Source organism: Dermacentor andersoni, chromosome 2 (assembly GCF_023375885.2).
Source record: "Dermacentor andersoni chromosome 2, qqDerAnde1_hic_scaffold, whole genome shotgun sequence".
NCBI classification, from domain to species: domain Eukaryota; kingdom Metazoa; phylum Arthropoda; class Arachnida; order Ixodida; family Ixodidae; genus Dermacentor; species Dermacentor andersoni.
In genome coordinates, this window is record NC_092815.1 from 123,175,251 (window position 1) to 123,247,339 (window position 72,089).

The 72,089-nt window shown below is 45.9% G+C and overlaps 1 protein-coding gene across 1 annotated transcript; it reads right to left on the bottom strand.

The window, feature by feature from the left end:
* Window positions 1–32,063: 32,063 nt before the first annotated feature.
* Window positions 32,064–52,937, bottom strand: LOC126541195 (uncharacterized). Its single transcript, XM_050187878.3, has 5 exons — window positions 52,779–52,937; window positions 51,167–51,318; window positions 43,337–43,404; window positions 36,775–36,861; window positions 32,064–33,140 (listed from the first exon to the last, which is right to left on the bottom strand). Exons 1-5 carry the CDS (start codon window positions 52,893–52,895, stop codon window positions 33,004–33,006), a joined length of 561 nt encoding a protein of 186 aa, XP_050043835.1. The 5' UTR covers window positions 52,896–52,937; the 3' UTR covers window positions 32,064–33,003.
* Window positions 52,938–72,089: the final 19,152 nt, after the last annotated feature.

The window sequence follows — 72,089 nt, forward strand, 5'->3', positions numbered from 1 at the left end:
ATGGCACTGAGCGCACCCTATGCTAAACATTCCAAGAAACGGCCAGTGTTTTGTAACAGCACTGCATGGTAAAATTCATTTCCTTGATGAGTGAATAAAACGACTGTTTCTGAGTAATAAACTTCGCTGTTAAAGTGATTAGCGCAAGAGTAGACACGGGGCACAGAAAGGCGACAAGGACAAGCGCTTGTGTTTGCGCTTCTCCTCGTCGCCCTTTAGTGCCCCGTGTTTACTCTTGCGCTATAGTCACTTCAGTATGAAATACCAACAAGCCATGTCTCACACTCTGCTTCGCTGATAAAACCTTTAAAGCTAGAGTAAAATATGACATGCTCCCAACCGCCATAAGCATTATTCCAAACTCGGCACGTACGAGCTTGATGCACCGTATGCTAAGTTATGGAAAGTCTGTGCACCGGAAGGATTCTTCACTTTACATTATCATAATGGTGTACAATACATTTACAATACACTTGCACTATTATAATAGCGCACATACAGACTCAGTATATTAGGCAAGAAATCATGGTTTAGCCTGTGTTGCTCCAGTCATTCATAACCCACCTTTACAGTTGGCTCTCTTCAATGAAAGTCGACTACAAACATAGACCGACCTTCATGGCATGATAAATTACCGGTGAATATTAATATTTAAAAGGTGTGTTGCCGCTTTTTAAGTATGCTCTGCTGCTAAGCTTAAGGGTGCAAGTCCGATTCCCGACCGCCGCGGCCGCACTTGGATTGGAGTGAAATGCAAGATAACTAGTGTAACATTCAGCTTCATCTTTAAAAAACTTAAATTATGGGGTTTTACGTGCCAAAGCTACGATATGATTTTGAGGCACGCCGTAGTGGGGACTGCGAAAATTCGGACTACCTGGGGTTCTTTAAGTTGCACCTAAATCTAAGTACACGGGTGTTTTCGCATTTCGCCTCCATCGAAATGCGGCCGCCATGGTCGGGATTCAATCCCGCGACCTCGTGCTTAGCAGCCCAACACCATAGTCGCTAAGCAACCACGGCGGGTAATTAGCTGCACGTTGAGCAAGCCCACGAGGTCAAAATTAATCCAGAGACCTGCACTACGGCGTCTCTCATAGCCCGCTGTGAGCATTCGGAACAAACTCCATAAAGCTTTCCTTCTCATTGCTTCGGTGTTACAGGTCTACTGTGAAGTGTCTACCAAAGGCAGGAAGAAATAAGTCGTGCTTTCGCCCGCAGGGCAAGGCATTCATACCGAGTGCAAATTAGTAGACAGCTATACGAAGTAAGAATAGTAGTTTTATCGGCCGTATAATTATGTAAACGTTCACTTACTAACTAAATTAACAAGCATAGCATCACGCACGGACAAGCAAACATGATCATATCTCACCTGATGACTGTGGAAACTCGCTATCGAAACGATGGAGTGAGGAAACGCGGCAGCAGCATCGAGCGAATTGACCTTCGTGCTTCCTCTCGCTTCAACGCGAACTAAGCGGCGAGAACACAGCGCACACGAAGCTACAAGCCCTCGTCGCACCTATAGGGCGCTATTACGTAGAGCTATTCCAAACTTTTCTATTCCAGTTCTGCGATCAGTCATCCCCCATCCATCAAAAACTTTTCGGACCGTCCCCGCTTCGCCTGTCTGTCCCTCGACGTCATCAAAACCGCGAGAACTCCCATTCTGATATGATACGCACCACTGATTGCGTATGATTACACTGCACAAAAGGAAAATAACCATTTCTGATACGACGCTTTCTTGCCATTAGCCCTCTGCTATTGGTCAAAAGCTTTCGTGTTGCGGCCACTTCGTCTTTCTGCCATGCAATGTCACAATACCGCGAAAACTAACCGCGTCAATGTGATGTGTACAAGTTAACGATGCATTAATATGAAAAACAAAATTTATGATTTTCTGAATAGCCGGAGCAAAGGAATGGAAGATGGCTGCCCACTGATCGCTCGGACACTGGCTTCTCACACGTGCTGGATAGCATGAATTTATTTGCGTATAATAAACGTTTATGCGGGCCAGTATAACGTTGTCGAGTCCTTTTGAGCATGCATCGCTCTGCGAACTATTCCTTGCTGAGGATCCGTTTTAACGGCATTATCAAGCTTCCATTGCACGCCACCGCAAGCTAAGTAAAGGATAGCGGACCAACCGCAGACGCCGACAACACCCTCCTCATCCGTTTATCTATTTTCACTGCGCTGCACGACGAAACGAAGTGACTGTCAGCCAGAACGCTGTTTCTCTAGCTCGGTTATTCTCGCCTGATTTCTGTGTTTATCACGGGGGAGCCACAATGGGTAGTGGCACGGATGCAAGTTGACGTCCCCGTGCCTCTGCTGGGGTTGGCGACATCAGTGGCGACTGCGTCTAGGAGGCGGACCGGCCTCCAGAGCGACACCGACTGCGACAATATTAGTGTCTACTCGCTCAGCAGTGAGGACTGCATAGCGACTGACGATGACTTTCAGCTTGTGAGGAGCCGCAAAGCGAAACGAACACTAGGGCCTACCTGTCTTTAAACAGGTCGATCGTGGAACCAACTCGGAATACTGCAGTCAGCGCGATTGTGTTTTTACAAAAACTCGCTACCGCCAAACTGAGGCGACTCAACCGACAATCTGTCTCGGTGCTCTCTGAAGCGGTGACGCTAAATCAAGTCACAGATGTCAGAGTCAACACACCAAAAAAATGTCCTGAATATCGAAGTTTTACATGAGACTGCGCTGAGCACTTTGAGCAAACTTACGGAACTTGGCAGCATGAAGGTCCACTCGTATTTTCCCCTGGACAGTGTCATCTACGGCGTGGAGGTCTACATCTCCAGCGCTGACTTGCTTCGCCATAGCTCACTTGTGTCGACTCGGCGCATCCTGCTAGTGTGAAGGTAATTTCGAAGGCGAATTTCTTCCCTCACACGTCAAGTTGGGCTCCTTCAGACACTCCTGGCCATCTTCCCGACACACGACGTCAGGCAGATGACCCTTAGATTTTCGATTCTCGGCGCCTTACCTGGCTTGGGTATGCGTACTGTGTAGGCTGCTTTCCAGCTCTTGGGAATGAGGCCGCTGCACCGGATGTCGTTTATCTTGTCTGTAAGAAACTCGATTGAGTCGTCGTCGAGATGCTTGAGCATTTTGTTGGTGACCCCGTCTTGTCACGGGGAAGATCTGCCGTTGAGGGATGCGAGAACCCGCTTGACCTCAGCCACGGTAAAATCCTCGTCCATCGATGGTGCGTTGCGCCCTTCGTACTCGGGAAACTGGGTGGGAGGGGGGGGGGGGCGCACCGGATCGTCCGTTACCGCCAGGTGCTTGTCTATGATCTGCTCCGTGTCGAGTCGAGTCGAGTCGGTGGCCAAATGGACAGCTTTCGCCAAAGCTGTCTTGTAATCGGACTAGGTGTTGTCTCCAGATTGGTTGTCACCTCCTTGGTGGCCCTAGGGACATCCTCGTTTATCTCGTCATACCAATGGTCTAGGCCCGTATCCTAAGTGAGGATGCGCTTTTAGCGGTTTACTCGGAACATGTCCCAGTCATTGAACTTAAAGGTCGTCGTCTTGCTAAGGGTAGCCTTGATGACCGCTTCGATGATGCAATGAACGCTACCGAGGTCCATGGCTGTGTTTGTCCACCTGACGCTGTCCAGGTTCTTGACAAAGGTGAGATCCGGAGTTGTATCTAGGCTCACCGAGTTCCCTCTCCTGATCTTCCTTCGTTGCCGTGTGCATTATGTCTCTACCCTTCTTCGTATTGGTGCGATAGCCCCATGCCTGATGCTGGGCATTGAAATCCCCCATGACGACTAGAGGTTGACAGCCGGCAAAATGTACGGCCTTCTGGGAATACCACCAGTCCTGGCTCTGTGAACGCTGAGTCTGCAGTAAACATTGAGTATGAATATATTGTTTCTTCTTAAGTGCCGCATAGGGGGATCGACAAGGAGTTCGGCCATGATGTTCTCGACCCCATTGTCCGCGGGACCTGGGTCTCACCGAATGCTCGTGAACACTTTACTAATCAGAGTAGCGACCCCCCTTCCCCCTTTAGTGGAAGCCACCATTTGGAAACCGGGGAGCTTGATGGGCGATGATGTAACCGTTTCTTGCAAGGCGATTGCTTGGGGTTTATCCTTTAGGCTTTTTAGGTATTGTCGCAGGCTCGCCCGTTTGCTGACCAACCTTGCGCAATTCCACTGCCACATTGTTATGACGTTAGGTCCGTTATCCATGTTTGGGCTTGTGGATGGATTGCGAAAGTGCTGCATTCAGCATGGCACCCTCCGTCGGTGAGGCAATGAAGCTGTGCAAGTTTAGAACTTGTACTGTAGATGTGCTTGGCAAAAATCCGTGGCTGGTCCCCTCCAGCCTAAGTATTCTCGCGCTGAGGGCGACCAGGCTGAGCTGAGGGTGCGCGATCATTTCTTGTACGTGAGCGAGACCTGTCTGTATATTGGAGATGGCGTTCCTGAGCACAGACAGGAGTTCTACCATCTCGTCTCCCCTCGAGTCATCCAGGGCGCCACGGTTCACTGCAACTGCTTACGGGAGGGGGGGGGGGGGGAGGGGAGGCTCCGCCGTGTCCCTGGCCGACGAGCGTGCGGCAGGCTGAGGAGCCGGCGGTGTGAGCGCCAACCTTCGTATTTCGGCCACTGAGCGTTTTCTCTCCTAAGACTATCATTGGCACGCCTAAGCTGTTCAAGCTCGTTCGTGAGACGCGGGTCGTGCAATTCTTGCGAGTTGGACGCTTGCGTTTGGTTGCCACGGGCTCTATCCGACCGCGTTAGAAAGGACTTGCGCTTTACCACCTGTGGTGGTCTTGAATCGTGGCCTGTTGGACAAAAATCCCTGGTGGTAAGAATTAATCCGGAGTCACCCTCTGTATACGGTTGGCCTCATAATCAGATGGTGGTTTTGGCACGTAAAACCCAATATTAAATTAATTTTAATTGGTTGCTTTATTTGACAATAATTAGCGGTCATGTTCACGCAAACCTTTAATTTCTTTAGCGTTTAGTAAAATACGAGAGTGGTAAGTTCCTTTTAGGCGTTACCTTGCGTGCACTACTCATGTTTGCGTAGTAAATAGAACACACATTCAGTCGTGCTTTCTTGAGCTGTTGTTGTGCTAATTGCTCATATATCTCTGAGAGGGTTGAGCATTGGCATTGCCTCACATGGCTTGTCGCATCCTGGCAGAAGTGTTAACCTTTATTTGAATATAAGTGCTGTACGCACCAAACCGCAATCGGGTTATGAGGCACAGCATAATAGCAGACCCCAAATTTATTTTGACATCCTGTTCTTCTTTAACGCGCAGTTAAATTCAGGCGGTAGTAGAGTGGTAATGAAACTCAGTTGTGTGGAATCAAAACAACAAGTCCTTAACCATTTCAGATGCTATTTCATCCAATTGATTGAAAACTTGCTTTCACCACATCTCTTGCATCTTCAGAATCATAGTGTACAGCTGCAGAAAAGACTAAGAATTTTCGATAGTTTAACAAGGTTCGTCAAGTTTACGAAATTTCGACTCTGGGAAAACTCACTACAGGAACATCAAATATGAGACCATATACTATTTTGTGTTTTTAAGAGCTTGAAAAGCGCTTCCAGCCACTTGAAAATTATGCCTGGTGTACGACATTGTGAAAAACAAAGCACTCAATCCGCTACGTACAACATGCTGACACACAGTAAAAACACCCAGCCGTCCACCTTCCCACTCATTTTGCTAAAACATTCTACACATTATTCAAAATTACAGCACAGTTCCAATAATAAGTGTTTCCAGATGTATGAAACACATTTTAAATACCATTACTTTCATCAGTGCTTTTGTTATTGATGCACTCTGCTGCTGTGCACAATTGTGTAGACAGCGTCTCAAAGGGTTAATGACAACGCGACGTTGAGGAAATAAATGTTTTACATGAGAGGACGTTATTATTATTATTATTATTGTCGTTATTTAATGTGTGTGTTTTAGCAATGGCTACAGCAAGTTAAAGAACTTTAGAGAGAAGATCCTAACAAGAAGGGAATTCTGCTTGCTGCGTTGTAGATATATCATTAGAAAGGTAGATGGAGAAAATGAAAAGGAAAGTAGGACGCGCGAAGTAGTATAAACACCGGACAAACAAGGTAAGCATGCATGGAGCACCTTCTGCTTTACGCTTCTCTCACACGAGCGATGTTGTATTGCTGTGAGTATAGGCTGCGACGGGTGCTCTCGCACTATAACCACCCCTCTGTGCAAACGAGCAGAGATGGAGGAAAAACAAGCCTGTGTCCGCCGGCGTGTCGTATCATTTCGGCCGTGCACGCAAAGGAATGGCAGCCGGGAGAATGGTCGCCTCCACTTGCTCCGCACCACCCAACACCCTCCCTGCATCTTTGCCGCATTTCCTACAGCTACAAGATCCCACTGTTACTTCTCGTGTCAGTCTCCCGCAACTAACACAAACAAAAGATGGAAATATGTATATATATATGCATGTTCTGCTCGTGCAACCTACATGTATCTGACGCTGCCGTCGAAGCCTTCGTGACGTGCGTGTTCTTTTTTCGAGCTCACGTTTATCACGACAACCACAGGCATGAGTGGTGGCAGTTGCGTTTTCAGAAGAATGCCTAAGCGGCGCTACAGTGTTTTCATAGATACCATTGAGTGCCATATTGCATGCATGGCACTGAACTGGTAAAAAAATTGGCCGACGATTACGATACTTCCTAATGCAAAATTTGAGCGCAGCTCTACACGTGTATTGATTTCGCGATAGATTGGCTGGCACAGACAACCTCTCTCGTGTGCCACGTTGAAAACGCAGCGAATTATGGCGCGACTGCTTCGCTAATCGGGATATCGCGAAGAGCACTGCGTGGGTGACGCTTGGGTGCGATTCACAGCAGCCGCCTCACACAGACTTCCGCTCATGCAGCGCTTTGTTTCCATGTTCGTCATCGGAGGCATCATCAGTGAACACACGACGCTCGCTACTGTGGCACCATCGCGTAGCCTTGGTGGCCACAGAGCCCGTCTTCCGCGGTACTACGCTTTTATTCTCACGCTTTCGCCATGCCCTCCTCCTCCACTTTCCTCCCCACGCTTTCGTCGCAATTGCCATCTTTTATCACCAGCTGCGCTCCGCATTCGCTCTTTTATCTTTCGCTATGCTCGTTCGCTCGATTATACCGAAGACGCCGATGCCGGTGCTCGCCGCAGGAAGGGGCGCCTAAGAGCCGCGCTCTATAATGGCATACACTTACAGATATCCGATAAAATAAAGGAACAGTCCAGGCAGCGGAAGGTTGAACGACCCGAACATAGTAGCGATCTCACGGGTTGCATATGAAAAGTAGTTCAGCATTCCGTTTCTGAGTGCCTACTCTAAGTAACGCTCGCACTCAGACTAAAAAGAATTTCATTCAGCAGGGCTCACTAGCACTCAAACTTACCAAAATTTTACTCACTCAGAATCACTCACCGGAATCAGACAGGCCGACTTGGTCTACCGAATCTCACAAACTCAGGCTTTCTCGCAAATTGAACACATCAATGATTAAAAGAACTTCATAAGAGATATACAGCACATACATAGTGATTACAAACGCTTAACATGTAGACAAATGTTTGTATAAAGGTCCTAAACACGCAAGAAAGTTCCTTATTTCCTTTGCAATGCTATGCCCAGCGAGAAACAAATAAGTATGGCGCCTGACACTTACACTGGTGGATGTACTTCACGTTAGGATAAAGTGTGCCAAGGAGATCCTTAAATATATGTAGATTCTTATTTGTTTTTTCGTGCATGTGTGGGATGCGTGCACACGCGCAATTGTTTGTGTGGTGAGCGCTTCCGTTCTTCTAATTTCTTTTTTTTTTTTTTTGGTTGGCAGCTCAGGGTGGAACTAAGTTCTTTCTTTCCGCCCGTCTGCGCTATGAAGGCCTGCTTCGTAAATAGAAGTGGACGCTACTAAAATAATGCACAATAAAAACTTGACTTTACGCAACGCCCGTTTTTACGTATACGATTCACGATAGCACGAGTTGTACGTCGCGCTCAGGCGCTGAGAATTTCCCATTTCTTGGTCGATCTAAAGAATCAACAGCCATTTTTGTCCGACACTACGTGTAATAAATGAAGATACATATTTCCAGCAGTGACACTGCCGACATCCACATTTGCTTTCAATCGAGCTGAACGCGAGTACCAAGCACTCAGTCGGGCTCACTCGAACTCAGACTCGCCAAAATTCTACTCAGCAGGATTAACACCGCCTCAGACACACGGATCTGTCCCAGTCTAAGTGAGACTGAGTGATTAGTTTTGCCGGCCTACGATTAGGCATGCTAGAAGTCTTCTGTCTACGTTCAGTGCAGACAAATCACCTTCTGTGGTTTTGCCCTGGTACTCAGGATGACAGGTGTCCAATGCTCAGGGAGGTCAAACTGTAGAGCAGGCTTTAGCTCTGGGCCAACTCCGACTATATGCTATTCATATACATGTGAAACGCAGAAATACTATTGCTTTTGTGAGACAAGCAATGAACCTAATTGAATAAAATTTGCTGAAATCGAAAAAGTAAGTTAAATCCGACGGACTCTTGAAAGCAGAGTTTTATCTAGAGGCTAGAATTGTTTTATAAAATTTACCGGAAATAGGAAAATTTCAGAAATTATTCAAGCGCTAAGTTTACTAATCCGTTGACTTCACACCTAAAACAGATATTGATGTGTTGTAAACTGCAGCTATTGGAGCTCCTAAAACGGACAAATTTGATGTCGAACGCTTATACAACGAAATGACAGGTATAACAATGGATTTATTACGTCCCCGCCAAAATCCTACCTTTCATGTGCACAGTTAACGCCTCTGCAACAAAAATCACAACTAACTTCCCTGTACAACAACAACAAAAAAACTTCACTGCCCCGGCGGCTGATTTGTTGCTTTACAACGAACGCCACGTACGCCACGTTCTCTGCCTTCCGCGGACGCGACTTAGCTGCGCTCTGCGATCGCGCTAGCGGCAGAACTAGCGGCCGACGTCGGCAATGCTTCAGCCCTACTGTGCTGCTCCACGTATCGCTGAACATACATGCTACTTGTTGTAACACATCAGAGCGTGTGGTGCAGTGGAGCAGCCAACGAGTGTACGACGTTCTACGAGTCTTGTGTCTTGTCTTTGTGTGCCTATTGGTGTGTCTCAATTTTCTTCTTGTTTGCTTTCTTCTTCTGTTTTATTCTTGCGTGAGTAGCGTTCTTTAGTCTTGCCTTTGTGGGCTTAGGTCTGGGGCCCGACCAGCTTTCCGAACCCCATGTATATATACATATATAGGTCACCTGCCGGAGAATATAAGAATATGAGAATTTGCAAGACCTCAAAGTAGAAGACAGTTCCGTTTCACAGCCTGAGTCCTCTCGCACGACGAAGAATGTGCGACTCTGGTTGGTGTGATCTTTCTTCGTGTAATTGTCGTATACTTCATCATCATCATCATCAGCCTGGTTATGCCCACTGCAGGGAAAAGGCCTCTCCCATACTTCTCCAACTACCCCGGTCATGTACTAATTGTGGCCATGTTGTCCCTGCAAACTTCTTAATCTCATCCGCCCACCTAACTTTCTGCCGCCCTCTACTACGCTTTCCTTCCCTTGGAATCCATTCCGTAACTCTTAATGACCATCGGTTATCTTCCCTCCTCATTACGTGTCCTGCCCATGCCCATTTCTTTTTCTTGATTTCAACTAAGATATCATTAACTCGCGTTTATTCCCTCACCCAATCTGCTCTTTTCTTATCCCTTAACGTTACACCTATCATTCTTCTTTCCATAGCTCGTTGCGTCGTCCTCAATTTAAGTAGAACCCTTTTCGTAAGCCTCCAGGTTTCTGCCCTGTACGTGAGTACTGGTAAGGCACGTATACTTGGTAAGACACGTCGTATACTTGGCTGTCACCAATACTGCGTTGCCTTTCATGCGATGCTGCAGCCTCTCTCTCTCTCTCTCTCTCCTTTTCTTTCTTTTTCTGTGCGTCCGAGTATGAGCGCCGCCGCGCATGACTGATTTTGATTTTGATTTCGAGTAAATCCGACTTTACCTCATTTCGGTTACTGAGTGAACTATACAAGCTGCTCCAACTGTCATGCACTAAGACTTAAAAAAGAGCAGTAGCGTTATTCCCGCCGGCAGTAATTTTTTTTACTGCTGTTTAATTCAGCAGTTGCAATAAATTGTCTAACTCGAGAAGTGCTGTCCAAATTATCAAAGTGTCAATGGGAAATTTGTAGACACGCCCAAATGACATGTAACTGTGGTGTTTTTAGTGACATACTAATTGCGTACTTTCTTTTTCATCTTACAAAGAAACCTCACGAAATATGAAAAATACCACGTGACCGTGCTCCCCCACCCCACCCACAGCATAAAGCAGCGCCCTCAAATAAGCTGAATGAACGCAACTGCATGCCTGTCGCCAACCCGAAGAGACAGCGCATCACCTTGATAATGGCACAGAAGGAGCACCAACAGTAGATTTTGCGTTCCGCAGCTATTCCTTCCTCTCATTTGTACGGCACACTTCTTATCAGTCTCTAAAGGCCGACTGATCACACTGATAGAAAAAAGCCCCTTGATAATGCAGCCGACGCGCCACTCTGAGCACGCTCGAAACGCGAGAAACAATGGACTACACATGGCATGTTTCCATATCCCGGCTCTGCTCGCACCGAATTGAAAGAGTGCGCGCGCAGCTGCATTTCGCGCCAGAAACTTGCTTCAGACCAAAGCCAAATTAAATTGACAGTTTTATCTATCATGCAAGTGTATGTGTGCCGCAAAAACAGGTTCGTGGAAAAAAATAGCAACCAAACAAACAGACCGAGAAGCTACTCACGTGTAGAGAAAACGCGAATCTGATGCGGTACAGAAAGAAAATGTACCACTTCTAAATCAGCCAAATTGGCAATCGGGATTCTTGCACACAAACAACTACATCAGGTTTCAGAGGGCCCTTATCATCTATAAAATTCGTGAGCCTCGTTGCATCTGGTGACGATGTTTTTTCGAATAGGTCGACTCCTGCAGCTACGCAGTACTAAGTACGCTTTATGACATCTTCGGTCGCTGCCTTGATGGCCGACACTGGAACTTTATAGCAGGCATCTGTTATGCATGCCCTGAGCTAATCTGACGTCCGGCTTGATCATGTAAGCACGACATTTCACGTAATCTCAAAGAAAGCAGTCGAGTGGAAAGAGCTCAGGTGACTTAGAGGAGAGTGTGTTCGGAGGCTAGTTGGTAAGACATTTTTTTTTTTTTTTTGTGAACTTAACCTGTGCTAGGGACGAGACACCGAGGTAGATGAAGACCGCACGAACGCTGACTATTAATTGGTTTATTGAAATCGCACAATAAAGAAAAGGTCAGAAAAGCGCGCTTATGCGCCCTTTCTAACGTAGCAAAACCCAAGAGTGATGGTTGTGGCATAAAACATAGACACACGTATGTACCATGTAGAACAGAGGTGATGTACGAGTTTCCGCTGAACTGTGGAATGCTCTATGTGGGGGCAATCCAGAAGATGTATTAACAATCGTTTAATGGAGCAAATTCATTAAAAGATGGCAGCGGAAAGTACCTGCCAGTTCATTGTAGGTCATGTGTGAAAAAGTGCAAGCCGATGTTTGGCAAAACGAAGGTGTTAGGGCGAGCAAAGGACCAAAGGACACGTAAAATCATGGAAGCTTCCTTGATAGCAAGACATGGCCGAGATACATGCGGCAGCGAACCGTCAGTGTATGTTTTCAAGAAAGCGCTTGATTTTTTGGTGTATATATGGGCTTGCCGAGGGAGTGTTAATGGTCACGCGGCTTGGGCATGCGCATAGTTCGAAGAGGCATTATTGTGTGATTTCAATAAACCAGTTGTTAGCTGCTTTCGTGCTGTCCTCGTCTACCTCACTGTCTCGTCCCTAGCTCAGTTTAAGTTCACCAAAAAAAATCAGGTGACCTAGCAGACCAATTTATGGGCCCATGCCTTCCAATCTATTGGGCATAAAAAGTCGCATTTAGCCAGTTTCGTGCTCGGCTGCTGCTGTGTGCTGGTGCTTCATCTTGCTGGTAGCACAGCAGTGGAAGACGTGAGTGGGACTTCGCTGAGAAATTCATCCACTACTCTTTCAAGGATTTAGTCCACGTAACGCTGTCCATTCAGTGTGTGACCGAAGAAGATGGGACGGAGAATAGCACCGGCGTAAATTCCGCACCACTCACTGAACGACCACTGACATTGGCGCCGATTGCACTTTACCTAGTGCAGATTACCCTGTGCGTTTCTGCGAAAATTGGCTTCATCTGTGCACATGATGTTGCTCAAAAGTTCCGGTGACGCATCTGCGTTTGTGAGGATCCAATTCGAGAAATCTAGGCGATTCTACAGGTCCCTATGTTCTAAGCATTGGTGCTGGTTAAGGTAGTACGGGCGAAAGGCCGTCATTTAGAATCATCCAAATTGATCACTTGGAAACTGGTACCTCGGCGACCGCGTCCCGCATGCTAGCATGAGGATTTGAGGCCATAAATGATAGAACATCCGTACGTAGGCTGGGACTCAAAGATAGAGTCCTCTGCCGCTGTTTCTTGAAGCTGCGGGGTTTGTCTTATGTTTTCATCATTTCTGATGATAGTCGATGCGTTTGGTCTACCACCACGCTTCCATGAATGGCATATATTTGCTGTCTCCCGCTTGTTGCCATTTGCAGCTCTGAAGGAAAGAATCATGTTCTCCTTCTGCTCATAAGAGAAAAACATAGCGACTGGTATCTGAGACATCTGCACTGACGTTGTCAATTCGCTGTTGTGCTGATAGCTTTTTGGGCAAAAAGAAAGCATCCGTGCACTTTATCGACGCTAAGACAGCAGTTATCACAGCTTGTTTCCAACTAACACCAAACGTCACGTGTTACTTCGGCCGGGGCGCGGCAGATAAGGAGCTCGATCACGATGTTTTTCTTTATTTTCTTTATTTCGTCCTGGCTAACTCACAGGGAGCATGTTCGGAGACACTGCTTTATGATGGGCGTGTCAGCGCAGCCACGTGGTATTCGCCATATTTCGCAGGGTTTGTTTATCAATCGTAAAAAAATGTGTACGGAATTAGCAGGTCGCTGAAAATACCGCAGTTAGATGTGCCTTGGCTGTGCCTACAGATTCCTCACTGATACTTTGATAATTAGCATAGTAGGTCTCAAATTACATAAATACAATGACCTAATTAAATATCTGTAAAGAAAAAATTACTGCGAGCTCTCCACTGTACTGGAAACAATGTGCACTAGATTTTCTCAGAGTAACGCATTGCTATATTTTAAATCTCCGTGAATGACAGTTCATTGGGACACCCTGTATATATTTATGACCTCTGCATGCAAATGACGATGTTTCAATCCCTAAATAATTTTGTAAATTATTGTACAATATTTTTATGAGCCGTTAACATTGTTTACTGGAAAGAAAAGCAATACTGAGACACATATCATTCACGTGCAGTTCACACACCATTGATAAAATACTCTGCCGAAGGGGTCACTAAAGTCTATAGGCTTTGTCAGGGTCTAAAAAGCACTCAAATCGATTTGCAGTCAGGTGAATATATAGCATTATATTAAATCCCTATTCATAGGCTATCCACACTTTTAGAAATAATTGTTAATTGGCAACCACCTTCTCTTTCAATATAATGAAATCTGTCTAGTGTACATATTCAAATATATTGTATACGTGCAAAGTGTTTACAGTGCAAACATAAAAAAATTTTGAAGTGAGAAAATACGAATGAGGCAGCCGCTGCTGGTGCCTCTAATGCTTATGTCGTCATATTGGCAGGATTTGCAGAAATAAAGAAAAGTATGAATTAAAAGCCATGCACGTCCGCGTCAACAATGATGTAATGAGCTACTATCCACAATAAAGGTTTCAATGAAAGGGTCGAGGCAAGTCAAAAGAAACGTCAAATAATGTGTACTCGCCGTGGTTGCTCAGTGGCTATGGAGTTGGGTTGCTGAGCACGAGTTCGCGGGATCGAATCCCGGCCACGGCGGCCGCATTTCGATGGGGGCTAAATGCGAAAACACCCATGTACTTAGATTTAGGTGCACGTTAAAGAACCCCAGGTGGTCGAAATTTCCGGAGTCCTCCACTACGGCGTGCCTCATAATCAGAAAGTGGTTTTGGCACGTAAAACCCCATAATTTAGTTTTTAAATAATGTGTGTGACAAAACTCTGGTAATGCCATTTTAGGTGTGTTTGTAGAGGGGGAAGAGCGTTGGCTACGGCATCGCTGGAGTGGGGGGCTCAGCCCTACCCCTCCGGTAAACTCTGGAGGGGGCTCAGGGGCCCGAGCCCCCCACCCCCTTCCCTTCCGTGATCGCCGCTTATGAAACGAAAGCAAACAACGTGAAATTTGCGACGCACCACTACGCACAAGAAGACAACTCTTTGGATCCCAGATAACTCTTACATACTATATGTAACGAGAAAATCACTATAGGCATGTTTTCACATGTTAGTTATAAACTACAAATGAGGAGTATTCGCTACACGAAAACTAATTCCGTCATCCGTTTTATACTTCTTTCGTGCGTGCATAGGCTGGCCTCGCAACCCCTTCCTGTCCACACTTATCTATGGCTGCAGTTTTGTATATTACCGCTCTGAGAGCCCGCATGGACAGCTACCGCCATCTAACGGGTTATAAGGGAACTATTTATTCAGTTTCGCTCATTTTCGTGTTTCCGTTGCCTTTTTTCTGACGTGCTGGGACTCCTATAGATCGTCCTTTGACCGTGGCCTTGTACAAGGTGTACAGTGTTGTTTCCACGCTCGCTTTACGCTTGTTTCTTCTACGCATCCCACCTGGCTACAACAGCAGCCGGGAGAGCACGGTCTAACACGCGGCACTAACCACAGACACTAACGTTTAAACACGGACAATAACGTTAATCTGCACATAGGACGCCTTTACCACGGTACGAGGTCTACGGAGCAGCATGCCGGAGAGCCGGGATTTGCTTGTCTAGAGCGGGTGCTCACAGGAGCGAGTCCCACTCCTCCTTCCTGAACTTGAGGTATCTCGACCCGCAGTCCCAGAGCATGTGTGCTAGAGTTGAGGTCTGCCCACAAGACGGGCAGGCGTCGTCGCGATATACGTCGGGGGGAATTGCGTGTAAAACGGCCAGACGCAGGTATGCACCATACTTTCGTCCTAGCACGCGCACATGGTAGAGCTTCTATTCAATGTTTTTTCTTCCTCCATGCGCGCCTCTGATCCACGAGAAACAGCGCATTTCAGGCAATCCTGATTCGTCGTGCGCACGAGCTTTAGGACGATTGTGAGAGCATTGGCCCGGAGACCAACTTCAGTTTGCCAGATTTAAGCACGGACCTTCGCTTTCTCTTGGAAAGCATTTCATTGCTGCCACGTGCTGATCTAAACATATCCTGCAAGTTCCAAACATCACAGTTCTCAACTCTAATGTTTAAAACTCCTTCTGGCTGGTTTATTTACCAGCGGTCGCGCACATAGTCGATTTTTGCGCTAGAAGACAAACGAAAGACGACCTCGTAATCGCACTAGGGCCTAATAACTATGGCATATGTTTTCTTAAATATATGGATAAATTTAGCACACAGAAAGCTCATATTTGCAGCTATATTGGAAATATTTATCGCATTGAAATCTATATTATGACATTTTCCCTGTTCTCCTATCCGAATCAACACTGACGTTTGCATGCAACATTCTCTTTCTAAAAGTTATTCGTTCAAATGTATTTTTCAATGGTCTTTCCAGTAAACATGTTGTGGGGGACTAGTACCGTAGGAAAGAGAATTTCTTCCTCTACAATTCGATATCATACGCTATAGCATCGTATTAGCACTCTCACAGGAAATAAATAAGTTACTAAACTACCCAAACATTGGTGCTTTTCCCGCAAGGTTGCAATAATAAAAGAAAGAAACGAACCAAGGAGGAAGAAAGAAGGAAGAAAATAATGAAGGAAGAAAAAAGAATTGTTGAAAAAAGAAAAAGTTGAGAGAAAAATAGAAAGGAGGAAATATCTACGAGCAAACGAGGGAGCAAGGAAGGGACAAAGGAGGAAAAAGAAGAGAGGTAGAGGAAAAGGAAGAGAACAAGAGAAATAAAGGCAGGATGTGTTACGAAGATTTGGAGCATCGAAGACGGCTTATCTCAAATATCGACCTACTTTAGCAAATTATTTAGTACTCAAAATGGAAGATAGAAGTTCAGTGAAGCATCGTATATATTTTCCCATCGTTCACAGGAGAAACGAAATTACCGGAAGCGACTCTAGCCATCTCTCAGCCATGCGCCCTCACAAAGAAAGATATGTGAAAAAGTGAGTACTTCTTGCTGACGTGAGGACAGCCGTCCACAGAGAAAGAAAGCAAAATTGTGCATAACCGATATCAAGGGCACGGTGTTCCAGCCCATCTAGCGAGTTGTTTTTTATTCATGAAGTGCCTCCCGGGATTTATCGCTCACGGCCAATGCTGCCGACGCCGACGACACCGGCTTTTCTGCGACACGAGCTCCTTAACGCTGTCGCGTTAAAAAAAAAGCGCTGACGGCCGCGGAGTTTTCACGCACTGCTCCGCGGGCTGGCCATGGCCCACATCACCCATCCAATCGGTATACTTCCAAGTGCGCAAGCGCGAGGTCTGACGAGCTCTTCTCGCCGGCGCGGTTTGCGCTGTGACACGCAGTACAGTGGGGCTGCAACTGCTACAACACCAAAGTGCGAAAACGGGAATTCGCAAACACTTGTAACGATCGCAGCGCCCCCATCTCTCCGCATTTCCTCCGCTAGTTGTAAACGTTCTACTTCACCAACGCCACCAGTGGCAGGCGCAGTACAGTGGCGCGTGCCGCGCCTGATTTGAGCTACTAGAAATGGAAGTGGTGTGGTGTCGGCCAGTTTCGCGGAAACCGTTACTTTGTGTGGACGTACGACTGCCACATTCTTCCGATCCTGTGGCTGTATCATTGTATTCGCTGCTGGACGAAGCGGAGTGGGGAAGTTGCCAGGAGGCGCAAAAAAAGGTCAGTGCTGCATATTTATGTGCTCGTTACGATTGTTGCTCAGTTAAACCAAGAATACCACTGTGTAGGATACCGCTACTCTGCCCTATGTATTCAGTTGAATTCAGGCATGCCTGCTAAACTCTGTGTTTAGAAAAAGTTTATTTCGCCAAGAGACGATACGAACACCGAGTCATAATCACGGCACAATTCCACCGGGACGATAACATGTAAGAAACGAAACACAGCACGTTTTCAACGTAAGTAATGTCCGAGTGCTCACGCACCAACATATAAACACGTATACCCACAGAAAGGCACAGTTACACATTAAATAAATGCCACATGTACAAAATGATTTTCAATATATACAGTGTACACAATGGTTATGTACAATGATGATGTGATAGAACACTTTACACAATTTTGAAGTGATGTGCACGAGATGTGTATACACAAAAATGATCATGTATACGAGAGGACACACACACAGAAATCACGGGCACCTGCATCCTATGTGCACTCAATGAATACTTCTGATGGTCTGGCTACAAGAACCAGACTGGACGAAAATTCAGCCAGACGCGTCCATCAGCCACCGACAGGAAACGACATGACCACTGTCGAAGGAACTCTTCTTCTCCAAGGAAGAACAACTCCTCCGACAGAAACGACAGTAGCTCAGAGTAGAGCCTCCCCATAAGTGGAAACAGAGTGCGGTGACGACGTCCCATGGCAACTGCCTCGCACCGGTTACGCCATAGACAGAAGGCCTCCGCAGCAATTAAAAGTCGCGCGAAGCGGCCACGTGAGCAGCGACCAGATGTAACAAAGCGGTTAACTCCAAGGCCACGAAATCCAGTATGTACGGCCCTCCAAAATATCCTGGCAACGACGCATTGCAGCAGTACATGTTTATTGGATTCTTGAAGGGGGCAATTGGGACACTGCGAAGATCGGACAACGCCCCACCGCTCAAGCCTGTCCCGAGTTGGAAGCACTTGCCACCCTAGACGCCACATGAAGTCGCGTAGGTGGCCAGGCAAAAATGACACCGTTATCGCATCCCACGACACATTATTTGAACGTGCGAGGCGCGCTGGGGGAGCTAGAGGAAGCAGTAAGGCTGACATAGTATCTACTACACGGTTTTGGAGAACGTCTACATCGGGACATACCTGTTGTATGTGGCGATAAAATGCCACGGCCGTACAGTAAAATGTAGGTGCGTTTAACACTTGTGGTCCGTGATTTAAGTGTACGCCCGGTAACATGTAGCGAATTTTCGTGCCAAAGAAATAGCAAGCGAGTTCACGCGCTGGACACTGATCATGCTGTAACAGACGGAGCAGAAATCGCAGAGCAAGCAGCCGGCAGTGGACAGACACGGATGGGAAGGCGAACCCACCGCGAGAGCGTGGTTGCCCAAGCGCCGCGCGACAGACTAGTTCTGTACGGCCCGACCAGAAGAAGGCACCAAGAAGGGACTGCAAGGACCTAGCAACCCGTAATGGTGGCTGTACGACGTGACAAACGTACCACACTCGGCCGCAAAATACAGACTGCGCTAAGTACCTTCTTTCTGATAGGGGTAAATCATACCCTTGCACATCTTCAATATTTCGCCTTACATCTTCAAGAATTGAGAGCCACACAGAGTCTGATATGCCATTAGAGGTGTAGTCAAGGCCTAAAATGCGAAGAGAGTTGCTCTTTTGAAGACGGAAAAGGGGACTTAGGCGTGTCTGTGGTGAACCAATGAACAAATAGCGACATTTTGAAAAGTTTAGCGCAGCACCTGAAGTATTTCCGTACTCAGTGAAAATTCGAAGGCTACGGGTTAAGCTATCTTCATTCCTGAGATATAATGTGATGTCATCGGCGAAGGCTGTCACCTTCACAACACCGCTACCAGGCAGTGGGAGACCGCATACGTAAGGGTCTCTCACTATTGAGCGCAGAAATGGTTCAAGGCTGAGCACAAAGAGTACTGGGGATAGAGGGCACCCTTGACGAACGCCACGAGTAACGGGAAACGGTGCACTTTCTCGACCATCCAGGAACAATGTACTTCGGATATTAGAATAGGTATTCCTAATAAGTTCAACAAAATTTGACGAGAAGCCGAACGAGGTCAGTACATTAAAAATGTAGTTATGTTCAAGGCGATCGAATGCCTTTTCTTGATCTAGTGAAACTAAGAGACCACGTGCCGACCTGGCCAGAGTGTATGTCATTATGTAACGCGTAACGAACGAAAGACTGTGTATCTCTCTGCCAGGGACTGAGCATGCCTGATGGTGTCCTATTAGGGAAGGCATCAGGCTTCTCAAGCGCCGGGTGAGAACAGCTGTGAAGGTTTTGTATTCAACGTTGAGAAGCGTGATTGGCCTCCATTCCTCTGGGCGAACTGATGACGGATCGTGCTTAGGTATTAGCACAATGCGACCGTCCCGAAAACTAAGCGGGAAATCAGAGTTCTCAAAGCATTGGCTGATAACAGATACGAAAGTGGCACCAATATCTTCCCAGAACGTTAGATAAAACTCAACGGGTAACCCGTCCGGCCCTGGGGCCGAGCCACGCTTCATGGAAGATAATGCTGCCTTCACTTCCTCGGCTGATGGTCGTGCACAAAGACGGTCAGCTACCTCAGGTGGAACCTGAGGCAGACCACTAAGCAATGTATGAAATCCTCGAGAGCCAGAATCTATTTGCATGGTCGTACGCGCCATGTTTTCAAAGTGCGTTACGAAGAGCGAATAATCACGCGTGGGAGGTGGTGTAACAGGAAGTGCTCTTGGGGCCGCAGAACCGAATGCATTCAGCTGTCTAAAAAGCGAGTTTCTTGAAAAACGCAGAACTTCGGGGTGTGCACTCGGATTACGTCTGCATCGCCAAGCAGCAGCTGACAAAGACGACGCCGTGATGAGGCGTTGGAAACGCCTCCGTAGCTCACGCTGCCAGGACCGCATCAACGGAGTCAGTTGATTGACCCGAAGGGCGATGCGGAGCTTCGTGGCAGTATCCGCCAGTTCTTCTGACATACGTCGTCTGAGTGCACGTCCTTCAACTGAACAGTGCAGACGCCACTGCACCTTGAGCGTATCCCATGACTCTCGGTCAGATCTAGAAACAGAGGCGCCCAAGATTCTTGACAAACAAGAGCGCGAGCGCGCGTCATGTAGAACGCGGATGTCCAGACGCCAGGGTTTTACTGATGAGGAAGCAGGGGAACGAATTTCAAGTATTACTGGTTTGTGGTCGGAAATATAAACAGGGGATAAAGGAAACGTTATCACATCAGACCGGGTGACATACTGAGCTAAACTGCTTGGCACATAGGCACGGTCTAACCTGCTTGACGACGCACCGCGTCGCCAGGTCCAGGCAAATAAAGAACCATGAAAAAGTTGATATGTATCCAGCGACGAAAAATGCTGGACGAGGCGACGCAACTCCCGTGCGTTCCAATCAGGGCGACCCCAGCCCGGGCCTTGCACATCTGCTCGCGTGTCTAAGACGCAGTTAAAATCCCCAACGAGCACCACGTGACGACCGTCAAGGAAATACACGTCCAATACACTTAATGGCCTGCGCGGGTCCATATATGCACAAAATCCGTAACCTAAATGAAGATAGTACACAATCAAATGCCAATATTCGCCCAGTCCCATCATAAAAGACATGATGATCTCGCAAGAGAGCTCTGTTGAAAATAATAATACCAACTCCGCTAGATCGTGATGTCGCGAAAGAGAAGAAACAGTCTAGGTTAAAAGTGCGTTTGAAAGTAAGGACATGTCCAATGGTGAAAAAATTTGTTTCTTGTAAACACAGTATGTCACAATTTTATGCGTGTGCCACGCTGATAATTTCGGCTTGTTTTACAGGGCTTCGGAACCCTTGTGCATTTAATGAAATAATCTTCAGGGTGTCAGCCATAATTAATTAAATGTATCACTAAACTGACCTGGTCGTGTTGTTCAAGTCGGCGCCCTGGGAACAAGTCCAGGGGTTAAGCAGTGCACGCGTCACTTCTTCGACCCTCTCGAAGAATGCCGAGGTTTTTTGGGCCGCTGTAACTCGGCACGGCGATCGGGGCCGCCGTCCGAGCCAGAGGCTGACGCATGAGCGCGCTTCACGTCTCGTGGGGCCGCCATTTTTATGTCGAGTTCATCCAGGCTTGGCGAGAGTCCAACGCTGCTATCAACTCCGAGGCTGAAGCTGTTTTCTGATGAGGATGATGTCGGTAGCGGTAGGGCGGCGGGATTGATTTCATCGTCGCCGACAACTTCGGCAGCTGGGGGCTCGTTTAGATGTAATGGTTGCGCCGTTGTAGGAGATGTAATTGAGGCGGATGAAGCCACAGCAGATTTCGTGGGTATATCGACTGTAGTGATTGCAGGGTCAGGTGTTTTATCTGCATTTAAAACGTTGCTGCGATCAGGAGGACTGATGGTAGCAGCCGAAGTGGAGGCGCTTTCGGCCACAGCACGCGTGTCCTTCGCTGCTTGGAAGGCCAACGAACATGGCGTGTTGCGATCCGCCACGTCATGGTCTTCTTTCTCAGTAGAGGAGGCCGGCGAAGATGGCGCGTTGTGACTTCCCGAGCTGCATGCCTCTTCTTTTTCATTTCTTGACGCTGCTTCTTGCGGTGTCAGTGCGATTTCTTTGGTTACGGCGTCACCCACAGTCGCAACCGCAGTTGACGCCGGTGGTAAAGGGGGAAAGGCTCCAGCAGCAGCGTCTGAGTATGAACGCCGCACAGGGCACGCGACCGTAGGGTGACTATCCCCGCAACGCCGACAAGGACGGTCACACCCGTCGCTTTCGTGGCCATGGACGCCACAACGGCCACAGAACGCGGCGGTGCACTGTGCACGGTAATGGTCGCTGGAACCGCACCGACGACACACGCGTTGCAAGCCGCGGTAGTCGAACGTCACACGATGACCAGAGACTCGCAGATAATTTGGGACCGGGGTTGTGGTACTCATTTCCATACGCACGAAGCGTGTGCCCGTGAGCACGCCACGTCGTCCGTTCATAAGACCAGCGTTGACAGACAGAACCTTGCCGTATGGTGATAGTGCCTGGACGAGGACTTCGTTCGGGACGAAGGACGGCAAAAAGAGGCAGGTTACGTTGGTTACCTGCGGGCCGACGGGGACGACGGGACAACGCTCGCCACCGATGACGAGGCAGCCAGCATCGACGATTAGAGTCATGGAAGCCATGCTCTTGACGGTGACTTGGAAGTTGAGGCCTCCCATGTGCTGAACGCAGTAGACCTCAGAGAGGCCAACTATTGAGGCCGTCGCGTCGACGACGGTCTCGGGACCATTCCCCGTAGGGACAACAACATCGAAGACGTGGGCCTTCGAGGGAGTCCATGACGCTGTAGGCGCCATGGCGTGAGAGGTGGACGTCCCCGACGTGGAACACGCAGGGGCGTCGGTAGAAGCGCTTGTTCCGGGCTCTTCTTCTTCTTCTTACTGCTAATATAGTCCGATAGCTTAATTTGAGTACCATCCCGGGGGATTTGTTTCCAGCGCTCTTAATAGGGCAATCTAGATGACGGAATGATGGCAGTTTTTCCGCCTAATTGCGCATCGCGAGACAAAGGTCGATTAGGCACATCGAATTATAATGCGTACTTCGTCATTTATGCTGTCTTAAATTCTGCGCGGAAATATTTATTAGTAGCCAGCAACTTCACTTTGTTTTGGCGAAACGTAATCGGTAAACGGCAATTCGCGTCAATTTGCGTGCTCGTGCCTCGGAATCCGCTCGACATTTATGACTCCATCCACGTTGCTGGTTCGCTTGTTAGTTTCCCAGTAATCTCTATGCCTCCTTACAGTATGTTGCTTAGTAGGATATTGACGGTCGCTTTAGCTGACAGCGGGTGTGAATGTTCGCACCCTGCGACCGCGTGTTTGCCGCTCGCCATCTCCTCGCGCTCACAGGCTTAGCAACTTCCAAGCAAGTTTGTAGGAGCTTGCGTCCTTGGACTTATCGGTATTTTTTATAACTTCTGGTTTACTCCCGCTGTTGTTTTATTCTGCAAGATAGCATGGATCTACAGTGTTTGCGAAACCGGGATCTTCGTCCCGGGAATCTTCGTCCTTGCCCTTTGCGCGAACGTAATGCACCAAGGAGAGCGCGCGAGTAAAATGCCATTCCGCATAACTGTTAATGATGGGTCAAGGCGTTGGCGGCCGCACTGCCTAGGTTTGGCTGTGTACGTCAGGTAGTTGTTCCATGTTTCTTCCAATGCCGTCGGCCTTTTCAGATGGTATGTTCACGCTACCCTTAGCTTGCTCGCTGACGTAGAGAAATGGAAGGGACAGTGGTTGTCTTAGCAGTAACGTGAGCTCACGCTGCTGTCGCTTTATAATATCACCATTTTGCGGCACCTTATATTAGTTAACAAAATATTTCATTCGTGGAGGGAAGAAAGGGAAGAACACATGCCTGACCTTGTATTCAGAAATTGTGCCGCCACTTCTATGCCGTGGACGTCAGTTCTGGTAGCACGACAGCACAATTGCCTACAACGCGTACGTGCTGATTAAGTTCTTACATCATGATGGGCCCACAAATATTATGCCATTTCTGCGCGTCCTGAAAGTTAATATACTGCAAACGTAGCTACGTTCTCCGTTCGACAATAACCTGTGCAGCAACCGAATATGGCTGCGTCCACTTGGATAGTTTCTGACAAATATCCTTGTTTTTGTATGCAAAATAAAAATGAAAACTATATTTCCACTCTCTACACGAACCCTTCACGTCATGGCTGTGGCGTCCATTGTGGCCGAAGACATCTCGGGCGTACCGAGGGGTCGTTGTGACCAGTGCGACTGCGACGAGTTCCGCCTTCCTGTGGAACTTATAAGTCACGAACGAGTGCCGCTTGGGTGGTGCATATGAGAACATTCACCAGTCGCGCATGGATCATTTGCAGGTGAGCCTAAAATGTGTTCAAATATTTTTATGTTCCTAAGTGTTTAGCAATGAAACCTTACCAGGGCTACCGCAGTGGATGTTCTTTTTTTGTTTCGTAAGAAGGCTCCTCTCCAATATTATAGTTCGTTTGAACCACCTGTCCTGAATAATAAGCAAGCGTTCTAAGCGATTTTGGTCAGTGGAGTCGTGACTAAGTCAGTTGAGTATTGCAAACGAAAAAAAAAAGCCTTGAAACCACCGCCGATGGAAAGGAGCAACATATCTAGAACATGTGGGATATCATTCCTTCGCTTTCAGTCTTGCTCTTTTTTTATAGTTTTTCTGTGTGCTGAAATACAATAGAACCAGTACATATTTCTAAAGTAAAATAGATTACCGAATTGTAACTACAATCATATTCCTTGTTTTGTGCACCATCAGTTACAGCGTCATATGCGTTGCACCGTGGAACAAGCAGGTATGCTGTTTCTTATTAGCATGACTCTTTTCGGTCGTTTGTAGAAGGCTTTATGATTATTTCTTTAGCGTATTCTTCTACAATATAGGCTCAGTGCGGCCATACTAAAAATTTTCATAGCATGCACTGAAGCTGATGCTGCAAAAGCGAAAAAGATGGAGTCGTGCACACATCATCTTTGATCCTCTGATTTACCACTCTGGTAACGGCATTACCCCAAAAAATTAAAACCCCTATTAGCGTTTCGAGCGAATGTCTTAGCGACTCGTTGTTGCTGATAATAGAGCGCCTGACGTTGAAGAACACGCTACTGTAATTACGGGAAACTTCAGTGCCTTGTCGAATTAATAATGTTATTTGGCCTGTTATTGAAATAAAAATACAGTAAACGTTTGTCACTGTGTACTTCTTTAGCCATTTCTAGGATGGGAAAGTCGCAAAAGGTTGATGTGGGCAAGTTCGTGCATAATATTTCTAGTTAACAACGGCGCAAAAAAACGGGAGTGTCCCACGTGTTGTACGCTTTTCCTTTTCATCCCCATTTTTTTTGCGCTTTGTGAACCATAACATGAAAAAATAGCACTCTCGCACCCCTACACAAGCACCCCCACCTCATTCTTCTTTAGGTGTTCTACAGTATTATAATTGATTATGCTTATTAGTGCTTTGTGCACAGTCTTGCCTTCTTGTGACGCATGGTTTAGCGAGGTTTCCTAGGTATATCATTTACTGAATCCTGAGCAGCCAAATTACAAATCTTCCAGCCCTCTTACGAAGCAAACTCACAACTGTAATCTGCTTTGAAATTTTTGTAAAAACTGAAAATATAAGTACTTGGAAATAAATAAAATGGAAATGCTGCAAAATTTTTCAATTAAAAATAAATTTTGTACTTCATTTTATGATGTGGACATGGCTAACCCATTGGGAATGAAGCGAGGGGCCTGTGCAAAACTGACGCTCTTCTATATCATGCTTGCAAATTTCCCACCTTCGAAGCGTTCACAAGCGAACTCAATTTTCTTTCTTAAAGTAGGCCAGTCAAACGATCCTAAAGCCACTGAGTCAAGCAGAATTGCTGCAGGACTTTGTTTTAACAGTGAATGAGTTTGCAGCTGAAGGTATTGTCTTCACAGTACAACGAACAGAAACAAAACTCTATGTACAGGTTCTTGCCATTCTTACGTTAAGCATCATAACAGCACTAGAAAGCACATAATGGAGTAAAGAGGGCATTTATTTGTAGTGAGAAGGTGCATGAAGTATGAAGTACGCATAGATTAATATATTGTTTTGCTGCTAACTAAAATCCGTCAAGGCTGGAAAGCCAACTGATGTTCAGGTCATTCAACTGGAAAAGCGTAACGCTTTTTTCAGAAATGAAGCAGCGATTCCATTGACACTAAGCAATCGTCGATGCTGCATGCTCATAGAATTTTTGTGCATACTGGCACCTTTTGCTGGGTTGAAAAAAGAGAAACCAAGAAATCAGTGAAATAACTCATTAGTTTTATAAAAAGGGTATTATCACGAAGACCACAATTTAAAGCCATTGTTTAGTTAAAGTTTGCTGCTTCTCTTTTCTTTAAAGGCACAAGAGCTTGGCAACAGGTCTCCGCCAGGCCCATGCATTTTGAAAGAGAATGGCAACTTCAAAATTGCCTGCAAGGAAAACATTGTGGCTTTACCACCTGCATCATCACCTGAGAAGCAGTCAGCCTCCTGTTTACTGTATATTTTATTTTAAGCTTGTCGTACCCATACGCTTTTTGGACAGTGTTTGGGACTTGTGTAGACAGTTATTGTGAAGGGTGAGCCATTTGACAGTGGCTTGATGTCGTTTAAGGTAGTCTCTGGTGAAAAACCTGAAGCAGTCAGGCCTAATATTCACGTGCTAAATGTTTGGTAGGTTGAAGCAACATGTCAGTTGCAAAACTGCAAAGTTGTGCCTTCTTTTACGATTTTTTATCACCAGGGCAAAGTGCCGGCTGTATGTTTCAATGCTGGCTTGTTTTTTTTTTCTTTTTTTTTCATTAAGATATTTCACTTGCATTTTTCAAGGCTGAGTTATTTAGTTATTTCAATATTTCTCACTTGTTTTCCAGAATTTCTTACCATTGTATTTCGCTGTTGCCTTGTTGAATCTTTAAAATGTGTAACATGCTTCCATGTGTTTGGTGCATACTATTTTATAAATATTTAGACTAGCTTTCATAGCAATGTTTGGGATGAGGTATACCAAACTACATAATGCTGGGGCAAGTAACCTGCCTCAAGTGGGAGGCTTTTTCAGGGTGCTTATAAAGTGTATTGGTCACAATTAGCTTTGTATTATACGTACATCTGTGATCTGCCAACTGTATTGTTTCTAGTGTTCATTTTTTTTGTTTTGATATTTGACACGTGCTTCTGCTAAGTTTTTGTTTGCAAATGTTCTATTGTTTAGTTTGGCTTGCACTGTCTTTTCCCTTTAAGAACTCATCCACTACATTCTTCATTGCTCTTGTGATAATTCAACTGTACAAGCCCATTGTTGTATGCCTTTGTCGTATAATTTTAGAGTGCTTAATTCTTTTGGAACGGGGATGCGTAAACTCGGTAAATAGCAGACAGATACTTGCGCATTTGAGTTACATATTTTCCTGTGATAAACCAGAATGTTTTATAGTCTCTGTTTAATGTTTCTTTGTTCCACAGCCAATGTGCAAGTTTATTTGCATGTGGTGCACTTATGTCTGGGGCCATTTCGATTACCCACTTTTTTAATATAGGGGCATACGTGTGAACGCCACGTACTGCCTAGTATCCTTTCCTTTTTGTATTTGTTCCTTGTTGGCTAGTCAGTTTCTATGAAACTTGAGACGAACATATCATTAGTGTATGCAATACTGCCACTCAATAAAGTTTACTCATTTTGAAAAGCGGTGTAATAATTTGTTTCATAGGTGTTTTAATTTAGGCACTCTGTTTCTTTTACATGCAGCTAAAGGCCAGAGCAGGATCCGGCAGGCGAAGCCAATGTTTCGACTGTGTCGTTCCAGGTACCTCAAACCTACTTTTATATAGAACTATGCTCTAATAGGCAACTGTTGGGAACTGCCAGGGACCACACTGCTGCTAAAATTTCTACTTTCCAATTGTTAGTATCACCGCAGGCCACATGCCAAGGCTGTGCTGTCAAAAGAATGTCGGTGGTTTCCTTCTGACACAAATGCATTAGCCAGCTTGGCATATGACCTCAGTTTGTACTAGCAGGGGAAAGCAGAAATATTGCAGAAGTGGGAACCCATAGACAGTTTCCTGTCTATTAGAACACCGTTTTATATAAAAAGCAGATCTGAAAATACCTGGAACAGCGCACCCGATATAGCCATGACTATTTTATGTGGATCAACGTTCCAGTAACGGAAAGAAGCCTTTTATTTGGAACAGGGTTTCATATACTCTTGTGTGGAACGATGATCCACATAATCAATGAGTAAAAATAGGTGGGGCACTGTTCCATCTACTTTTTAAAGTATGTGGAACGTGGTTCCAAATATATAAACGGAACTTTCTTGCAAAAAAGTTCCAGCTACTAAGTGGATATTATGTGGATCCAGATTAAGAGAGTATGAGAGATTAAACCCGATATTACTTCCTTCTAGTGCCCTCTCCATCCTCACCATGTACATCATAAACAGTAGCGTAGATATAGGGCACCCCTGCCTCAGTCTCTTGTTGATATGAACTTTCTCCTCGCTCCTCATCCCTTCCCATTCAATGCAAACGATATTTTCTAGGTAAATCTCTCTGAAAAGCTGCAGACAATCAGCACTTAAGCCTTGTCCTTCCAGAATATCCCACAATATGTTGCGGTTTACGTTGTCATAGGCTCCTGTAATGTCTAAAAATGCCACCACGTACAACGGTCTGTTTTCTACTTTTGATATTTCAATACACTGAGTAAGAGCAAACAAGTTATCATCCAAACGTCTACCTATTCTGAAGCCATTCTGAAACTCTCCCAAAATGCCATTATTCTCTGCCCATGCTTGAAGCTTTAATTTGATTACCTGCATTGCTAACCTGTATATTACCGATGTAATGGTCAACGGTCTATACGAGTGAATTCTATGTTTCTCCCCTTACCTTTATAAATTAAATTCATTCTACTTTCTCGCCAACTGTCTTGTATTCGGCTATGTCTTAAAGTTTTTTCCATTGCTATAACCAAAGCTTCATTACTTTTTGGTCCTAGTTCATTATTCAGCATAACGGGAACCTCGTCTACCCCTGTGGCTGTGGGCTTAAGAATTTTCTCTTCCACTTTCTTCCAGTTGAAATTTGTCGGCACCAGCTCCTTTTCCACTTGGGTCTCTTTCGTGCTCTTTTTTTTTTTTTTGTTTCGAGCCTCTGTTTCGTTCCGTCGGCGCGATCTGGTGAGAGAAAGGTGCGTGGGAGAGCACGAGACGTCGCGTTGCTCGGTTTCCCGCCGATCTGGCAGTTCTTTTGGGCAGATTTTGCTAGTGAGCCAGAAGGTAGTTTTTCAAAGCGCCATGAAATGCTTTCACTTATTGACGCATGCGCTTCCACCAATTAAAAAAGACAGTTTAGTTCACTGGACGCAAAGTTCGATTCCCTTTAACATCACCTGATGGTCTTGCTACTACTGAGTATGAGTGAATCGTAAATGTAAACACGCTAACAAGCCAATCGATTGTTGCCACCGTATCGTCGAATTTCCTGGAGCAAGCAGGAGCCTCACACCCCCAAGCTGTCAAGTGAGTTCGAGATTGGGAAGGGAAGAGCCTGTCCTGCCACAACAGTCGTGCCTTACGTGCTGCGAAAGCAGCCGCATAGTGACCTAAGCGGGATAACTGATCGTGTCGAGCCATAGAAGCACAAACAAATCGACATAGACTCTGCAACCTTGCAGTTCATGCCAACGCTCTTAAATTCTTTCCAATTCTCAAGCTGCTCAGCGCCGCCTGACCCCTTCCCGTTGCGCACCATGAGGTTGCGTGCACGACGGAGTTAGCCCGGCAAGGCGCAGCGTAGCAGCGCGTTTTGGGAAGGTGGCCGCTGTGTGGAGTAGTCGTTTACTCACGTTTGCACTCTCACTCGCGGTATTGCACGTTTGTGCATCGCGCTGCCAATAGCATGAACTATGCCACGCTGCTTCGTTCAGGCTGTAAAAGCGGCTACGACTCCGTGCGATCCGTAGACAAGAGACATTTTTTCAGGGCACCTCGCAATGCTGAGCGCCTTCAACACTGCGAGCGTGCCATACCAAGACTGGACAGAAAGCTGTCAAGCTCGTGTTCGGTCTGCGACTTCCATTTCATTAACGATGCCATTTTCAAGGTCTTCGAACACAACGTTTGTGGTAATATTCTGGTCATACCGCGCGACAAATGGACGCTGAAAGAAGACGCCGTGCCTCGCCTGTTTCCGAATTGCCCAAGTTATCTCTCGAAACCGACACGAAAACGCAGAGCACCAGCTCACAGATGATAACCAGCTAAACAAAAGCGGCACAAGAAACAAGGTGAGTGTGTGCATGCTGCTGTCGGAGTTGCTGACGACGATGCGAGCTTGTCAACCGATGAGAGCGTGCCGGTGGAGAATGTGTTTCACGTGCTCAGTCGCATGGCGAAAGAGGGATGAAAAATTCGAGGTTGGTCTCTTGACGTTGTTGAGGCAACGGTCGTTTTGTACAAGCTCGGAATAAGAAAGAGTATCCCGCTTCTAGAAGTGTGTGTGGTGTTGTCAGACAGCCTTCATTTAATTGTCAGCGCAGATGGTCGAGTTGTGCGACGCAGTGTGTATGCCGGGAAGCAGACCACTGAGTTGAAGTGTATGGAAGACTTCATATGCCTCGTGCTATATGTGGAACAGCTGAAGCTGAGTAAGGGCTGTCCTGCAAAGAAGTACCGGAAAATCTCTTCGTCAGTGGTGGCATCAAAGCATGGTGAAACGTGGAGGCGCAACACATGCACGGTATTGAGTGTTAATGCTACGTGTGTTCATTGCCGGACTCTCGAGAAGCGTTTCTTGCAGTGGACGAAGCAGCAAAAAGATAGCATGAAAAAGAAGGCTACTCGCTTGAAGTTGCTGCGTCGCAAAGCTTTTGAACTCGTGGAACTCGAATGAAAGCTTTTGACCTCGTTGAGAGAAACAACGCTCTTGTCTTATTTCTTTCTCTTTTAGTTACTAGTAAGTAGCCACGGCCGCTGGATAAAAAGCGGCCGTGCTCTAGGAGATGCAAACGTCGGTCGCAGTGAAGGGTGGTCCGTCGCAGCTTTGGGCGCAAGTGCTTTCCTTATTCAGTTGGCTAACTCGTGGCATTTTTCCAACTTCGGAATAGGTCCGTAATTGAGTTGCAAATAGATTCGTAACGCGCTATGCATATTTCGCGATTTCAACTAAACGAACGCCACTCGCTGGGCAAACTACCAGAGCTTTGCAGCGTAGGGCCCCGAGTCCGGCCGAGCTAACAGCGGCCGCAGCGCCACCTGTTGAGTGGAAATAAAAAGGGTCCGTGCATCGACGACCGCCGCAAGGGGAGTTTGACAACTTAAAGGATCTAGCAATGTAGGCTCGGACAACAGTGTCCATCGCAGAGGCCGTAGCACACACCGAGAGTTCAAGACCCTGCGCTTTGATCCGCCGAGGCAGAAACGAGGCCCCGGAGCCAGCAGCAATTACGCCACTCAAACGCAAAAACAGACGCAAGAACAGCTTCTGGGCAATCCATCCGCTGCAACTGCTTGGTGGGCCAACGTTTATTGTTCAAAAACGATCTCCGCCGTGCCTCTGCCTCTCATTGGCGTTTACCGAAATTGACCTGTCGATGTTTCGGTTGTACTGCCTTTGTGTCTGCAGTCGGTTCGAAAACACGAACTACCTCATCTGTCCACTATCAATACCTTAAAGTAAGCGCACAAGCCTCCTCACCTCCCTCCGCTCAGCAGCATAGGCGAGAGGCTGATTTTCGCGAAGAGCTCTGAGTTGAGCAACAGCCACCCAGCTGAGAACCGTCATCACATATATAAGAACGTGCATCGACTTCGCTTTCAAAGTTACGATTTGATCTAGCACATTCAAGATATAACGACTCACATTAGCGATTGAAAGACCGCCACCGCTACATTAACATAAATAAACGTCAAAAAAGTAAACATGTCTACAAATAGTTCCGTACTCTCATGCAAACAACTTTGTCTTTACACAATCGTAATCGTTCATTGAGCTTTTTTTTACCTCTTTTTATCGAGTAGCGTTTGCATAACTGTGAGTGCGGTAGGATGTGCTTCGAGGCCGTGTTGCCATGGTCGTATAGCATGTCCGGAGCTTAAAGGCTTTGGACGTTGAGGAAACTGATGAAAAGGTTTGGCTCTTCCCCTGTGTTTGGAGTTCTTCGTCATTCACCTGCGGGTATGTTGCGGATATGTTGCGGATATGCAACGGTAAACGAGAATGTGGAGGCGATTTTTTATTGCATACAGGAAGAATAACTATACAGAGATCAATTCTTTAATATATTATTTCTGCATGGCAATATACTTTAGGTAAGGTGTGATCAGGTTTTTTATCCTATCGTCGAGGAAGTGTTTGGCTGCTCATCAAGCTATATATGCTCACACCGTTAGCTGGACCTCGTTCTCTGACCTAAACGCACTGCTTCAGTCAAAAGGCCGAAGGTGTGGTAATTCGGTGGCACATGATCAGCGCTGTATAGACGATGGGGAAACTGATAACCTATGGTGGATGTTCAACGCGTCGGCTCCATCTGACCACAGAAAGTGGACTACGACTAGCTGTTCTTCGACGATTCGAATGGAGGGCATGGACCCCTTTTCTCCGCGACACTCAACTCGGTAAGCCTATCATGGAAACTGGAATTTTCACGTCACTAAAATATATACGAAGTGACGTCACGCACACCAACTCTTCGGTTATTCCCACGAAAACACAAGATTGCCTTCAGTTTTTTTTTCATCCCTTATACACAACGCTAGCCACTCGATATGTGCCCGCTTTCGGGTAATCCTCCCGAATGGATGTCCACCAGTGGCACGAAGGCCCAAAGCCTTAAATATATTTATGTGTCATATTACACTGTGTCGTGTACCTCTCATCAGCATTCTTCTCTATAGAAGCATCGTAAATCGCCTTCGTCCTCGCGACGCAGATAGGTAACAGCTAGAGCCAACGTGGTTGTGCTCGATTCATCCACTGCTGCTGCTAATTCGCTAACTCAAACAAGCTTCGCATCATTTAGTTGCTAGGAGCAGGTTGGATATGCGTGTCACCCTTTTTTTTTTTTTTTGAGGGAGCGGATGGTCTGGTGGGAGAAGGGGGACAGGGGTTAGATAAAGATCATTGACGGACCAGTATAGTTTTCTGTGAAGGGGCAATTTATTATTCGGTACTAATGACCGAACGCTCGTGAAAATACACGCGAATGAGAAGTGCTCTAGATATTGTCGAACACACCCTTGCACGTTTCGTCGTCGAACACCACGACCGCTCTGTCGCAGTTGTCCTCGAATTGGTCAATGCATTCCTGCGGGAAACTGTGCAACACATCTTTGGTGACCCATAGACCACAGCCTGCAAAAAATACAAAAGTTGTTCACGCTCTGAGTGCTGTTCGAGCGCAAGAGAAAAAAGAAGTTCTAAATAAACAACCTCGTGACGACACGCACATATGAATTGTCTATATAACACGTTGCTCCCGTGGATTTTCATACAACCCCTCAGCTGCCTGTCTCGTATGACTTCTCTCCCTCTTTTACACCCCTGTTACATATATTTGTGCATGGTCTGCTGGATTTACTCATGTCATTACATATCAGCATGTGATTATGTATAAGGTGCATTGTATTTAAGTTGTTGCTGGTTGGGATGCATAATGTGAGTAAGTGGATTCTGAAATGATCTTATAATAACTGAATATGTTGTCGACAGCTGCATATGTAGTTGTTGCCCATGGGCTCGTCAAGCTGGTTACACATATTTTCCCCTCCTCTCTCTCCCCCGTGTAGATAATGGGCAAACTTCACAGCTAGATCACGTCTTAACTGAAAATTTTCGAAGTTAGGCCATTAAAAAGTGCACATCTTTATTGTACTAGTCCCACTTTTGTGGAAAATTTACGCTATTCTTTTGCAGAGTTTATTTTCTACTGGCTAGACAATTTAGCCAATTGAAATTGAGCCCTTTGGTACCTTATTCTTGCACATTATAGCAAACTTTCTGACTATGAGAGTGTCGATGCCTGAAGGCAGCACACAACAGTTTATTGACAATGTTGTTGCCCCGTAGAAATGTCACGTACTAGGTGATGCGTGTGGCATGAACAATGTTCCCTATTCCACCGCCCTTGTCTTTATTGGACTGCCTAGCCGTCTTAGCTCACGTATGGCTAGCCTAGCCTAGCCATACGTGATATCCGTCGACAGACAGCTGATCTGGTACAGCACGAGTCACATATATTTGGGGGTGGTCATTGAAAAAAATCTCTCCTGGACCCCTCATGTGAATTATGTGAAAAAACGCCTGACAGGAATTTGCCATATGTTTAAGTTCCTTGCAGGAAAGACCTGGGGAGTGCCAATACACTCTATGCTGCAACTGTACAGGGTCGTCTGTATTGAATTCCTGCGGTACAGCCTACCGGTCATGTCCAACACCTGCAGAAGTAACCTGAATATAATTCAAAGCATCCAAGCCCAAGCCCTCAAGATATGTGTTGGTCTACCGCGGAGTGCGTAAACGACTGAAGTCATTGCAGTCGCTCAAGATTCCACTATTATAACGCACATTAGCATTCAAACAATGTGTGTGCTCATAAGACACTTCGACCGGACTCCTACCCACCACCCAGCAAGTCTCCCAGTAGATAAGCCCCACACGACATTCAGTGCGACTGTCTTCGCGCACCGTGCCTCTTTCAGGTCAGGTTACACACCTGTGGCAAGGCCTTCCATTCCTCCATGGTGTATGCGCCATACTCAAGTGAACCTTACAATCCCAGGACTTCAGAAAAAGTCGGACTTGCCATCATCAGCGCCCAAGCAACTAACTCTACTTCTCTTGTACGAGAAAAACAGCGACTGCACACACGTCTACACTGATGGATCAACTACACCAACCAGTTCCGGTGGCGCTGTAGTTATACCAGCAATGAGAATAACCAAGCGGTTCAAGACTTCCCATGTCACTGCGTCTACAGCTGCAGAGCTCGTGGATCTCCGCGACGCGCTTGAAGTGATAAATGCTGAAAGTCCTAGAATATGGGCAGTCTTCTGCGATGCAAGGCTGGCCTTGCAATGTGTGCAGTCGTTTCTCCGACGTGGAACTCACGATCAGCTTACGTTCGCAATCGCGGAACTTGTCCATCACTTAAGAGAAAAAGGCCATGATATCTCTTGTCAGTGGATAGCAGGTCATTGCGGTAACATTGGAAATGATGACGCCGATAAGGCAGCTCCGACGTCAAACCAAGCAGACCGCTGCGTCCCCATTCCTCTCTCAAGGACTGACGCCGCGAGACAACGTGGCATTCTAGCACGCACGATCTCCTTAGTAGAGTGGAATACCGTAATTACAAGGCGCACAAGACTGCACAGACTAAACCCGTCACTTCAACTCAGACCTCCAGGTGGTCTCCAACGACGTGAAGCGTCTCTTCTGTGTCGGTTATGGCTTGGAGTTGCCTTCACGAATGCCTACTCAGCACTAATTGGAATGAATGATAGTCCTGCATGTGATGTTTGCGGATGCGAGGAGAGCATTGACCACTTATTGTGCCATTGTCCTCAATTTCAAGCACAAAGACAATCTTTGTCCAACACATTGAGGAAATTAGATGATCGTCCTCTGAGTGAACAGACAATACTAGAGCACTGTCCCTACCGATCATCGGCTCAGAAGGCAGTGAAGACACTTTTGTGTTTTCTCAGAACTTCTGGTTTGGGCGAGCGGCTTTAACTCAAGTGCTGTCCGTACACGTATCTACACCTTCTTTCTCCTTTCTCTCTCTTCCCCTTCTCCCATCCCCCAGCGTAGGGTAGCCAACCAGACTATTGGCTGGTTAACATCCCTGCCTTCCTGTATTGCTCTCTCTCTCTCTCCCCCTAGCCGTCGAAGCAGCAACATACTATTACATGTTATATACATGTAGAAAAAGTACCCCAATAAGTTGACGCAGGGACACGATTAGCAGAGGGCTGCCATCGTCGTGAGTAGATTCTGGTATTTGCTTCCAGCGGCGGCAAATGTACTTTCTTCCATTTTGTTCACCTTTTCTTGCGATAGCAATTCTACGGTCTACGGTGAGGTTCTACGGTGATGTTCCTTATGAAGTCCAAGTGCGATAACATCACGGACGCGCGCCGCATGCTGTAAGTGCGAAGGAGCGCTTGCGAGTGCCACCCGAAAAGGGTGGTGGCTTCATGCGGCAGCGTCTTCCCGCACGCGCAAGGGAATAATGCGGGAAGCATGCGCGATCAGCTTACGTGCGCGCGTGAGATGGCGTGGGATTATGTAGACGTGCGCGCGCTAAGAGAGGGGAGGAAGGGGGCAGGTTCGTGCGCATCTCCCTTTCCATTTGGCTGCGGCGGATTAGCGCGGATGTCCTAACAATACCTTGGAGGCCGTCTGCGATGGATTGGAAGGCTTCGCGGCACGAGGTGGCTGATAGCTTCGTATGGGGCGAGTTATCATGCGTCTAGTTCGCATTGAAGTGGGAGGCAACACGAAAGAAAATTTGCTCGCCACTGCTGCTGCCGATCACAACGCCAGCGATCGTCTATTGAGATGTATTCGCGTGTGATAGCGTGCTCGTTCATTTAGTTATTAAGCGAACGTTTATAGCAGCTGAAGCAATTAAGAAATCAACTGATCTTACTTCGTACGGCTAATATCTCAAAAAAATTTTTTTCAGAATATTTAAAAAAATTATTTCGACCGAGAGTCGAAACCAATCAATGTTTCGACTCTCGGTAGAAACTGCATCTGTTTTTCATTGTTAGGAAGGCGAAGTCCTTCGCAATAGTTAACCATCACCCGTAAATAACTCTACAAATCACTTAGACCAATTAGTACATCTCGCTGAGGTCATAGTTTGTTGGCTTCAACTTATTGTAAGGAAAGTGTGTACTATAGTATGCCACCTCTACGTGCTCCCTCCTCAAGAATGAACAATATGTGCCTATTAGCCTAGGTAAATGCAGATTCTTACTGTGTCTCTCCTTGAACGGGAAGTCCACTACAGTGCAATCTTTGTAGTTGCTATATATAAAATACGCCGTTTCCTCACCATTGGCACCTGAAAACAATAGAAAGATAACATTAAAAGAATTGCGAATCTCGGCTCATATTCGCAATGACTTTTTACGAAATCATTGTTCGTAAGAGCAAGTTCCTGCCATCCTGATACCAAAGACATTATTAGCGAAGGCGACGAGCTAGCATTCAATAAGCGATCCAAACAAAAACTTTGCGGATTTTGTCCACGAATTATGTGTTCAACTTCAGGAATTAAGCGACTTGGCGCGATGATTTGGAACTATGATTAGGACCAGTGTGGATTTAAAAAAAAAAACAGACTTTTTTACAACTATTGAGCTTGATTGACCCTTTTACTGCATCGAACAGGCGCGCTATTCTCCCATATACAATATTCCTGGGCATTAACTCGGAAGTTCATTAAGAAACATTTATTCATCTTGCAGGTAACTGGCACATGCAAGCAGCAGGGACAAAACGTTTTGCAAGTTAGTCTACGTTTCACTGGCAAATACCCCTATAATATTGTGATGACTAATAATCACGCGTTTTGCTCATGCAATATATTTATAAAACATTCCTTAGGTGGACCTGTAGAGGCGTCCACTGGTCATTGTGAACCGCACTTCGTCTAGTAAACCTGAACATAAACACAATTACATATGATACCGGCATACACCTTACTTTTTTGTTTATCGTAAATGTCAATTAAATGGACGCAACAAGAGTTTTAAGTTACCGCGCATAAATACCGCCGCTTATAAATCATTCGAACATTGGCCCTTATTTTCTACATATATGAGCGCCCGTGTCTGTGTCTGAGTGTGTGGTGCTATTGGGGACATGGTCCACCGCTGGAAAAGCCGGCGCTGCCGACGGCGAAGGATCAGGAGGTGTTAGGGATCACGTGGACATAGCGGCTGCGTCGACCGCTTGGGAAGCGCCGAAGCAAGGTGAAAACAAAAGTTTAAAATCCCACCTGCGCTGTGGTTTTGATTAAGTGGGGAGGTTTTCTCGCTTCGGGTGTCTGCTTGACAACATTCGAAAGCACTATAACAGGTATTGGCGGCCTGTGGAGGCGTTCAACATGGTAGGCTACTATTCGGTGCCACAGTGCCGGACGTACGACACAGAGCCCTGTGTCCGTCTTCACACGTACCCACAGGACGAGAAGCCTCGTTAAGCTTGGATCGCGAAACTTAGAACCGGCAAGGAGCCACCGGTTACAACTCGGCTGTGCAGCAAGCACATGCGCCAAGAAGACTACTGCTACGGCGTCGGGGCTGCGACGTATCAGTGAGTAGAAGAAAGCGCGGATTGAGACGCTCGCCCACGCGCTGCCCAGCTAATCTCATGGATCTTTGATCAATGAACTCGTTGATGCTTGGTGATGAGAAGCAAGTTAAAAGAAGGGATGGCATATGCTCATGTTTGTGTAAGCCTCCAACAATGAATGTACACTGGTTTAAGAAAGAGGAGCAACGGAACATTGCTCTCTGGGAACAACAAAAATTTTGAAGAAACAATAAATATTCCCCTTTAAGAGTGGAACGCGATAGCATTCAAAGATCCCTGACTGCTTTTCATGTTTCTCTGCAACTGCAGCTTAAATTGATTATTTAATTAAATTATGGGGTTTTACATGCCAAAACCACTTCCTGATTATGAGGCACGCCGTAGTGGAGAACTCCGGAAATTTCGACCACCTGGGGTTTTTTAACGTGCACCTAAATCTAAGCACACGGGTGTTTTCGCATTTCGCCCCCATCGAAATGCGGTCGCCGTGGCCGGTATTAGATCACGTGACCTCGTGCTCAGCATCCTAACACCATAGCCATGCAACTGCACCTTACGTAAACGTAATTTTTACCGGAGAACACTAGCGGCGAACGCTATGCGCGAAGACGAGCTTTCTAGTACAAACACTGCCTCTTCTGTGGGCCCTGATGAAGCGGAGGCGAGCGCCGCCGGGAGGTGTTGCAAGGAACCGGGCGCGCTGCTCTGTGGCCTCCAAGATTTGGGCGCGCCGGCGGGCGCAAACCTCTGATGCCGTGGCCGGTCTGTAAATGGTAGAAACGCTGGCAAGGTGTTTGTGTTTGAATTGCTGCGCAACAAAATTACGGTTTCTCATATATTCAAATTACAATCCGACGATACGACGTCTCTAGGTTGCGTGTCAGTGATACTTTAAGATTTTTCTCACGCATTCTAGTTTGAAAATTTCAATTAGTTCAGTAACTTCTTTGTGCTTTGTCTGCGTGGTTGTGTAAGTGTGCTTGGGTTTGCATGATTCGGAATGATTATTACCCAAACAACGGTTGACAGTGGACGCCGAGGCCGACGCCGCATTTGCTACGACATGGGCCGCTTAACGCTATTGCGTAAATAAATAAATAATTGTCGCTTTCAGCTCCACCTAGCTAACCTCTAACGGGAAGGCGGTGAAACACGACGCGCGATACCGAAGTTATGGTTTGCTGGCTCCGATTAACTGCGCAAAGGTGCTGTCTGTCTGTCTGAGGTGTAGACAGGGTCGCCCATATCTAAAACTCTTGATGATTACTTGCCGAAGCAAATCTGCTGCGCGAAGCAAGATACGTTGCTGCCTATTCTTTCATTGACACGTGATGTGGATCCCCCCGCCGCACAACGTCATCGGCCTTCACCAACGCTGCACGAAAACGGTTACAGAGCTCCCCTTAACAGCTTTGCAGTGAAAAGCATTTTGCTCAATAGCTGCGCGACAACAGATGACATGTCAAACCATGTAGTAAAATGCCTAGACATATAGACTTTTATGTAAAGTATCCTTTCTATAGCGATCATTAAAATTTGTATCAATTAGGGTGCGTTTTTATCGTTCATCATCATCATTAGCAGCAGCAACAGCAGCCTATTTTATGTCCATTGCCACAACGAATGCCTCTCCCTGCGATCTCCATTTACATCTGTCCTGCGTCCATTGAGCCGCATTTGTGCCTGCAAATTTCATCACTTAATTCAGGTTCACCAAAAGAATACTTAACCACCGACATGGACTTGGAGAAGACAACGTCGTTAGACTAGTTCACGTCTTTGTGCTATGTCACTTCGCCTATGTCAGCAGCCATGCACGAGTGGCAGAGATCCGAAAGAGACAAAATCAATGCATTTTTAAGGAAGGTAATCAAGATAACTCTTGGGCTACTTGTGTACACGGAAGCTGAAAGACTCAAGCAAGTAGGGCTGCGCAATATAGTGGAGGAAATAGCCAAGGCACAAGAAAGACCTCAGTTCATTAGACTTTCCATCAAGCGATTAGGAAGACATATCCTCAGACGGATTGGTATACCAATTACAGTACTACATAATTACCGCAGAGAAATTTCCCAAAGATATGCGGAAGCATGTCACGGTCATGCCTGTTCCAAAGAATGTTCACATCATTCATAATGTGCTTGAACGCACACCAGAGCAAAAGCCCTTCTGGAGAAATCTAAAAATCAGGCGGAAGAATGCTCGTTCGTTGACGCGACTTTCACGGTAAATAGACGAGCCTTCACAGCGGTCCTTCTGAACGGTAAAAATGAAGTCGTCAACTCGGCTTCCATGGACACCCCACAACCAGAAATTACAGGTAGCTACCGCAACAGGTAGCCATCGCGTTGGCACATTTAGTCCCAAAGAGATCCAGGATCCACAACGATTCTAGGGCAGCCGTGCGAGCATTTGCAAAGCAGTCATATCTAGGCAGGCCCTGGCAATTCTCTACGGAAAGGTCTTCGAACCCCACAAGATCATCTGGTTTCCTGCTCATATGTGAGAAATCAACGGGGCTCCCGCGAACCTCAGCGAATCCGTCCATAATGCTGCAGGGGGACTTGCCAACCATGCAGCCACAAGGCAAGAAGATGCTGAGGTTCCAGATAGCAGGGACAACCTCCTCACGCACAAGCAGCTAACCAAACACTTCTACCATGGATGCAGGTTCTTCCCCCTTCCGCACAGTAAACTGAATAGAGGTCCGGCCATTTCGCTAAGGCTCTTGCAAACTACAACCTACCCGAACCCGCTACTAATCAAGATCTATCCGGAGTTTTCTACGCCTACAACATGCGATAATTGTAACGGCACCATAGACCTTAGTCATATGCTTTTGCGTTGCTCCACGTTACGCAGCGACAAGGACAACACTGGACAGCGGTGGGACACAGACCTACGCAGTCTCACATTCAAAGAACAGCCATGGGTAGTCCAAGAGGCCCGCGAAGTGGCCGGAAGAATTGGCCTTGCCGTCCTATCGTGGGAGCGGCCCGCTTCGAAATAGGAAACTAGCGCTACCTTATAAACACAACCACGTTTTCCCATCAATTCATTCCTCCATCCGCCACCTACTCTTCATTGGTCCTCAACTGCGCTTCCCATCTCGCGGCACCCATTATGTAACCCTAGTGGTCCACCGGTTATCGAACCTTCACATTACGTGGTCTGCCCAGCTCCATTTGTTCTCTTAAAGTCAATTATAATATTAGCTATCCCTGTTTTTTGTCTGATCCACACCGCTCTTTTACTGTCTCTTAACATTACGCCTAACATTCTTCGTTCCAACGCTCTTTGTGAGGCCCATAACTTGTTTTCGTGCTTTTTTGTCAGTCTCCAAGCTTCTGACCGATATGTCTGCACCAGTAGAATGCATTGATTGTACAGATTTCTTTTCAATGCTAATGGTAAGCTTCAAGTCAGGATCTGACAATGTCTGGTGAATGCTCTCCAACCAATTTTTATTCTTCAGTAAATTTCCTTTTCCTGAGTAAATGACCTAGGTAAATGTCCTCCTTCAAAAACTCTAGAGCCTGACTGGCGATCCTGAACTCTTGCTCCCTTGCCAGGCTATTGATCATTATCTTTCTTGCGTGCATATTAATCTTCAAACCTAATTTTACACTAGCTCTGTTAAGTTCCGCAATCATTTTTTATAACCCTTCCCCAGTGTTGCTGGACGGAACAACGTCATCTGTAAACCGAAGGTAGCTGAGATATTCGCCGTTGATCCTCACTCCGAAGCTTTCAGAGTTTAATAGCTTCAATACTTCTTCCATGCATGCAGTCAATAGCATTATAGAAATTGTGTCTCCTTGTCTGAGCCTCTTCATTATAGGTGTATTTTTACTTTTCTTGCGGGGAATTAAAGTAACTGTGGATTCTTTGTAGATATTTTCCAAGATATTTACGAAAGCCTCCTATACTCTTTTATTACGGAATGGCTCTATGACTCCTGTTATCTCTACTGAATCAAATGCCTTTTGATTTTCAATGAAAGCCATACAAAGAGACTCATTGTACTGTGTAGATTTCTCTATTTCCTGATTGATGACAGGCATATGATTCATTGTAGAGTATCCGTTCATGAAGCCAGCCTGTTCTCTTGGTTGACCGATGTCAAGTGTTGTCCTTATTCTGTTGGAAATTATCTTGGGAAATATTTTGTACAATACTGAAAGAAAGCTAATGGCTTTATAATTTCTCAGTTCTTTAACGTCACGTTTTTTATGGATTAGAATAGTTTTGGCATTCTTCCAGTTCTGTGCAACATTTGAAGTCCTGGGACATCTCGTAAATATGGGCGCAAGCTTTCCTAGCGTGGTGTCTCCTCCATCTTTAGTTAAATCGACTGTTATTCCATCTTATCCTGCCGCTTTCTGCCCTTTCATCTCTTGCAAGGCCTTCTAGCATAACCGCTAGCTATTGATGAATCACCTGTAACCTGTTCATTACTACTTCGAATGGAGGTATCATTGCTGCTCTGCGCACTGTACGGGTTAGTATAGAATTCTTCCGCTGCTTCTGCTATATCTTCGAAATTGCTGATGATATTGCCCTGCTTGTCATTCAGTGCATGCATCTAAGCTTCTCCTATGTAAAGTTTTCTTCTTACTGATTTCATGCGGTGTCCATGTTTCATTGCTTCCTCAGTCTTTCTTACGTTATAATTTCGAATACCGCTAACTTTCTCCTTGCTGATCAGTTTTGATAGTAACGTGAATTCTATCTCATCTCTTGATTTGGACAGTTTAGATCGTTCTCGTTTTTTATTAGGTTCTTGATTTCTTGGGAGAGCTTGTCTACAGGTCCTCTAGCGCCTTGCCTTCTTCTTCAACTGCTACTTCTGAAGACAATCTAGTTACGGTTTCGTTCATTATCTCTATGCCATCTTCATCCCTCTGTTTTAAGCGTGAATATTTGTTCGCAACTGAAAGCCGAAATTTGTCTGCTTTTGCGTTTACTGCATCTAGGGTGTCCTGTTTGTTCTTGACAAATTTTACTCTTTCTCTCTTCATATTGCGGAGAATCCTAGACTTGACTAACCTATGATCACTGCACTTTACCTTACCTAACACGTCTAAATCCTGCACTATACTGGGATCATTTCCAAGTGATAAAGATGGCACTAGCAATATTGAGCGCCGCACTTTCTAGGTTACTCCAGTTCATGCAAAATATTCGTAGTCGTATGTTACTATTCATTTCATATTTACCGTCATCCACCGTGAACACAGGTTTGTCAGTTGTTGATCCTTCCTTTACATAGTAGGTGTGGTTCTCTCTGAAAGATATCCAAAATTTTTTTCTTTCAGGCAGATATCTTTTTTTTTCGCATATTTAGGGTGACAAAGCTCTTAGAAGCATGATGCAAAAGGAAAATAATGTAATTTTAAAATTTTTAGCCAATTTACGGACATTGTGTGAAATGACACCACCAAGGCTCAAATGTTGTGAATCAAGACCCGATCTATTCTGCCAAAAAACCTACAGCTTCATTATATTTTATATAGCAGGGGCTGGAAATGTAGGATAAAATTTGGATTTTATTACCTTCAATCGTAGTGCTTGCCCGGTAATGTTGAAACTAGGAAATATAACTGTACCAAATAAAAATGCCTGAATCGCAGGCGCTGAGACGTCCTGATCTGAGTCACAGTTCGCGCGGAGTTCTTGATATCCGTAGACCAGGCTCCTCGAAGGAATCTTAAGATTATTTTTTTTTATTTTGCGAACAGCTTTGGCACACGATTTCAATGATTCTCCTTTGTTGTTATTGAAGAATGATCAACATGGAATTTAAAGCCGATATTTTTTGCAGCTTTTCAAGCACGTAACATTCCCGAACGAGTAAATATGTCGAAAATAGCAAAAATGCCCATTGCTTTTGTAGAAAATGCTGCGGGAAACACGAAGGAAAACTAAATAACTGCTCCCTACCTCAGTTTATCAACCACTAAGTCCTGGTGGCGTGAAATTCACACACCGCAAAATGAACTGTTGAATGGGTAGCGAAAATCACTTTGCTCATTTTTTTTCTTGAATCGGTATTCAACATATTTTTATTGCGCTGTAGAAGCGTTTATCAGTCAGCGGCGTTTGGGACCAACTGTTTGAGAAGGGCACGCACTGCCAGCACGAGCAGCGTTTCCCGAGCAAGAACGCATGTCCGAAGACGGTTCAATGGGTTCGATCACGTAGTTTACGGGGGATGCGCGTTTGACGACACGGTTGGGTCCTTCATACTTGTGTAGCAGTTTTGATGAGAGGCCAGGTGCAGCGGAAAGAACCGTGAACCATACAAGCGCTCCAGGAAGGAAGATGGGCGCAGAAGCGGTGTCACCGCGAGTGCTCTTCTGGCGCACTTGGTGAATGGAGGTAATTGCCGAGCCAGATCATGGTACTCTTCAGCATGTCTTGCCGTGGCAGAAATTGGAGCACATTCAGTTGTATCCGGCCGGTAGGGCAAAATTTTGTCGGTGGTGTGCGACGGGTGCCGACCGTGCAGTAACAAAAAGGGTGAAAAGCCGGTGGTACTCTGAGTAGCGGTGTTGTACGCGTAGGTTACGAATGGCAAAATGACGTGCCAATTTGTGTGGTCGGAGGCGTAATACATGGCGAAAATGTCGCCGAACGTACGATTGAAGCGTTCCGTAAGGCCAGTTATTGGAGGATGGTAAGGCGTAGGTGTACGATGAACAACGGGGCACTCTTTAAGAATGGCTTCAACTACTTCAGATAGGAAGACACGTCCGTGATCGCTGAGCATTTCTCAAGGTGATGCATGACGCAGGGTGCAACGAAGAAGCAGGAAGGAGGCAACATCGCGCGCTGTAGCTGACGGCAGCTAGGGCGGCAGTATTTGCGTATCGCGTGAGGTGGTCCACTGCTACAATGTTCCAGTAGTTTTCAGTCGAATTCACAGGAACGGGCCCATACGAATCGATGCCGACGCGCCCAAACTGCCGGATAGGGCAAGGTAATGGCTGCAAAATGGCTGGCGAGAGACGGTGTGAAATTTTCACGCGCTGACAATCGGGGCAAGAGCGAAGGAACTTCTTAACATAGCTGTACATCCCTCGCAACAAGTCCCACTGTAGAAGGTGCTGGTGCGTTTTGAAAACTCCCGAGTGTGCGTACTGTGGATCGACTTGAAAAGCTGCGCATATCTCGGAACGCAGACTGCGATATACTACTCACAACCACTCGCACCATTCAGGGTTATAATTGCGTCGATGAAGCAGGTTGACGCGAATGGCGAAATGGGGAGCTTGACAGCGGAACGTGTAAGTATTTGGTTGTGTTAATTGATAAAAAAGCAAGTCTATAAGGGAGGGAATTCAATGGTCGTTGTGCTGCTGAGAAGTGATGGTGGTAAAGTCGAGCGAAAAAACTGTAAACTGGTATAGTGAGCGGCAGGCATTCTCGTCAGGTAAGGGACAGCGCAAGAGGGCGTCGGGACAGAATGCTGGCGTCCGGTGCGTTACAGCACGCGGATATCGTAGTCCTGCAGGGGAAGTGCGCATCGGGCAAGTTGGCCTTAAGGTTCTTTCAAGGACGACGGCCAGCATAGTGCAATATAGTCCGTGCCTACATCAAATGGAATGCCACGGCCATATACATAAGACTGGAACTTCGTATGAGCCCACATGATCGCCAGGCATTCTTTTTCCGTCACAGTGGAATCGGTCTGATCTTTCGTAAGCGTATGACTTGTATAAGCTACGACATAATCAGAAAACCCTTGTTTGCGCTGAGTAAGCGCAGCGCCGAGGCCAACACCGCTGACATTTGTGTGCATCTCCGTAGGGACTGTTGCGTCGGAATGGCACAAAATTGGTGGAGACGTTAGCAAACGACGAAACACTGTGAAGGCCTCATGTCACTCGGACGACCACCAAGTAAGGCGTCAGTTGCTTCTAAGTAGCTTCGACAGGGGCGATATGGTGGCGGAGAAATTGCGGATGAAGCGTCTGAAGTAAGAACAGAGACGTACGGAACTACGCAATTCTTTGACGGGCGTTGGCTTTGGGAATTCGGAGAGGGCCCGAAGATTGGCTGGATGGTGGAGTAATTTAGAATTGTCAGCTGCCGTGCTGTGAATCGACGCTTCTCTAGCTTTAGTTACAGGCCCATGTTCGTTAAACACGTCAAAACACACCGTAGTGGTTGAAGGTGCGTGGTGAATTCAGGAGCAAGAACTACAATGTCGTCAAGACAGCACATGCAGGTCTGCCACTTCAAGCTACATAGAACTTTGTCGATCATGCGTTCGAAAGTTGCCGGCGCATTACAAAGTCGAAAAGACATTAAATTAAATTCGTGTAAATCGTCGTTACAAAAGCTGTGACCGCTGGACCACTGTAAGGTCATCGGCAATAGATGCACCGAACACATCACTGGCGATAGGTAACACGTATAAACAGGACTGAGCGACTAAAACTTGTACAGTAACGGTCACCGGGAACGTCCATAACTTGCATGTCCTCAATCGCTTCTACATTACCAACACATTCCCCTCGGAGCAGCATTACGGGGTATTGGAACGGGTTGTAAATGAAAATGGTGTTGGAGCCGTGTACAATGTCCACTGTCGCAAAACCTGGGAGCTGACCTTTCTGAGTGAGAAAGCCGTGAGGTTGAGAGGACAACCCACTATACCGTTCCAATCCTCCTCTACTAATAATATCGTAAAGCCAGATGCCCAAGTTTGGCGCTGACGACGTCCTAAGTGAAAGGAAGAGCGCTAATGCTACTATTGATTTCCTTCGTTTTCCACAGAACAATGGTTGTCTTGCACCACTCCACTTAAACTTCTAGCTTTGCATGATCACTTTGCTATCTTCACGTCGAAAGCTTAACTCTTTCTGTTTACTTTGTTTCAAGAATTGTGTGGGACGTTCTTTGTCCTGTGGTCAGTTGATACAGCCAAGGCCGAAAAGGTTAAATAAAAATGGCTGAAACCACGTTTTCGATCGTCTAAAGGCCTTGTCTGAAAAGTTATATTTTCCCCGCTTCCATGGGAGGATCAAAATTGGCATAGATTTGCAATTTGGAGAAAATGTGGCAACTATAAGGTCAGTGTTTACGAAGAGGTAGAGTTCTGTAGATCAATAATGACTTCGAAAATAATTACTAATTACTCGTTTTGTCCAGGTTTGCATGCTTTATAGGAGGAGTGTAGTTGGTTTTGCAGATGTTCGACGGTGCAGTAAAGGAGGCGAGTTATTTATTTGCTCGTTATATTGAGAAACGTGTGAATCGTGAACCATGATGGCTTACTCTGGGTAACGTATTTCCAGCCTTTGTGGAAAATTATTCAATAATTCCAGATACTGTTATTGGAGTCATCCGCAATGTTTCCCACTGTGCTAAGACAACAAACAGCACCGGACACAATTAAAATTTAGCCAGACAAAGGTAAATGCTAACTATAATGTGTGGCAAAACGTTCCTGTCTGTCGCTTAATTAGAAGCGTTAGCATAATTACAGAAGAATAGTTATTTTTCTATATTCTTGTGGTATACGAGGTTTGTAGTTGGTTCCCACGGTGCAGTTGGAGAATTGAACAAGGCATGTCATTTACATTTCACGTAAACAAGGGCGACGTTATGAGAAATGTGTACGCATAGTTCGAAGTGCGTGGGTTAATTGCGTCTTTTGTATTAAAGCACGAGTGCAAGTGCACTGGATCATTATGAGTAGCGTGAGGTTTATTCCGCTCCCCTGGCATAAATACAAACACCACAGACATATAATTTAGCAGGCTTTGCGGAAACAAACAGCAAATTTGTTTGCGAAGTTAAATGCATGAGCGTCAAAGACAGCCACCTTAAGAAACTACTTTAGCAAGTGCTTGAAAGTGTTATACAGGCATTTAATACTGCCTTTCTCAGTGTTCCAAGGAAGGTCAACGTTACACCAAATTTGTATTTTGTTAAAATATAGGTCACATTATAGTTTATGTGTGGACAAAGTGCAAGTTCGATGCTCATAACTTAGGCAATCTGCAATAAATTATGTTTGCAATCACTTTGGAGTGTTATGGATGTGTTTAAGGAACATCTTGATCGCACACTTGCAGGATGACCAAGAATGACAAATCATGCTGGCAGAATTGTCTAGCCTCGTCGAGGCTACATTGCCTCTTCGGCCGGCGCCTCAAATACTAATTTACGCCTCTCTCTCTATTAGGTTCTGCGCAGAATTGATCCCGGGTTCCTGGAAGAACAAGTGCCACTAAGATCAAGTTTAATGTAGCTGGAAAGAATGATATGGCAAATCTGTGGGCTAATTAAAAGCGTGTGGCTTAAATACAGCCTTCCCAAACACTTTCTTAATCAAGAGTACGAAGTTTCGTACGAAGCTATGCTGTCGAAAGAATATTATGCGCGACGCCAAGTTTATATTTCGTGGAAATGAGTCTCATCATCAGTTCAACTCGTGGCGCAAATTTAACGTAAGTGGTAAAATTAACATCACTGCATACAGTTGCTGAATCGTTATTTTCTCCTTTTATATGTTATAACAGGTTTTGCCCGACATCCCCGGTGAACTAAACAAGCGATCGTGTTCATATCTATTTTTCAAAATTAGTGACATGTTGTGGTTAATGTGCCGGCTAATATCAAAGTGCGTGGAATAATTGTGGCCTCATTAGAATATTATATATTCGGAGAGTCAGAGGTGTGCTTTACGAACAATTCACGAGTGATTCCGCTGTGATGGGAGAACTCTGAATACGACCAGGATAAACGCGCGCAAAAAAGAAAAAAGAAGAAGGGGCAGGGACGTATCGGCGAAGGTTCTGGTGATGTGAAATGTGTGTGGATGAATTCCTTCAGAAAATCCTTCACGAATGCGCACAAGCGTGGCGTATGGGAAAGCTTTCACAAGCACCAGTTGCATAAGGGCATCATTTTCAATCATGTGCACGACTTGTAGATATTCGAAAATTTAATTGCAGCTTGTTAATATAACCCACTTCACAGGAAATTGGGTTTTTTTTTTTTGCTACGTCACACAAGTCTGCTGTCCTTTTTTACTTTTCATTTGTTCAGCGAATAAAAAGCAGACCTATCTGCAAGCCAATCAATTTGCTGTCATCAAGGTTCTCATCAAGTAACGCAGGTTTCAGACCCACGGCCTACAATATCCGCCTGCTCTCAAAAGCCGCACGTATGCGCAACCACATCAAGTCAATCGGGTTTGAAGCGAAGAACATTATAGATGGAAAATATTCGTTATAATAATGAGCGACAAAAATAATAACGAAATGAGAATAAAAATTGAGGAATATGCAGCTTGCTAACATTGCTGCAACTTGTATCTTCGTCCATTTTCAGTTCCCGCTTTCTTTATAATTGCGACTACAATAACACGGGTGCTCGAAGCGCACTCATTGGTGCTCGCACCGTTGTGCTGTTCTTTTATCGAAAGCACATGCGCGGATTGCGGGCGGAGGGTTACAAGGCCTCCCAAGACGTGGAGTGCATTTGTTTGCAAAAGCGACCAATTCTAGTATACCATCCTTCAGGCTCCACTGAATCAGCTCGGCAGAAGCAAAGGTACGAGTACACATATCCCCGGTAAAGTGATCAAAATGCACCCGCTCCTGGAATAATAGTGTGCGAACGCAAATTAGTGTTGCTGTTGACAAGCTGTGAGCATGTGTGGATACGGCAGCATGGTATGTACAGCCATGAGCAAAACCTTACGGACCAGCGATTGCGCGATAAAACTCATTTTTTCCTTTGTCAGGGAACGCGACTAGAAATTAGAGACTGCAGTCTAAAAAAGTTGGCATTAAAATTTTTCCAGTGTACTCGTTACGCGTGTTAATTACGAAGAAATTCTGTATTTTCGGCAACCGTACGGTCCGTATAGTTTTGCTCACGGGTGTAGACTGTTCTTAGTGAAACAGACAGTAAACGTCAATCTAAATACACGTATCTGTAATCTTTCCTTTGGGCAATGACAAAGGCCGAAATCTTTCCTTCGGCCCTTCCCGCACACAGTCGAGGCGGAACAAGGGCAACACCACTCATAAGGCCAGCGTTCCGAGAGGCCTTCATTGCAAATATTTACCTCCCTACCACTTTCAATGCTTATAGCCTTCGGCGAAACTGTCAGCTGCTATTGCTACATTTCAATAAAATTAACAAGTAATTTCATTGCTGGCAGACTTTAGTGAAGTGCGAATATTAAAATCCTGTAATACAAATCTAATACTTTTACTGTCTTTTTTTAATTAAATTCCTGAATTCATAATTCAGGTTTGTCGCATACTCGCTGCGTTCAAGTGCTATAGGAGACAACAGAACTTTTTCCATTCTAGAGGAAGAAAGACTGACGCAAGTGAGAACTTTCCCGAATGATTATATTGCACAAGCAAGACAGTTGTTGTGCAGGCGCACCAGTTCCTGAGCACAGGGAGGATATAACTTAAGCACAGTAGTTACCATTTTTTCAATATTCATGTCGGAAAGTAGGCACTTTACGAATTGTCTGTCTGGATTTAGGCATAACTATTTATCCTTTGGTCATCGTGATTATGCTTGAATTCCTTTAAAACGATATGTGGTACTGTACTATTGCTCTTAGTCCTTTCACCGAGCACTAAGCTCTACTGCATTAATCTGGTTGCTGGCATTACTTTTGTTTGATTATTCTTATTTTGTGGTGCACAAAATACGGGTACATTTCCTTTCTTTCTCATTTGCAAGCTTTACAGCGCAGGTGGTGTTTAGTTGATAAAGACAATAAATGTGATAAGATAAAGTAAATAAGCCTTTGGTTCCCTAAAAGCATTCACTGAACCTGCATTTTTCAATTTAGAATTGCAAATAATAATTATTTCATCCGATATGCAGAACTCGTTTTTCTGGTATCGCAATTCAGTTTTATTGGAATTTTTTTTTTCGAACTCACCTACTTTTTGTTGTTGAATCTCAAAAACCTCCTCTCCCACAATTTCATTCGCTAAAAGCACCACTACCACATAACCATGCAAGGTGGTTGCCATTTGCACCCTATGTGAACTCACGGTTGATGTCCATTGACGGGCGGTAGCACAAATACGTAGGTAGCAGTCTTCTGGTTCTCATCGAGCTGTTGCCGCACAACCATCGCACAGTCCAGATCTCCATCGTCATCCGAATCAAATGCGGTGATGGCGTAAGGGAATACCTCAAATGTCTGCAATAACAAGCGAAGACAAATGCGCCATTGAACCGAATGTGCGAGTACTAGTAATAAGAATATTCTGTATTTTGTGACAGAGCAGCTATGCAGAAACCTTGTACCAAACTGTGTTCCATATGTTACTCAGAGCTTTAAAAAGATTTAAATGTTCATTCTTACAGATCTCAAACTGCGTTTTTGTCCCCTGCTAATGGCGAGAAATGTAGATACAACGTAAAAAATACCTGCGAGTACTCGCAAAGTGTTTAGGTCTGGCGTAGTGGTATAGCATGAGGATAGCTGTATCGATCTAATGTTCTCCTCTATTACCATCGGCCTCATGACAGGGAATGAAGGTATGAGTTCCACTCAGCGGTTCCTAGCAGTATATGCAAGGAACAGGATCTTTCGCTTCCACATAGAAGCGAATGTTTGGACGATGAATGTCCTGTGTTATTTGGCCTGAAATTCGAGTTCAGTTCCATTATTTGCCCTGACTGGCCCTGAAAATGTCGGTTTGTTCGTCTCCTGGTCATGCAAACTAACTTGTCATTTTCAACGAGTCACAGAATTCACTTTCATGGCAATATTTACTCTTGCACTGAGACTTCCTAAATAGTCAGTCGAACACCTAACCGAACACCGAACAGCCGAACACCTAATTGCTTTATAGTATACAAAGCTGGTACCTCAATATTCATTACCTTTCATTCCTCATAAACTTATGTTTTCACAGATGTATTGCCAGGATCCGCATTATTCTAATGTTTTATGCAGTTTATAGGACCACGGGCCACAAATATAATTCGGGTGTCTAACCTCTAACTAAATAACTTAGAGTCACTGTGCACTTTAAAAAACTCATTCATGGCAGTGCTCCCTATTTTCGGCATGCTTTCTCCACTTCATAATCCTTCCGCTCTTTTGGCACTACTTCCGGGCATAAAGTACGGGGGTGTCTGCGAGTCCTCTGCTTTTAATGGGAAATCATCTGGTATTTGAAGCTTGTTCTGCAGGATGGGACAGAATTCACAGGATCGGTAACCTTAAACCATCCAGTTTTAAAAGCGCGTATTTTCCAGCATAAATTCTATTACTAACGTTAAATTTTAGTATGGAATTACCTATCAGTACTGCCTTTCACCATTGATCAATTACGCCAGAGGACTTGCAACTTGTTCACTGTTCAATATAGTCGTGTCAATTGATCAATATAGCTAAACGCTTAGTTGCAGGCATTTCTAGGAAGGAAATAAAATCAATAAGCATTTCGATGAGGAATGCAGGACCTGTGGGTAACGGAATGCTTGCAGTGTTTTACCCTTGACAATAAGGATTGTTATGAAAAATGGGAAGGCTCAAACAAAAACAACATCTATGCTTTGGTTTATTCAGCTCAATAATTCGAGTACAGACGGTCAGTTTACTGTTGATATCCTAAAGTCTTACAGTAGCCCGATTTCTTGCCTACGTACCTTAAATGCATCCGTGACATCGTGTTTCAGTTGGTGTTTTGCTTTGCCTGAAGCGATAGGTACTTCCAGCAATACTGCTGAAATTAAGAGTAAGACATAAGAAAACAGCGACTGCATGTTTGCACAGAAAACGCGCGTCCCTTTAGGTCTTTCGCTTGGCTGGCGAACAACCAACGACCAATTTCAGCCGCCTCGATTGAGGGCAAGTGCTTATATATTTCCACAGCGAAGCGTTTTCCTTCTTTCTGCGTGATAGCTTGAGCAACAGACACAGTTTCAATTACAAGCGCTCAATTTCTCATATGTCTACTAGACGTCAGAGTGATAATTTACTCTACAGTTTCCTTCTACGTCTCCTATCTTTTTGCTGCTTTAATCCTGTGCGCTTGATACAGCATTTGGTTCAATTAGCCGTCTGTCGAATTTGAAGCATGCACTTGGATTCAGTAGATTCCCGCCATAATTGATTGCAGTGGAGAATGAGTGACATGAAGTCCCAGCTACAGAGGTAAGTGAAAGTTGCTTCATGGATATGAAAAAAAGCATTGTGCAATGTGTCTAATACGTGCTGCCATCTGTTACATTTGATTGGACAAACAAGTTTCCTGGTCAAACATACGTGCAAGGGGGAACTGTTGCATCGCAATAAAGAAAAGAGCATAGCCGAAGCTCGCAACCGGACATGGCGGTTGCCCCATTTGACAGTTGTCGGCTGTCATTGCTGATTCACGCAGAAAGTTGGGCTAGTTGGTGCTGGTGCATTTGCTGTGACATGGTTACTAGCTCCAACAAGACTACAGAAAAAAACAAGGTGGCACAGGAGAGAGCGCTAGACATCAACTAGCATGCTTTATACATAAAAACATGTATTCCGGCCACGGCAGCCTCATTTCGAGGGGGCCTAATGCGAAAACACCCGTAACGTTACACTTAGATGCATCGTTAAGAATCCAAGAACAAATATCCGGAGGTATCCACTACGGCTAGCCTCATTATCCAATCTTGGTTTTGGCGCGTGAAACTGCAGAATTTTTAACATGCAAAGGACCACCGTATGCTCAAATAAATGCGCAGACAGAACCATAAAGGAATGTGTAACGTAGGAGGCAACTATGGGCCCAATAAAAAGGAAAAGCGCAGGTGACAAGCTATTGGAAAGCCTAGAATAAGTTCTTCTCGAGCTAAGACACTTCTTTATCACCATCATCATCATCAGCCTGGTAGTAGATACCAGGCTGATACCTGCCCTAAGTAGATGTATCCCCTTACCACTTCCATTGCCTCGCTACCTATCGTAAACTGCTGTTCTCATCCGAGACTGTTAAAGATTACTTTAGTTTTCTGCAAGTTAATTTTTAGATCTACCCTTCTGCTTTGCCTCTCCAGGTCAGTGGGCCGGACATGTAATGAGGAGGGAAGATAACCGATGGTCATTAAGGGTTACGGACTGGATTCCAAGGGAAGGGAAGCGTAGTAGGGGGCGGCAGAAAGTTAGGTGGGCGGATGACATTAAGACATTTGCGGGGACAACATGGCCACAATTAGTACATAACCGGGGTAGTTGGAGAAGTATGGGAGAGGCCTTTGCCCTGCAGTGGGCGTAACTAGGCTGATGATGATGATGATGATGATGATGATGATGATGATGATGATGATGATGATTATGATGATGATGATGATGATGATGATGATCAGCCAGCTGCAAGTCACGGGAATTGACAGCGATGCCTCACATTTCATTTATGTGTTTCTCAGCTGTGATTTGCAAGCTTTGTCGTGAGCTGGAATGGTAGATCGGCCACCCTAGAAAGGCGTTGACCCCAAGCTCAATGCCTGGACCAGGACAAATTTTTCCTCAAATGCAAAGCTTCTTTCGGAGAAACCCCTATAGGTTTCTGCCTTTGTAGGTTCCTGCTATAGTGGAGTGGATGAAAATTTTTCCTTTTCGTGAGCTTTCCTCCTCCGTGTGCTCTTCGACAGAACTGATTTGTCATACTCAAGATGTAGTGTAGGCTGGCGGGCTTGCTGGTACTTCATTTAGAAAACGCATCGCTAGGCACATAGAGGACGAAGAGAGAAAGCGTGTGACAAATGGTTTGTTCGTGTGCCTTTTCCCTTCATGCTGTAAGCGCCGTCGGCGCTTTCGCGTTTTAGTAGTTTTGTTATCGCATTGTACTGCGCTGGTTTTGCTGGCTTGCGAAACTCGCACAAGCTGCAAGTTGAATAGAATTCCACTTCCGGTCCACGCCACTAGACCTAAACCAGCTGCAGTAGCGAATCCACCGGTGTCTTGGCTCGGTTTCTCCATGGTCGCGTGCTTGCGTTTTCTACCAAAAGCCTATTGCCTTCTCCCAGCAGCGGTTTCACTCACCCACGGCAGCAAATGGCAGTGATTGCATATGCAACGTCACCACTGCGCGGTTGGACAACAGGAGGCTTCAATTGCGATAAAGGTATCCAGACCCTTCAGATGACATTTTCTCGTAAACTAAGTGTTTCCTTGGCACGAAACAAGCGTTGTGAGGTTTCTGGAAAGGTATTTAAACAGTCCACGCCGACTTAGTATTTGCCTTTAGTGTCCCTTAAAGCACACAATGCGCCTAATGCAACTACAAGACTTCTTTTACTGCAGGAAGTTTTGTACAGCGGCAGCAGTTAGGCGCCAAAAGTTATGCTTGGATTGTGTGCCTATCCTATTTTTCGGTCAATTTCGTTACGCTTACGAAAATTGTCGTCAGCGGCACACAACGACCATTTTTGTTTTCATCAGGGCACTTCGTTATCCTTAGCTTCATCATTGCCACAAGGCGAATAAATGTAAAACAGCCACCACTATGTTTCGAGCTCCATGTTACTACATGTTACTGGAGCAATCGGCATATCGGAGTCGAGCACGCTAACTACCGGGCTATTACGTAACTCTTTTTTCTCTTTTTTTTATCAACAGCGTTGTCCATTTACTGCAACCCACCGAGGTTGCTTAGTGGCTATGGTGCTGGGCTGCTAAACACGAGGTCACGGGATCGAATCGCGGTCACGGCGGCCGTATTTCGATGGAGGCCGAATGCGAAAACACCTGTGTACTTAGATTTAGGTGCACGTTAAGGAACCCCAGGTGGCTCCAGGAAGTATAGTGCCCCAGGAATTTATAGTGCTCGCGCACTATACGTTTCTCTGGGCTAAACGAGGAGAAATGAAGGAAAAACAAGGCTCAGTTCGCTGGCATGTCGTATCACTTCGGTCGCGCACGCAAAGAAATGGCAGCTGGGAGAATGCTCGCGTCCATCTACTCACCACCACACAACACTGCCCTTCCAGCTTTGCCGCACTTGCAACAGCTACAAGATCACGCTGCTCACTCTCGTATCTCGTATCACTCTCCTCCTGCAGCTAACGCAAGGAACATATATATATATATATATATATATATATATATATATATATATATATATATATATATATATATATATATGTTCCTTGCGTTAGCTGCAGGAGGAGAGTGATACGAGATACGAGAGTGAGCAGCGTGATCTTGTAGCTGTTGCAAGTGCGGCAAAGCTGGAAGGGCAGTGTTGTGTGGTGGTGAGTAGATGGACGCGAGCATTCTCCCAGCTGCCCCTTTGCACATATATATATATATATATATATATATATATATATATATATATATTAACAATCATAAATCCCACGCTAACACGTTGCCAAACCTGCCCATCTCAAGACACGTACATCTTCCTGACCACTCATTTGATAAACTGAGAGTCACGTTGCTTGAATCTGGATTTCGCTCAAATTATGATAGAGAAGCCCGCGAATCCTTCCTTATCTACAAGTTTGATACCGTCGCGTGTGGTATGAATGAATGTGTAGGAAAATTGAGTTGCCTGTCTTTGTAGCCCGTCACTTGTCCCTTCTTCTACTAGTACGTCGCTATTCCCCCTTTGCACATATTGAGCACATATTGACGTTTTGTTGTCACGTGGCGATCGGTTTTTACAATTGATTTCGGTCCGTTTTTATGCTTTGTATTTTAGATTATATGTTTGCAATCGCCATCGGTCTATACACGTGTCAGCTATCCTTTGAACGATTCGGATGCATTTTGTTCGCCCATTTTATTCGTTTTTCATGTAAACGTATCTTCATTTGGTTGATAAGCACATGTATATTAACTGTACTGACACCATGCAATGTATTCTGATGAAGGCCGGACCCCGGCCGAAACGTCAATAAGCCGCTTCATACGCGCGTCTACTTCACTGTATATATATATATATATATATATATATATATATATATCTATATATATATATATATATATATATATATATATATATATATAATTAGGAAATTCGCGGGCGCTAGTTGGAATCGGTTGGCGCAGGACAGGGGTCATTGGAGATCGCAGGGAGAAGTCTTCGCCCTGCAGTGCACATAAAACAGGCTGACATATATGTGTGCACTGCAGGGCGAAGGCTTCTCCCTGCGATTTCCAATGACCCCTGTCCTGCGCCAACCGATTCAAACTAGCGCCCTCGAATTTCCTAATTTCATCGCTCCACCTAGTCTTCTGTCATCCTCGATTGCGTTTTGCTTCTCTTGGTACCCATTCTGCAACCATAATGGTCCAACGGTTATCTAACCGGCGCATTACATGACCTGCCAGGGTCAATTTTTTCCTCTTTATGTCAATTATAACATTTTCTATATCCATTTGCTCCGTATATATACATATGAATGCCCGAACCCTGCAACCAACATGTATCTGACGTTGCCGTCGAGGCCTCCTTGTTGTGCGTGTTCTTCTAGCTCAGGTTTATGGCGACAACCAGAGCCACGAATGGTGGCAGTTACGTTTTTAGAAGAATGTCGCAGCGGCCCTACAGAGTTTTCATAGATGGCAGTGAGTGCGCTTTCCATGCACTGCACTGAAATATGGAAAAAATGCACCGACTATTACGATCTCGCTCTTGCGAAATTTATGCGCAGCTCTATACGTGTTTTCATTTCGAGATATATTGGCTGGCGCGGACAATCTCTGTCACGCGGCACATTGCCATCGCAGCAAAGTGTGGCACAACTGATTCGCTGATACGATATCACGAATGGGAGCGCGTGGGTGACGCTTGGATGCGATTCACAGCAGCCGCCGCAGACAGACCTCCGCTCATGCAGCGCTTTCTTTATATATATTGTATTGGTGGCGTGATCGGGGAACAGACGACGCGTGCTAAGCTGGCGCAATCTCGTGACGATCATCGGTGCTCAGTCCGTCTTGCGCTGCACTACGCTTTCCTTCTAACGCTTTCGCCATACCCTACTCCTCCGCTTTTCTTCTCGCGCTGTCTTCGCTATTGCCTTCTTTTATCACCCGCTGGGCTCCGCGTTCGCTCAAGATTTAATCTTCGTTTTCCTCTCTATCATCTTTCCAACCCCTATCCCCCATCCCCAGTGTAGGGTAGCAAACCGGAGACTCATATCTGGTTAACCTCCCTCCCTTTCCTCTTCATTCTCTCTCGCTCTCTCTCTCTTGCGCTATGCTCATTCGTTAGTATACCCCGAATACGCCGACGCTCGCTGCAGAAACGGGTGCCTAACGGCTGCGCTCTAAAATAGCATAGACTTATAGATATCCGAAAAAAATAAAAGAACACTCTGGGCAGTGAAAAGTTGAACGACCAGAACATAAGTAGGGATCTCCCTGGTTGCATATAAAGACCCGATCAGTGTTGCCCTTCTGAGTGCCGGCTCTTCGAACTGCTTCCCGTTCATTAAGTTTGTAGGCAGATGTCAATGCAGTATTGATAAGGGGATGTTGGGAGTATGCACAGACTGTATTTACAATGTATATACAAGCAAAGTCAGTGGGTTAAGGTGGCGGACTAGCAACAACACGCAGCAGCCAGCGTCGGGCGACCTTCTTCTTCCTCTATCTTCTTTTATCCCTCCGTAACAGGACCCCCGGGTGCTGAAGCGCCGTCTCGGAGCATAGTAGGCGAAGAACTGCGAGCGAAGTATGGCTTCAGCCGCGAAACGTGCATGACGTCAATAGGCGGCGGATTTGAGGATGAATGAAACTGTAACGGCGCGATCTCGTAATTGGCATCGTTAACTTCAAGTAGGACTTCATAAGGCTCTGTGTAGCGAGAGAGAAGCTTCTGCGAGAGGCCAAACCGACGATATGGTGACCAAAGGAGAACCCAAGACCCTGGGGCGAACTACACATCGTGATGGCACCGGTCGTAATGCTCTTTTTGCATATGCTGCAAAGCTAATAAACGAGATCGGGCGACTTGACGGGCCATGTACGCGCGATCGATGACTTCACGAGCGTACTCAGCGGTAATGCATGGCACAGAATGTAGGATGGTGTCAAACGGCAAAGTGGGGTTGCGACCATACAAAAGATAAAACGGTGAATATCCTGCGGTGTCATGTCGGGACGAGTTGTATGCGAATTTAACGTAGGCCAGCGTGGCGTCCCAGTCGGGGTGATCGTTTGCAACGTATATCGACAGCATCTCTGTGACTGTTTGGTGGAGACGTTCCGTAAGACCCTTCGTTTGTGGGTGGTAGGCGGTAGACAGCTTGTGTTCAGTAGCACAAGAGCGGAGGAGGTCCTCCACAACTCGAGACACGAACTAGATGCCGTGGTCTCTAAGTAACTGTCGAGGTGCACCATGCTGGAGAATGACGTCCTGAAGGAGTAAATCGGTGACGTCTGTGGAGCAACTAGTCGGTAACACCTTTGTTATCGCGTTGCGTGTCGCGTAAACAGTAGCGTAAGTGATACACTTATTCCCTCTAGTAGTCGTCAGAAAAGGGCCAGGCAGGTCAAGGCCTACGCGAAAGAAAGGTTCAGAGGGAAGTTCAATTGGATGGCATCGTCCGACAGGTGGCAGGGGAGGTTTCTTCAGGCGCTGACACAATTCGCAAGTTCTGATATGACGACGCACAGAGCGGTAGAGACCCGACCAGAAGAATCGGCGTCGTGCGCGGTCGCATCGTCGGGCAGCACGAACATGCGTCACGTGCCGTCGGCACTGCCAGATTGCATTCCGACGATGATGGACTGTAACGATGCGTCCCGTTGTTGCTGAGCGCGCATGTCGGCCATGTTGGTAAATGCCATCAAGCAGGTCACCGGATCATGTGCAGCAGGATCGGGAGTATCCACGGGGTGAAGAGAGAAGTAGTCAACGTCCTTGTGGAGACGTCCAGACTTATAGATAATAACCGAAAATTCCTGGAGTCGCAAAGCCCAGCAACGAAACCGTCCTGTGGGGTCCCGGAGGGAAGACATCCAGCAGAGGGCGTGCTGGTCTGTAACGACCGAAAACATGCGGCCGTATAACTATGGCCTGAACTTGGCGACAGCCCAATCTAAAGCGAAGCACTGCCGCTCGGTGGTGCAGTAATTTTTTTCGGGAGGTGATAGCAGGCGGCGGCCATAAGTTATCACGCACTCGGTACTATTCTGCTGCTGGGCAAGAACAGCGTCGATGCCGGGGCCGCTTGCGTCAGTGTGGACTTCGGTCGGTACAGATGGATCGAAGTGGGCAAGTATGGGAGTGGTGGTCAAAAACCCGACGAGAGCGGCGAACGCGTGAGCTTGCTCAGGGCCCCATAAAGAACGGCATGTTCTTCTTAAGAAGATCTGTCAAAGGCCAAGCAACGTCGGCGAAGTTTTTGACGAAACGGCGAAAGTAAGAACATCTGCCGACGAAGCAGCGCACGTCAGAAGCAGAACGTGGCAAAGGGAAACTGCGAACGGCGCAACCATTTTCCGGATTAGGTTGTACAACGGATGCGTCAACGAGGTGTCCTAACACGGTAATCTGACGGCGCCCGAATTGACATTTCGTGGAGTTCAATGGGAGGCCTGGTTTTCGGAAGACTACAAGAATTGCAGTGAGACGGGTAAGGTGGCTGCCGAACGTGGTAGAAAAAACAATAACGTCGTCAAGCTAACAAAGAGAGGTGGTCCGTTTGTAGCATCGAAGAAAAGAGTCCATCATACGTTGAAATGTCGCAGGAGCATTGCATTGGCCAAAGGGCATTACATTGAACTGATGTAAGCCATCAAGTGTGATGAAGGCCGTCTTGTCGCGGTCCATTTCATGAACTGATATCTGCCAGTAGCCGGACGGAAGATCAATGGACGAGAAGTATTTAGCTCTGTGCAAGCAGTCCAAGGCGTCGTAGATGCGTGGTAGTGGGTAGACGTCTTTTGGGGTGATCTTGTTTAAATGGCGATAATCTATGCAAAAATGCCAGGTACCATCTTTTGTTTTTCACAAGGACGACAGGCGAAGCCCAAGGGCTGGCTGATGGTTCGATGAACCCTTTGCAGAGCATTTTGAGCACTCCTGATTGGATGACTTTAGGTGGTGGTGGTGGTGGCGGTGATGTTGAAGCAGGCGGGGTTAGCCTGGCATACATAGCCGGCAATTGTTCCGCCTGATCCTCCTTCGAGTTGAGATCAGGGGTGTGTCACCAGGTGTCGATGAACCCCGTGTCTCGCAGGAAGGCTATCAGCAGTCGTTGCGCTCTCTTCCTGAATGCCGCAGGCCCTCCGGGGAAAACAACGTCTTCAAAGGTCCTGTGCGTGAGACCGCTTTTTTGCAGGTTGTCGACCAACGCTTTTCTTTCTGTGTCAAACTGTGGGCATAGCCAAATGAAATGTTCGATGTCACCAATGTCACCACAGAAAACACAGAGTGGGGAAGCGCGAAGCCCAGTCTTGAATAACCAAGCTGGGGTGTATGCGGAGTCGGTCCTGATGCGGTATAAAATCGTCGCTTGTTCGCGTGTAAATCCATGAGTCACACAGGATTCGTGTGGATTCTTGTGCATCTGTCTAAAGTGAAGGCGGATTGCATCCTTAGGGTTTTGAAAAGCTTTTGGAGCTTTCACTTTTGGGACACATGTCAGCGCTAGGCGTGCAAGGGCGTCAGCTTCCTCGTTTCCATCAATTCCTACGTGTGATGGAATCCACTGAAACCTTATGTTAAATCCTTTGCTCGTTAGGTCGTCAATCAGTGCCAGAGACTGCCTTGTAAATTTCTCTAGAGGTAGGCCCCGATGTAATCTTTGTAATGCTGACTTCGAATCCGTCAGCACCATGACATCTCGTGCAGAAAAGGCACGTAGTTTCCGCAAAGCCGCGGTGATTGCGGCGCTTTCTACTGTTGTAGAGGAAACTACGCGATCCAGTCGGCCAGACCATGACACATCAAGGGATGGTATGCAGAATGCCGCTGCATAGCTATCTGTTTGTGCGCACACCGAACCGTCTGTGTACACTTGTAGATGGCTTTGAAACACAGTGCTCAAGTGGTCCAGCACAATAAACTTGGCTTCGGCAGTTGAAATGGTGCGTTTCGTCGGTATGTGGGGTACATTGAGGCTGCAGGTAACGTCCGCAAAAGACCATGGCGGGTCAAGGCGACTTCGTTTAGGCCATTCCAATCCTAAAAATCGGAAGGTGTTCAGCGCCGCATGGAAATGTGAGCGAGTTCTTGATCTTAGCCGACGGAGATGCACCGTGCCTGCGCGTGACTCGCCCAGCCTTAATAGCTGCGTCAGCAACGCCTGAGATCCCAAGAGGCGGAGTGGAAGAGACTCTGCCTCATTAGTGACTTTCTTGTTTGAAGCCGCCGTTGGAACTCCCATCGCCAAGCGAAGTACCTTTCTGTGCACTGCCTCCAAGCGCTCGAATTGACTCGATGACGGTGATATCAGAGGGAGCTGATAGAGAATGCGGCTTGTTATCAGTGCAGCGTTCAGTTTAAGCATGGATATAGGATTGTTTCCCCAACGTACACCTGCCAATCGACGAAGTGCGTTGATTCTTTGCACTGATGCAGCCACAACACTTTCGACCGCACCACGCCATAGTAGCTTGTTGTCGATGGTGACGCCCAGGAATCGAACATGAGTTGCACGAAGAATTGAATGCCCTCTGATATTCAGCGTCAGACGTGTTGACTTGCGTTTCACTCCCGGAAAAAGCATGAAGGCTGATTTTTCTGCTGATAAGGATAGGCCAAGCGTCGATAAGTGGCGATCGATAGTGGAGATTGCGGCCTGGGCTATCCGGGCCAAACGTTTGTGTTGGTACCCCGAGATCCAAATGCAGATGTCATCTGCGTAGATGGACATTTTAACTGCCGTCCGACCTACTTTCAGGGCATCTGGAAGGCTGGCCATGGCAACGTTAAAAAGCAAGGGGGATAGGACACTTCCTTGTGGGACGCCGAGGGAAATGCGTCGCTTGACACTCATTATACTTCCCAGCTTAACTTATACACATCGATCACTGAGAAATTCATGGACGAATCGAAGAGCATTTCCCGAGACGCCCATGGCTCGGAGTCCGTTGATGATGCCTGTATGAAGCACACAGTCGTATGCCTTGGCAACGTCCATAAAGATGGCGAGTGTGGAAAGGCCGTCTACGCGATGGTGCTCGATATGGCTTAGTAGATCCAAGACACTGTCCTGGGCACTCAACCGTGGACGAAATCCGGTCATACATGATGGCAGTCTATTTCCTTGCTCAAGATACCATGTTAACCTCGTACATATTAGTATTTCCATCAACTTTGATACGCATGATGTTAGCGATACTGGCCGATATGAGGTGAGGTTTGCAGGATCCTTTCCGGACTTGAGCACTGGCACCACCCATGCTGTCTTCCACGCTTCTGGGATCTCTCCTGTGCTCCAGACGTGATTAAATATGTCCAGAAGTGCTCGTTTTCGTTCATATGGCAGATTTGTCAGCATCTGATTGCTGATCGAATCGGGACCCACAGCACAGCGTCTTCTTAATTTGCTAAGCGCCAAATCCAACTCACGAAAGGTGACCGGCGTATCCATGGTATGGAATGCTTCAGACAACAGAGGGTTCGATACTCCTGCTGATCTGCCAGATGTGTATACGTCTGCAAAATCTTCTGCAAGGGTTTGCAAATCTTTTCCTTGCTTTAAAGCAAGTGCTTCGAATGGCCTGTGTAGGCGAATCTTTCCGGATAGGCTATTCATTTTATTTTTTATTTATTTATTTATTTCATACTGCAGACCTAAAACAGGTCCAAGCAGGGTGGTTAAACACAACAATATTACAATGCATTATTCAATCAAGTAAGGTGGTAAGACACAACAGTAATACAATGAGTCAAACAATTGAAACAGGCAACAACGAGTTATTCCAGTCTGTTATAGTTCGGGGAAAAAAAGAATACTTGAATACATCCGTCCGTGCAAAATAAGGTGTTAGTGAATTCGGATGATGGTGTCGAGTAAGCCTAGACGTTGTACTGAACAGATACGATGCAGGATTAATTGATAAGTCTCCATTAATAAGCATGGCAAGAAATCGAATTCTTAAGTGTTGCCTTCTCTGCTGAAGGACTTCGATGCCATTATCATGCATTATTCGTGAGGGGGAATCATAGCGAGAGAATTTAGAATATATGAATCGTACGGCTTTTTTCTGTACCCTTTCGAGACATTTAATATTTTGTTTAGTAAACGGGTCCCAAACAACACATGCATATTCAAGTTTAGGTCTAATTAATGAATAATAAGCAAGCAGTTTTACATTAGGTGGGGAATTTCTAAGTTTATGTCGCAAAAAGTATAATTTACGCAAGGCCGAAGAACAGATATTATCAATGTGTAAGTTCCACGATAAGTTGTTAGTAATTGTGACGCCCAAATACTTATATTTTGTTACTTCCTGTAAGGCCAACGAACCTAACGTGTAACTAAAGGTTAGTGGAGCTTTCTGACGAGTGAAGCGAAGAAAGACCGTCTTTTCAGCGTTAAGCCGCATTCCCCATGTTTTGCACCAATCAGTAATGCCAGCTAGAGAAGCATTTAAATCAGTTTGGTCATTGGTTGAAGTGATTTCCCTAAAAAGCACACAGTCGTCAGCAAACAACCTAATTTGCACGCTGGGATGGATTGAAGTAGTAATATCATTTATATAGAGTAAAAAGAGCAGCGGCCCTAGGACACTTCCTTGAGGAACTCCCGAGGTGACCGGAAGACAGCCAGACTGTTGCTGATTAATTTCCACGAACTGGCGGCGATTTGTTAGGTAGTTTGTTATCCATGCGAGTAATATTTCAGGGAGCTCAAAATGTCTAAGTTTTAGTGTTAATTTGTCATGTGGAACTGTATCAAAGGCTTTGCTAAAATCAAGAAATACGGCGTCAATTTGACGATTTTTATCGAGGCATGAGGCGAGTGAGTGAATTACGGTGACAAGTTGTGTAACTGTTGAATAGCCTTTTCTAAATCCGTGTTGAAAATTAGACAGTATTGAATGTTTATCTAGAAATTCGTTAATCTGATTGCCAATAATATGTTCAATTAGTTTGCAACATGAGGATGTCAATGATATTGGCCGGTAATTTTCTAACAATGAACAGTCGCCCTTCTTGAATACGGGTACAACTCTGGCTACCCTCCAGTCATCCGGTAATTTTCCAGCAAGCAACGAAGCATGAAATATAATAAGAAGGAACCTTGCAATCGTTTCAGCATAACATTTCAAAAAAATGTTCGGAAGGTTGTCAGGACCGCAAGAAGATTTAGTTTTTAAGTTAACTAGCATCGAAACTAAGCCAGGGTATGAAATAAAATTAGCTTCGGATGGGTGAAACGTTTTGTCTGTAGATGAACTAATGCCAGAGTTAGAAAATACACTATGAAAATAATAATTGAAGTGACTCGCAATTTCCCTGTGATCGGTAATGATTGAACCATCGATGCAGATTTGTGCTACTGGCTTATTTTTTTCGCTCAAGTAATTCCAGAGCTTTTCGGGCTGTTCAACAATAAAGTTTGGTAGTACTATATTGAAATATTGTTCCTTCGAGGTGCATACTGCACGCGCAAGGTTTTCTTTCATTTCTTTAACTCGATCAGGTTGTAATCGTGTTTTCTTTAACCTTTTTATCTTGCGGGTCATATGGATAATATCACGTGTCATCCACGGTGTTTGTTTGCGGACTAGTTTGTATTTATCAGGCACAAATTTATCAATACAGAACTTACACATGTTCTTAAAACGGTGCCAGAGTGCTGTCACATCACTGTCGTTAAAGTCGGTGAGACATGTTTCCATATGTTCTATTATGGCTGCATCATTTGCGCGTGAGTAGTCCTTGAAGGAACGCTTCACAGGTTTTTCAGATGGGGTGGAAGAGACTATGGATATATCGATACTGACAAGTAGATGATCAGATATACCTTCTACAACAGCAACGGTATATTCAGTAAACATTCTGGGCAAAAATACCAGATCAAGCAAAGATTGGCAAGGTCCTTGCACACGTGTGGGTTCCTGAACGACCTGAATTAGGTCATGCGTTAGCATTATGTTAAGCATGCTGTTTAAATGTTTACTATTCCGTGAAAGTGCTTGCAAACGCTCCCAAATGACGTCAGGTAAGTTCAGGTCACCCACAAGTAACAATTTGTTTGACTGGAATTGGGACATGCTTTCTTGTAGCTTGACTAGATATTCAGGTGATGCATCGGGAGGTCTGTAAATTGCGTACAAAAGGAATTTGTGACCCCAACACGTGATTTTTATGCACAAGCATTCAAGACTTTTATCGTCTTCTAGTAGAACAGCTTCTATATGTTGTTTAATAAGGACTGCAACACCGCCTCCCCTAGAATTCCTATCCTTGCGGAATACTTGATAACAAGGTGGGAACACATCCTCGTCACTTATTTCGGACCGCAGCCACGTCTCCGTTATAACTGCAATGTGTGGGCTGTGCTCTAATAAAGTAATTTCAAGATTTTCTGTTTTGTTTAGGACGCTGCGAGCGTTTAGGTTAATAATACGCAAGTGTTTGCCGCATTCTTGGGAGGAGCGTCAGGTTTCTTGCTGCGAAGAGCGTTCATTCATTATTTTTACGCGCATGTTCTTTGTCTCATCCCAGAAAAAAATATCTTTATCAATCTTAAGTTTATCATGAATCAGGTACACTTTTTTACCCCCAAGTTTCTCAGCTTGCGCGCTGTCCCACAAAAGCTTCCTTTTCTTTAGTGTAGCTTGGGAGTAATCGTTCCTAATGCTTATGCTCGTTCCTTTAAGTTTTTTACAGTTATCAAATATCACTTTCTTTTCATTGAAATCCTGGAGATATATGATAACTGGACGGTCAGTACCTTTTCGGCCAAGTCTGTGAATGCGGCCAATGGAATGGCACTCCACTTTCAACTTATCTTTAATTACCTCAGTGATTATCTTTTCCTTAAGCAGCGCTTCAGTTTCATCGGGGATGTCAGTTATGCCATGAATAATTATATTTGACCGCCTGTTTCGGTCTTCCAGATCTGTTAATTTTTTTGTCTGGAAATCAATAACATGCTCCAGTGATTTAAGGGTGGTTTCAACCTGATCATCATGAGCAGGAGAAGCTTCTGAAAGTTTTTCTTCAATTTTAGCGAGTATTTGTTGAAGGTTACCAATCATTTTTTCGGCGTTGACTAGTTGAGCTTTCATTTCGGAAATATCATTACGAATAGTAGTTTGACCCTCTAGTAATTGTTCAAACAGCTCTTTCTGTGTTGGACCAGGGTTGCTCTCAATGTCGCCACAAAGAAGTAGCTTACAAACATGAACACACTCATAGGCTAGATCGAGACATTTCCGTGGGCACGGCAGGACAATAATGCTACGACAATCACTCGCAATGAATTGCCGTAAGGACTACTGACCTGCAGAATACAGAGCAGATTTCTGGTCAGTGACATTGCCAGGCTGCGTCCGCCGTGCCCACTGAAGATGAACTCGTGAGATGCCTGCTTTATAGCTGTACAGTGAGGTGACGTCACGCCATGACTGCCAGGTGGCGTGGTTAGCAGAGTCACGTTGTCAGGTAATGCCGTCGTTGGAATCTTGTAGGCGGAATAATCAGGACGTAGTCGATAGGTGTCGATGATGCCACCAGCTTGCGGACACGTGTAGCCACTTGCTTCCGTAGATGCGACGAGCTGCAGAATACAGAGCAGATTTCTGGTCAGTGACATTGCCAGGCTGCGTCCGCCGTGCCCACTGAAGATGAACTCGTGAGGTGCCTGCTTTATAGCTGTACAGTGAGGTGACGTCACGCCATGACTGCCAGGTGGCGTGGTTAGCAGAGTCACGTTGTCAGGTAATGCCGTCGTTGGAATCTTGTAGGCGGAATAATCAGGACGTAGTCGATAGGTGTCGATGATGCCACCAGCTTGCGGACACGTGTAGCCACTTGCTTCCGTAGATGCGACGAGCTGCAGAATACAGAGCAGATTTCTGGTCAGTGACATTGCCAGGCTGCGTCCGCCGTGCCCACTGTCCCCATATCCTTGTCATGGGAGTAAACGCCGATAAACTCTCATAGAAAGCAGCCCATTGAACTCGTCTGAATCTTTTTGTGTGACGACGGATGACAGCGTTTATCCTGTTGTATTCAGTTTTCGCAGATGGATTTCCCGTTTTTCTCATTAGTTTTCGCTCCGCTCTCCTACGCGCTGCGCAGAGGTTCTTTAGTTTCAAATCAGTAGTAGGGAAATGATCTGGCAGTTTCAACATTGAGGTAGCCACTCTTTTGCTCCGCAGCATATCTGCGAACAGCTCACCAGGGGATTCGTCCAACGCTTCTCTGTATGTGTCCCAGCGGGTCACAGCACAGAATTGTCGCCCAGCAGTGTGAAATCCGGTGATGTTGGCGAAGATCGGAAAGTGGTCACTGCCCATCCTGTCTGGGGCCGTTGTTGACGATACGACAAGGTCTGTAGAATGGATCACGATGTCTATGGCACTCCATGAATCTGGTGGTCTGAAGAAAGTCGGTTTGCCATCGTTCGCGATACAGAAGTCAGCAGCTTCCGCGGCTGTGACTAGTTCCTTGCCTCGGGAATCTGCAGTCTTATCTCCCCAAAGAGAATGATGTGCGTTAAAGTCCCCACAGATTATTATAGGAGAGGGGCAACGAATGCAAAGGTCCTTTATGAACGCCTCCATGGAGACCTTCCTGCGCGGACTTATATACACCGACACCACACTGAGTTTTCGTTTTCCTAGGCACACTTGCACAGCGGCGACTTCCAAGGAGGTAGAACAAAGGTCTTGCACTGGTAAGGTGACGTGAGGTATTTCTCGCCTGATGTATATCATCACACTTCCATTTGCAAATGATGGTATACTCGGATTTCCATGTCTGATGTACCCTGGGATCGTCCTTCCATTTGGGAGACCGGCCTCCGAGAGGGCTAGAATTGGTATAGCTATGTCTCGAAGGAAAAGGCTTAGTTCAGAAAGACGCTGTAGAATACCGGCGCAGTTCCATTGCATTATTAAGGGCACTTTTGGACGACGGAATGGACCAAGTGGGCGAGACATTGCCATTATGCTACTCAGTGTATGTGGAAGTAGAGCAGAGTATTACTGACTCAAGAGCCAGCACTGCTTCCAGCATATCCTTCGTTGAACTAGCAGGCATTTTCGCGACGTGGGAACGTAGTGCCGTGAACAAAGCGCGTATCACATGCTGGCAGTTTTCCTGCTTACTGTTGCCAAGTGGTACTTGAGGTCGGTTTGCTGCGGCCGCATAGGTGCGCTTTTCGGACTCTTTTCGAACAGGTTTCTCAGCCGCTGTGACCGTTTGTTTGGCTCAATAACTTCGTTTATCGGTGTGAGACGCGGGAAATGAGATGCGTACTCTGTTTCCAAACCAGTTAGTTATGGCGCTCTGGACGTCTTCTTCGTGTTCGACGGTACGCTTGCACTCTTTGGACCCAGAACAAACATCTTCAGACCTAGACATGGATGACTCTACGTTCAGTATGCGATACACGATAGGGACGCCGACGAATAGGATTCGTGTCTCCAGTGTTGATACGGTGGTAAACAACAGATCTTTGTCCTAAAGGCCTGTCGCCGAAATCAAAGATGTCATTGTACGATTCGAGCAGGAGACGTATGTCCGTGGCCTGTGCAGAGGTGAGGTCAGGGGCAATAATCTTCGCGAATCGTCCGTTATGGGACCAGAGCTATGAGCTGCAATTGGCACTAAGATGCTACTCTTGGCGTTCAGGCTTTCAGTGTCAAATTCGGAAGTATTAGAAACGCTGGCCAAGAACATGCCGGCTGGAAGCACTTGAGGGCACAGGCTGAAATTCAGAAGTGGAAGAACGACGCCGTTATTAGTAATCGTCACCAGCGTATGCGGAAGAGCAACGTTCCGGTTCAAAAGCGCGTAAATGATGTGGCGAAGGACATAGTCACCGTCGGGAATCTGGCTGTGCAGTCAAAGCGATGTAAGTGACTGCCTCAGGGGACAGACGCAAATCTTGAAGCGAAAACAAGTGCGGTGGAGCGGTGCTCGAAGCATCGCTGACTTGAGGCGGCTCCAACTGAAGAACGCCGGTTCGATGAGAGCGGAATGATGGGATACGTCGAAGAGAGCGGAATGATGGGATAAAAAGTCCACTCCAAGGGTAACGTCGTGATGGCAGTTGTCGATCACAGCAAACAGAACAGAAGTAGGGAGGCCGGCTATACTTAAATGCGCAGTACACATTCCAAGAACAAACAGCACACCGCCATCGGCCACACGAAGCAATCGGGCAGCTGTTGGGCTGAGGACCTTCTTTAAACGTCTCCGTAGGCTAGCACTCATCACAGATACGTGGGCTCCAGTGTCGATGAGTGCTTGGGCAGGTATGCCGTCTATTTTAACGTCAATTACACTTCTCTTTGTGGGCACAAACAGAGAATTTGCTGCAGTAGTAGGCAAAGCAGCACCTCCTCCGAGGGCTGCATTTCTTAAATCATCATCATCATCATCATCATCATCATCATCATCATCATCATCATCAGCCTGGTTATGCCCACTGCAGGGCAAAGGCCTCTCCCATACTTCTCCAACTACCCCGGTCATGTACTAATTGTGGCCATGTTGTCCCTGCAAACTTCTTAATCTCATCCGCCCACCTAACATTCTGCCACCCTCTACTATGCTTTCCTTCCCTTGGAATCCATTCCGTAACTCTTAATGACCATCGGTTATCTTCCCTCCTCATTACGTGTCCTGCCCATGCCCATTTATTTTTCTTGATTTCAACTAAGATATCATTAACTCGCGTTTGTTCCCTCACCCAATCTGCTCTTTTCTTATCCCTTAACGTTACACCTATCATTCTTCTTTCAATAGCTCGTTGCGTCGTCCTTAATTTAAGTAGAACCCTTTTCGTAAGCCTCCAGGTTTCTGCCCCGCACGTGAGTACTGGTAAGACACAGCTGTTATAAACTTTTCTCTTGAGGGATAATGGCAACCTGCTGTTCATGATCTGAGAATGCCTGCCAAACGCACCCCAGCCCATTCGTATTCTTCTGATTATTTCAGTCTCATGATCCGGATCCGCAGTCACTACCTGTCCTAAGTAGATGCATTCCCTTACCACTTCCAGTGCCTCACTACCTATTGTAAACTGCTGTTCGCTTCCGAGTCTGTTAAACATTACTTTAGTTTTCTGCAGATTAATTTTTAGACCCACCCTTCGGCTTTGCCTCCTCAGGTCAGTGAGCATGCATTGCAGTTGGTCCCCTGAGTTACTAAGCAAGGCAATATCATCAGTGAATCGCAAGTTACTAAGGTATTCTCCATTAACTCTTATCCCCAATTCTTCCCAATCCAGGTCTCTGAATACCTCCTGTAAACACGCTGTGAATAGCATCGGAGAGATCGTATCTCCCTGTCTGACGCCTTTCTTTAATGGGATTTTGTTGCTTTCTTTGTGGAGGGTTACGGTGGCTGTGGAACCACTATACATATCTTCCAGTATCTTTACATATGGCTCTTCTACACCCTGATTCCGCAATGCCTCCATGACTGCTGAGGTTTCGACTGAATCAAACACTTTCTCGTAATCAATGAAAGCTATATATAAAGGTTGGTTATATTCCGCACATTTTTCTATCATATGATTGATAGTGTTAATATGGTCTATTGTAGAGTAGCCTTTACGGAATCCTGCCTGGTCCTTTGGTTGACGGAAGTCTAACGTGTTCCTGATTCTATTTGCAATTACCTTAGTAAATACTTTGTAGGCAACGGACAGTAAACTGATCGGTCTATAATTTTTCAAGTCTTTGGCGTCCCACTTTCTTATGGATTAGGATTATGTTAGCGTTTTTCCAAGATTCCGGTACGCTCGAAGTCCTGAGGCATTGCGTATACAGAGTGGGCAGTTTCTCTAGAACAATCTGCCCACCATCCTTCAACAAATCTGCTGTTA

Bases quoted from the DNA above. Each gene is read 5' to 3' on its own strand.
- LOC126541195 (XM_050187878.3), bottom strand. From the start codon at position 52,895: ATGCAGTCGCTGTTTTCTTATGTCTTACTCTTAATTTCAGCAGTATTG. The intron at 43,405-51,166 runs GTGAGTTCACAT...GATATCTTTCAG, and splicing joins CCCGTCAATGGACATCAACC to AGAGAACCACACCTACTATG. The intron at 33,141-36,774 runs GTAAGAATCTGC...TATTTTTTGCAG, and splicing joins CCCGTTCAAGGAGAGACACA to GCTGTGGTCTATGGGTCACC.